General features: G+C 44.4%; 1 protein-coding gene across 1 annotated transcript; it reads right to left on the bottom strand.

Moving 5' to 3' along the window:
* Positions 1 to 13,852: 13,852 nt before the first annotated feature.
* Positions 13,853 to 60,098, bottom strand: LOC143786374 (gamma-crystallin M1-1). Its single transcript, XM_077275713.1, has 3 exons — positions 60,026 to 60,098; positions 59,663 to 59,905; positions 13,853 to 14,249 (listed from the first exon to the last, which is right to left on the bottom strand). Exons 1-3 carry the CDS (start codon positions 60,032 to 60,034, stop codon positions 13,968 to 13,970), a joined length of 534 nt encoding a protein of 177 aa, XP_077131828.1. The 5' UTR covers positions 60,035 to 60,098; the 3' UTR covers positions 13,853 to 13,967.
* Positions 60,099 to 72,089: the final 11,991 nt, after the last annotated feature.

Here is a 72,089-nt window from a genome sequence, read left to right as displayed (position 1 = left end):
TTGTATGTCTTTTGCTAACATGTATTGTTGTTTTCTTCCCAGTCCGGGAGTACTGGATTTAACCGGGGGGGAGTGCAGCACCCCAGAGTCCTGGTCGAGGCCCGGTACCGAGTACCCCTCGGCCCTGAGTCTGGGGGCGCTCCACACAATGTCCTCCCCGAGATAATCCCAATTTTGACCGACTTTTCAAAATTTGGCTGGTCATTGATCACTTCAGCACCATGTTTGCTGAGGTGGACATTCCCCAAAATCACATCTGTGTGGATGGGTCCCTAATGCATTTCAAGGAGAGACTCAAATTCCAGCGATACCTGCCCAGTAAGAGGGCCAAGTATGGAATTAAACTCTAAAAACTGTGTGAGCGTACCTCAGGGTACATTCACACATTTATGGTTTATGAAGCGAAGGAAACCCATATTCAACCCCTTGAATGTCCCCTGTCCTGGGAGTGATTGGGGAAATTGTGAGGGATTTGGCGCACCCACTGCTGGATCAAGGTTATCACCTCTACGTAGATAACTTTTTTACCAGCATCCCAGTCTTCTAGTCTCTCTGTGCCTTGGCTACCACAGCATGCGGTACTGTCTTCAAAAAGAGAGCAGAGCCCAATGTAGACACAACATTCTGGTGGTCAAGCACAGTGACAAAAAGGATGTTCTTTTCTTGACCAACATATGTAGTGATGGCAGCGCCCCCACCTCAGTAAGAGGTACCTCTACACATGTCCACAAACCAAACTGTGTACTGGGGTACAACAAGAACATGTGTGGAGTGGATCTCCCTGATCAAGTCCTCCAGTTGAGGGAGGTCCCAGGTCTAGCATCTACCTGGGAGCCATGTTAGCTAACCTGCCAAAATTTTCAGGGAGTAATGTCATGTTGTGGGGTTGGACGGAGCGCATCCGAGGGATGATGCGGATGCATCCTATGACACCGGCTCTGCAGGCGGAAATAGCTGTGATGGCCCTAGAGGGGGATGCACGGGATTCTGTTATGCTCAGACCCCCCCAGGCGAGAGATACCCTGGACAAAGTATTACGTATACTTGAGGAGACGCATGGGGACCCCACTGACGTAGGGGAGCTGCGCATGCGACTTTTCCGCCGGGTGCAAAGAGAGGGGGAGACCGTGACTCAATATATGAAAGCACTGCAAGAGCTTCATACTGCCATTATACAGAAGGACGGCGTAGGTGTGGGGACAGTTGACGTTGTGCTGCAAGACCAACTGGTGACAGGCTTGCGAGGCGTGGTGATGAAACAGGCCCTGCGAGAGCGCATGCGTGTAAAGCTAGATATGACTTTCTCTGAGGTCGGGAGTGAGGCACGCACGTGCGAGCAAGAGCAAGGGGTGGTAGGGCCAGTGGGAAAGGTATGGAGCAGGGAGGTAACAGCCCCTCAATGGGTAGAAGACTTGAAGAAGGAGGTTAAGCGAGTCCGTGAGGAGGTGGCTGAATATAAGAAGATCCCTGCTGCAGAGTACAGCCCTTCGGTGCGAGAAAGAGAGACCGCCCCCCAAAGTGAGACTAGTGCCGCTCGGCGAAGAAGACTGCCTAGATGCTACAACTGCGGAGCATCCAGTCAGAATGAAGAGGAGGCAATGTGGACCCGAGATTCCCAGCTGAAGATAAGAAGAATCTGGGAGGAGATTGAGAGTCTGGGGAAAGCCCTTACTGCGGTTTTGGGGACCAGCGGCATACCCCCGAGGTAACGTGCGGAAGCCACCAGAAAGAGATATAGGAGAGGTGCGCCGCATAAAGAAGGCTTCTGTGGTGGCTCCAGAGTGTAACTCCGTATCCTGGGGTGAAGAGCAACCGCAGATGAGAGATGTCCCCCGCCGAGGTCGACAATCCGGACTGAAGCGCCCTTCAGACAGACGCAGACGTGAGTGCTGGTCGTGCAGAAAGGTGGGACACATTTCCAGAAATTGCCCTACCCGAGAAGAGCGGTGGCAGAGATCCGCTCACCTCTCTGAAGGGTCCTGCTAACTGGAAGGAACGTCACCCCTGGAGGGAATGGTACGGCAGGAAGAGAAGAGTTCCACCTAAGGCAAGACAGTACCATGATGTCGGACGCCAAGGAGAGGTGGAGAAGGTGTCAAGCATCTCTGGTGAAATGACTGCGCTGTCCCAACGCGTAAAGGCGAGCCTAGTGGATCTACAGCCTGGGTCTAAAGGTTTTATTGGTGAGACTCAGCCCGGAGGAAAGAAAGTGACGTTCGCTCGAGAAGCCCACCGAAGTGCTTTACTACCTTGCCCAGCACGAGTTCCCGAAGAAGGAGAGAAAGTGCCAAGTGTTCCTGCGACACTCGTTTCCAAGGTCCGAGCACAGGGGTTTCCACGTGTCTTCAGGCTGCCTGGACTCCACCTACACCTGTTGCCGTTACCCTGGACTGTGGCCTGCTACCATCAGTAAGCCAGATAAAGACTGCAACCCCGTGTCCTCTGCTTATTTACCGGCAACCCACCATCCTTGCCCACTACACTGGGAGCCCTGGGGACCCCTCTTCACCTGTGGGAAGCATCATCATCATCTATGCTGCAGTAACATCACCCCAGAGGACCCCTTTAAGCAATGTCGGTCTCCTCTGACCGAGAACCACAGGTGGTGTCACAAATATAAACTTTATTACAACTCCCCTTTAAAGACTTTTCCCCTTTACTTTAGTGCCCAGGGCCATGGACCGGGTCGCTGCCACCATGACCACTCCTTTACCTGCGACCGGACCTGGTACCGAGTATCCCCACTGCCCTGGTGAGCGACTCAATGGACATGCACAGTAAGGTGATTTCTGGACTTAGACCCCAGAGCATCCGTTTGCTGATGCCTGTCGCTGGTTACCATAGACTTAGCTGGAGAGCCAGCAGTAACCAAGCGAACAGCATGAACCTGAGCAAGAAGCTGGGACCGACGTCTATGCTCAGCAGCACCCACAGTGTCCGAAGCTGAATGGGAGACCGCAGTGGCAGATGAGACTTGGAATCAGGAATCCAATTTGACTCTACCAGCCTCACAGAAATCGTCTTTTTCTCTGAGGATTTTGTAAATCTCATGGAGTCCCAGAAAGATTTGTACGCTCAGAAATTTTTATCCAAAAATCCCACTTCATCATTTGCCAACTGGACCCCTGTAGATGCCATAGAAATGATGATGCTTTAGGACCTTGTTCTTCACATGGGGATAGCAACAAAATCAGTAATTTGGCAATATTGGTGTGTTGATGTTTTGTATAACACTCCACTATTCCGCATGGCTATGTCCCCTGGACACGCTTTGAGGCCATCCACAAATTTTTGCATAACGGTGATAATGCACATGCAGCGCCCCAGAGTCCTGGTCGTTGCAGTACTGACGCTCCGCCACTAAGGGGAGTGATGGTACGTCTGATGGCACTAAAGGAGTTCACCTGACCAGGTATCACAGTCACACATTACACTTCACACTCTGGCCACCAGGGGGAGCAAAGGGTTCTATGTATTAGGCCACTCCTCACAATCTGGTAAAACTGGGGGTTGGATAGGAAGTTAGACAGAAGCTGACTGGGTTTGATCCAGGCAACATCCTTTGGCAGAGGGTGTTGCGGGGGAAGATTCAGGGGGGTCCCTGTCAGGGGAGGGATCCTGCCAGTGACCTAGCGAAAAGGACAGAACGTTACGGAGCCACGCCTGCACCCGTTGTGGTGGCATCCTAAGAAAGGACACGAAGTGAGGTTTATTGTGGAGAAGTGAGAAACGAGATCACAGCACAAAGGAGAATAGAATCAGGAGGAGTCGTGCCTTAAGATCGTGGCAACATCCTACTGAGGCGCGTAGCCGGTGGCCGGAACGCCGAGGAAGTATTGGGCTCCAAGCATTACTTCAAACAGCGGCAGGACAGTTAATTATAGGTTGGCTGTCTCACCTAAATCACCTAAGAAGACATAGGAGGCAATTGTGGGAGAGGGGCATCTCTAGGGTCCCAGAATAACTCCAGGCCTACCCATCATACAGGTGCGTCCTAGCCATATCATCTGGGGGATGGAGAAGAACATCAGAACAGATACGATAGTTGTGGGAAAGAACATCAGAAACAGACACAACAGTTGTGAGGACTATCCCGTGGTGCTCAGCATGGAGGTACTACAACACACAGGCGCTAGAAAGAAGGCACTGATTTCCACCTGCAAAGGAAACTCTGGATGTGCCTTCGGACCGGCCGGTCTCAGCCAGCCCTGTTAGCAGTGCTCTGGATTGCGGATCCCGAAGCCTTCAGTAAAGAGGTAAAGAGACTGCAACCCTTTGTCCTCGTTATTCATCGCGGCTTGCACAACGCACCTCCATCACACCTTTCATTGGACGCCCCTTAGCAGGGTCACGGACCGGGTCTAGCCACCGTGACAATCCCAGGACTGAGACAGAGAGGCCCGGTACCGAGTACCCCTCGGCCCTGCATCTGGGGGCGCTCCAACTTGGCGTCATGAACAGGATCTACTTAAGCCTGAAGAATCAGGTCATGTGTGCCTTGGAACTGTGTCTGAATTGTGTTTGAACTGTGACTTATTGCAAAGACTGTGCATTGCTGATTCCCGCCAAAACCGCCGCCATTACAGCGCTAAGAGGAGCGTAGGAGAAGAAGAGGGGCGTGGAGTGGGCGTGCGCAAGCTGAAGAGCGCAAAAGATAATGGCCGCCCAGTCTAAGTATTGCTGTATCCTGAGGACGTGTCCGTCAGCGGCTGAGGTCCGCCTGCTCATTCTCTATGGAGGGTGGAGACCATGGAGACGGGGCCGCCCCTGAAAAAGACTGCGGGAAGAAGATCCAGAGGAGGGGACAAAGATGGCGACTTCCAGGACACCGCATGGGGACGTCCCGGCCCAGCGCAGGGCTGCATCACCTGCTGCAGTCCCGGATTCACTGCTGCAGCAGAGATTGCCCATCGCGGAACTGCCTATGGGGAGGCCCAGCAGACAGTCGCCTGATGACTGGGTAGCCGCAGCCGAAGCCCGGCAGCTGGCGCGCTACCGAGAAGCCCACGCTCACGTGAGTTCCCGGTTGGGCCATCCGACGGAGATCCGCCTGTCCCCTGTGTCCCCCACTTTACCCGCTCCGACCGCGGGATACCAACAAACCCCGCCAATGGATCATGAGCCGCAGGAGCCGGACCTGAGGATCCTGCCGGTGACGGAACGCCGACGGCGCCTGATGGCGGCATGGAGGAAACAGCCTCGACCCGTGGCCACGATCGATTTAAAGGGTGATGTGGAGGTCCCACCATCAAAGTGGGGTGTGGTGGTACTCTTTAACTCCAATATGTAGCAAAACCAGGGGCTATAAACCACTCAATTAGAGAAAATGTCATCACGCTGCCCACACTCTGCGTCCACCTTCATTGGCTGAGAAATGGCGCTTTTAGCGTCATTGAAACGCGACTTTGGCGCGAAAGTCGCGTACCGCATGGCAGACCCCACACAGGGATCGGCTCGGTTTCATGAGACGCCGACTTTGCCAAAAGTCGGCGACTTATGAAAATGAACGATCCGTTTCGCTCAACCCTAGCTACCACACGTCTACGTAAATTCCTTGAGTGATGCAGTCTCCAAAATGGGGTCAGTTGTGAGGGGTTTCCACTGCTATATCTTGCAATGCACCTCTTATACCAAATCAATCAAAGTGGCATCTAACAGCCTAACATGTTGGAGTACAATATTTTGCTTGCTAACCTGATAAAAGTCCAACAGGTCACTGCTCTGTGCTAAGTTTTGTGCAGCAAAGATGTTATTACCCACTTTCGGTATAAGGCCTCATTCAGACACCCATAATTTTTCACACAAGTCATCAACCGTTGTTCCTCAACATATTGAGTCTCATCAGTCTTTGCTCAATGTTTCAGTTTTTATCATCATTGTTTCATAAAAGATTTTTTACTAATGAAAAAATATCGTAAACTGCAAAGCTTCTCCATTACAATGTTAATCATGGATGGGTCGCAGATTTATTTAATTTATTTATTTTACTTGTATAGCGCCATTAATTTCCACAGCGCTTTACAGACATCACCACTTTGCCCTTTGGGGCTCACAAGCTACCAGTGCACCTTTTGGAGGTGCCATACATGTGCTGTCCATCATTTTCCTGGATCCAAAAACTTGTTTGGGTAATTTTGATACATGGCTTACATCAAAAGCAGTCCACAATAAAAGAACACGGACATGTGAACATAGGTTACAATGGGAATGTGTTGTAACCATGACCTACACAGAGAGCACACATACATGACTTTCGGGTGTCTGGATAAGGCCTTAGGCTGGCCTCACACTAGCGAGTTTTACGGACGTAAGAGCGCAGAAACTACGTCAGTAAAACTCGCATTACATACGGCACAATTATTCTCAATGGGGCTGCTCCTATCAGCCGTATATTACGGTTCAGTATTATACGGCTTTCTACGGCCGTTCAAAATCGCAGCATGCTGCGTTTGTCAGCGTATTGCGCAAAAAAATCGCCAATGAAAGTCTATGGGGGCGAGAAAAATACGTATTCCACACGGACCAGCAGTGTGACTTGCGAGAAATACGCAGCGGTGTTAGTGAAAAGTCAGGAATTCAATTGCCGGCTTTTCATTTCTCCTGCACAAACCCGACAGGATATGAGACATGGTTTACATACAGTAAACCATCTCATATCCCTTTTTTTTTGCATATTCCACACTACTAATGTTAGTAGTGTGTATGTGCAAAATTTCAGCACTGTAGCTGCTAAAATAAAGGGTTAAATGGCGGAAAAAATTGGCATGGGCTCCCGCACAATTTTCTCCGCCAGAATGGTAAAGCCAGTGACTGAGGGCAGATATTAATAGCCTAGAGAGGGTCCATGGTTATTGGCCCCCCCGTGGCTAAAAACATCTGCCCCCAGCCACCCCAGAAAAGGCACATCTGGAAGATGCGCCTATTCTGGCACTTGGCCACTCTCTTCCCACTCCCTGTAGCGGTGGGATATGGGGTAATAAAGGGTTAATGCCACCTTGCTATTGTAAGGTGACATTAAGCCAGATTAATAATGGAGAGGCGTCAATTATGACACCTATCCATTATTAATCCAATTGTTTGAAAGGGTTAAAAAACACACACACACATGATTTAAAAGTATTTTAATGAAATAAACACAGCGGTTGTTGTAATAATTTATTGTTTTCTCAATCCATTTCCAGGCCCTCGCTTGGCAAAATAATAAACGCACAAGATACATACCTTCTGATGTCCGATCACTTCCCACGATGTAATCCATCTGAAGGGGTTAACTAATATTACAGGCAGGAGCCCTGCTAATGCAGCTGTGTGCTCGTGCTTGTAATTCCCCGGCGAATGAATGAAATGTAGGTCATTGACCTACATTTCCTTCAGTCGCGGTGATGCGCCCCCTGGTGGATGTCCTCATATGACCTGGAGCGTGGGAAAAAGTTCCCAGGCTGCAGTTCATGAGAACATCCAGCAGGGGCGCATCACCGCGACTCAATGTAAGTACAGATCCAGCTTTCCTTTCAGCACCCGGGGATTACAGGCACGAGCGAGTGGTTTATCGCAGCTCGTGCCTGTAATATTAGTTAACCCCTTCAGATGGATTACCTCGTGGGACGTGACGTTTCAGCAGAAGGTATGTATCTTGTGTGTTTATTATTTTGCCAAGCGAGGGCCTGGAAATGGATTGAGAGAACAATAAATTATTAAAACAACCGCTGTGTTTATTTCATTAAAATACTTTTAAATCATGTGTGTGTGTGTTTTTTAACCCTTTCAAACAATTGGATTAATAATGGATAGGTGTCATAATTGACGCCTCTCCATTATTAATCTGGCTTAATGTCACCTTACAATAGCAAGGTGGCATTAACCCTTCATTACCCCATATCCCACCCCTACAGGGAGTGGGAAGAGAGAGGCCAAGTGCCAGAATAGGCGCATCTTCCAGATGTGCCTTTTCTGGGGTGGCTGGGGGCAGATGTTTTTAGCCACGGGGGGGCCAATAACCATGGACCCTCTCTAGGCTATTAATATCTGCCCTCAGTCACTGGCTTTACCACTCTGGCGGAGAAAATTGCGCGGGAGCCCACGCCAATTTTTTCCGCCATTTAACCCTTTATTTCAGCAGCTACAGCGCTGAAATTTTGCACATACACACTACTAACATTAGTAGTGTGGAATATGCAAAAAAAAGGGGATATGAGATGGTTTACTGTATGTAAACCATGTCTCATATCCTGTCGGGTTTGTGCAGGAGAAATGAGAAGCCGGCAATTGAATTACCGACTTTTCACAGATATCGCGCTGAATGAAATCTAAATACAGAATATATATATATGTGTCTCAATGACATATATATATATATATATATATATATACTGTATATATGTTTTCCCGAACATTTGAGCACATAAATCCATTAGATGTCGGTTTTGCAAGCCTGCGAGAAAATATCGCAGTACGGATGCCATACGGATTACATACGGAGGATAATAATAGATTATGGCTGCACACATCTGTGCTAAAATAAGGAAGTTTGAAATATAAGGAATAGGAATAGCATAACGGCTTATGAACTTTATGAACAAACATGTTCAGTCAGTTTACTTATTTTTACTATATACTATTTTCTGACTTGAACGTCCCGCCCTTCACCATACCTGTGATTTTTAATTACATCTTAACACTATTGGTTCTGAGCCTCCCTATATAAGTAGGCTTTACCTTGTTATTAGCCACAAGCATGTGTTCACATTGGGCAGTAGCTCAGAGACCATAGGTAAGTGTTCACACCAGGCAGGCAGTGTAGTTACCCATTCAATCTGAGATTACCTTGTCGTTGGTGAATGGGCTCACAATATTTGGCCAAATCTTGTGCTAAAATCTCATGTTTGTTCATAAAGTTCATAAGCCGTTATGCTATTCCTATTCCTTATATTTCAAACTTCCTTATTTTAGCACAGATGTGTGCAGCCATAATCTATTATTATGTATGTATTTTTTTGGCTATGCACCAGCATTTATAATTATTATATATATTGTTCAGTCAGTTTACTTATTTTTACTACATACGGAGGATGCCATGCGCAAAATACGCTGACACACCCTGACTACGAATCAGTATTTTGGGGACATTTCTCCGTATTAAGGCCGTAGTACGGACGTATAATACGTGGCGTATTGTCTTACGCCAAGTGTGAGGCCGGCCTAAGAGCAGGCACAGAGAGCAGGCTTTTAAGAACATGCCTGCAGTTTCTGGAATTGGTCTTGCTTATCTGTAGCCATAAACAGATGAATCTTGTCAACATGCAGTAGTCAGCAAGTTGAAAGGAAGGTCTGTACCTGGTGGTCATAGTTTTAACCCCTTCACGACATGTGCCGTACTAGTACAGCGCATGTCATGTCTCCACCTTTGATGTGGGCTCCGGCGCTGAGCTCACATCTTTCCTGGCACATTTCAGCTGTTTTGAACAGCTGACATGTGCCCGGAAAAGCCGCAGGTGGAATCGTGATCCACCTGCGGCTATTAATCCGTTAAATTCCGCTGTCAAACTCTGACAGCAGCATTTAACATGCGCTTCCAGCAATTGTGTCGGAAATCCGCCCATTGGTGACCCCCATCATGTGATTGCCATTCACCGATGGGTTGGCATGACAATCAGAGGTCTCCTGTAGACCTCTATAGTTGTCAATGCCAGATTGCTATAAGCGCCGCCCAGTGGTTGGTGATCTTAGCAAGTCCGCAATTCTGCTACATACAGGCGATCTGATCATCGCCTGTATGTAGCAGAGGCGATTGGGTTATGGAAGCTTTTAGTCTCCCATGGAGACAATTGAAGCATCCAAAATAAACCAAAACACAACAAGGATCCCTAAAATGTAACCTTTATTGATTATAAAAGCTAAAATCAGTTTGCTCCAATATAAGTGACAATAATGTTAGAAGAAAAAATTCTAAATATTAAAAACTAACTTACCCTGTCAGGTGTCCTAATTACTGCTCCCTACCTGACAGCGGAGGTTGGCACCCTAAGTTTCTGCAGTAGGCGCCCCCACTCCTCGACGGCTGGCCCTAGTAACCCTACTTACACCCTATATTCCCTAGTAGAGACCTACTCATTCTCAGAAAAAAATGAAATAAATATAAAAAATCAAAAAAATGCACAAATAAACAAGAAAAAAGCAAAAAAATTAAACTCAGCAAAAAAACAAAATTGTTTTTATCATATTAGACAAAAAGGTCCCTAATAGGGCATAGCAAAACACAATTATTGGATAACAATGCCAATATCTTGTTTAGATGAAAAAATATCAGTGTCTCGTTTATCCCACAAATATACAAGCGGGCCACTTCATCTCGCACTGCTCCATATAGTCATGTATATCACGGGTTTCCAAACAAATAACACCCAAGAAGATATGATGTCCTTAATAGGACTACAGCCCACAAAAACAGAAAACATCCCCGCAGGGGACCACCAGAGCAGACTGAGCAGTCAAAAAATAATAATAATCACATTCCACAGTATAATACTGTAGCATATGCTTCTACTCATCTGCATCCCAGAAACATTGTGTGTCCTATAGTCATCCAGCTCCGCTGGTCTCCTGCCGGGATATTCTCCCTAGATTGCCCGACGCGTTTCCCCCCCGTGGAAGTCCTGGGGGTTCATCAGGGGACATGGAACAATGCCACAAAAAAAGGATAGAGATGCAGGAGCGTATTCCATACCGTTGCCGTATTATATACCGGTAAAACTTCCTCCACGTGGGGATAGACCACGCCCTCTCCTCGCGCACCCGGAAGTGTGTAATTGGAACGCACAAGCACCGCCGGGCGCCTGATATGATGTTCCGGGACGCCCTTAATGGATACCTCTGCGCCTGCGTGTAGTCACATACGAAAATGCGTCACTGGAACGCAACTGCGCTCCAGACACTTCACATGACGTGTACCGAGAAAATCACCCTCACTTTATATAACACGCCACGCCTGCGTGTAGCTATAGCGTAGCGGTATACAACGCTGCGAGGCAACGAACTACATAGCCCACTAGAGAATCACGTATGCACACGATCAAACCACCACAGTGAGGGGATCGAATCTTTTGATTTACATTGTGTAAAGTGTGCTCCCCATACCCCGTATCCGGATGTGTGGTGGTCGGGCAATCTAGGGAGAATATCCCGGCAGGAGACCAGCGGAGCTGGATGACTATAGGACACACAATGTTTCTGGGATGCAGATGAGTAGAAGCATATGCTACAGTATTATACTGTGGAATGTGATTATTATTATTTTTTGACTGCTCAGTCTGCTCTGGTGGTCCCCTGCGGGGATGTTTTCTGTTTTTGTGGGCTGTAGTCCTATTAAGGACATCATATCTTCTTGGGTGTTATTTGTTTGGAAACCCGTGATATACATGACTATATGGAGCAGTGCGAGATGAAGTGGCCCGCTTGTATATTTGTGGGATAAACGAGACACTGATATTTTTTCATCTAAACAAGATATTGGCATTGTTATCCAATAATTGTGTTTTGCTATGCCCTATTAGGGACCTTTTTGTCTAATATGATAAAAACAATTTTGTTTTTTTGCTGAGTTTAATTTTTTTGCTTTTTTCTTGTTTATTTGTGCATTTTTTTGATTTTTTATATTTATTTCATTTTTTTCTGAGAATGAGTAGGTCTCTACTAGGGAATATAGGGTGTAAGTAGGGTTACTAGGGCCAGCCGTCGAGGAGTGGGGGCGCCTACTGCAGAAACTTAGGGTGCCAACCTCCGCTGTCAGGTAGGGAGCAGTAATTAGGACACCTGACAGGGTAAGTTAGTTTTTAATATTTAGAATTTTTTCTTCTATCATTATTGTCTCTTATATTGGAGCAAACTGATTTTAGCTTTTATAATCAATAAAGGTTACATTTTAGGGATCCTTGTTGTGTTTTGGTTTATTTTGGTTGTTTCTAGGATTCCACTAATAATTGTTTTGAGTGATTTTTTTGAGACAATTGAAGCATGCCAGAAGTAAATATGTTTTTAAAAATATTTTAAAAATAACAAAAATATAATAGTTAAAATCACCCTCCTTTCACCCCATTCAAAATAAAACAATAAAAAAACTCAAACATACACATATTTGGTATCGCTGCATTCAGAATCACCCAATCTATCGATATAAAAAAATAATTAACCCGATCGCTAAACGGCACAATGAGAAAAACTGCGTTTTTTTAGTTGCCACAACATTGTATTAAAATGCAGGCTATTAAACAGGCTATTAAAAGATGATATCTGCACTAAATTTGTATAGTGAAAAGCGCCAGCTTGGCACGCAAAAAATAAGTCCTCACCCAACTCGAGATCACGCAAAATGGAGACGCTACAGGTCTCGGAAAAATATGCAATTTTTTTTTTTAACAAACTTTTTTTTTTCACCACTTAAATAAAAAGAACCTAGACATTTTTGGTGTCTATGAACTTGTAATGACCTGGAAAATCATATTGGCAGGTCATTTTTAGCATTTGGTGAACATGGTAAAATGAAAACCCAAAAAACTTTGTGGAATGGCACTTTTTTTGCAATTTCACTTCACTTGGAATGTTTTCCCATTTTCGAATACATGATATGGTAAAACCAATGGCGTTGTTCAAACATACAACTTGTCCCACAAAAAACAAGCCCTCACATGGCCATATTGACGGAAAAATATAAAAGTTATGGCTCCGGTAAGGGCTGTCCCACACGTCCAGATAATTCCGGTACCGGAAAAAATCGGTACCGGAGTTATCCGTGTCCGTGTGCCCGTGAGCTCACGTAGGCCATACGTGCGGCACACGTGTGCCGCCCGTGTGGCGAGTGGGTACCACACGGAGCGTGCAGGAGACAGCGCTAAAGTTTAGCGCTGTCCCCTGCATCGTGCTGAAGCTGCGATTCATATCTTCTGTGCAGCAGCGTTTGCTGCATAGAAGATATGAATAATAGTGTTTAAATGAAAGATCTACCTGTCCGCCGCCCTCCCACCCCCTGTGCGCCCCCCCCGCTCTTCAGAAAATACTCACCCGCATCCCTCGTTGGCTGTCGCTCCTTCCTGGTCTGGCCGTGGCTTCCACTGTATGCGGTCACATGGGGCCGCTCATTTACAGTCATGAATAGGCGGCTCCACCTCCCATAGGGGCGGAGCCGACTATTCATGATTGTAAATGAGCGGCCCCACGTGACCGCATACAGTAGAAGCCGCGGCCAGACCAGGAAGCAGCGAAAGCCAACGTGGGAGCGGGTGAGTATTTTCTGAACAGCGGGGGGGGCGCACAGGGGGTGGGGGGGCTGCGGACAGGTAGATCTTTCATTTAAACACTATTATTCATATCTTCTATGCAGCAAACGCTGCTGCACAGAAGATATGAATCGCGGCTTCAGCACCATGTGGGGGGGACAGCGCTTACTGAAGCGCTGTCTCCTGCACGCCACAGGGACCGCACACGGAGAACGTCCATGTGAGGTCCGTGTTTTACACGGACCCATTGACTTTAATGGGTCTGTGTAATACGTGTGCTCCCACGAACACTGACATGTCTCCGTGTTTGGCACACGGAGACACGGACCGCAAAAAAACAATGACATCTGCACAGATGCATTGATTTTAATGGGTCTAAGTATGTCAGTGGATCCGGTACGTGAGGAAACTGTCACCTCACGTACTGGAGACACTGACGTGTGAAACCGGCCTAAGAAGGGGAGCAAAAAAACAGAAACGCAAAAAGGAAAATGGGCTGCGGCGCTAAGAGGTTAAAGCATTTAATTAAAAAATCAACATATTGGGTAAAAAAAATGTAATTAACAAAGTGGATACATTAACAATTTAATGAGCATAAGTGTATTGAAATAACAGTGACGGTTTAATTATGAGTAAAGGATAAATCACTCAAATCGTGTTTGTCATTCCTTTTATTATGAGGCAACATGCGGGTTATCCTCAATATAGTTCCAACACACGTCGGAAAGATCCAACCTTGGCAGTTGAGGAACCCCAGTCAGTGAACCTCTTATAATCGCCAGGTCTCAGCAAATACTGCTTGCCTCTGTAGTTAGGAAGTTCATAGAATATCCAGTGGCCATCTAATACTTTGCAAGAATGGATTTCATGGGAGCAAAAGCGATCATATATATTTGGACAATCTTCCATAAACTCCATCATTTCTCCTTTGCAATCATCTCTTTCATAAACTCTAATTTTATGAACGCTCAATGCCAAATGCTGTGAAGAAAAACAAATTCAATTATTATCAATATTTTTCTAGATCATTACTAAAGTGGTTGTCTACCATTGGGGACTCTTTATAATTAAATGCCAGTGTTTGGTGCCAATACTAGTTTTTGCACTTCAGTTTCAATAAAAATGTCGCCCTGTTTTGCTTTTACAGACTCTTTGTTTCCCTGCACAATTACTTTTCATGTGGTCTGTAGTCCTAAATTAGCTGAGAGGAGCTAAAAAATAGACAAATAAAAGGTTATCTTCTCTCCATTGTACTATCGGAGTGAGTTCAGTGATAGAGCCTCAGTTAACTCATTCTGCAGTCAGCTGCAACATGGAGAATACAGAAAGCGAATGGGGCAAATGTTATTAAAACCCAATTGCAAAAATGATTTTTAATCCAAAATGTATGAATTTAAGTAAAAAGAAAGTGCCCAATGGTGGACAACCCTTTTAACACTGTAGGAAAAATACTCTATAACAATTACATTTGTGGAAAGTTAATAACAAATATTGTTTCATCTTCCAAAGAAGCTATAGGTAAATTTATATCAATAGAGCAAATGCAATTACCATATAGATATACTTGTTAGGGCACAGGCATGCAGCCATTACACATATTAGACTACTAGAGATCAATGATACAATGCCGCTAGAAATCTGTAGGCCGCGATGCAGCTGTGCGTTCTGCTCATTGTGGCATGCTGTATAGCAGGCTTATTTCTCTATAGAAGTTATGCGTATAAGGTGCATTATCTCCACAGCACGGTCTCATTGTAGGCAAACTCCAAGCTTGTTAGGTCAGTGCCGTAGGGGCTCCAGATGCCCCCTCTCCGGTCCCATTTATGTGGCTCTGCAGTGCACTTAACACCTTAGGCTGAATTCACACTTCTTCAGCTTTATGGAGTAGCAGAAGTCCATATTGCTATTCCATACAAAGACGCAGCACGAAGAAAGTATATTGCCTATCAGCCCTTCATTTTCAATTAGCATGCGAGCCTATGGTAATGTTTGTGGCTCTGTGTATTCAGTGGTATGTCTCACAGGCTTACACCAGAGGTGTGCACTATAGATCCCAGGAGGTAGACTTCAGCCTTACATTCAATATGTAACAAAAGTAAAAGATAAAGAGTAACCATGGAAATTATGGAGACCTTGTAATAAATTACTGAAAGCATAAGCCGGTACTGCAAATGGTGCAGAGTATCAGAGTGCACGTTATCAGTGACGGACACAAGACGAGGCAGAATATAACAGTGGTATGATATATGGTAAAGGGAACCTGTCGTTAGATTCATGCTGCCTGAACCACATGCAGCATGATCAGCGCCATTGTGGGCAGGGATATGCTCTTGCTGGGGGCCACATCAGGTTATAACCCCTGCCCAACTTTTCCTTGCAAATCTGCAGCTTTTCGCAGCAAAGTATACCTGACTAAAATCACACAGACAGGCTCTGATTCATGCTGACGATGGTTCAGGAAACATCAGTATAATGGCTGGGTCACTATAATGCATCGTTTAAAGGGACTCTATCAGCAGGTTTTTGCTATATAATCTGAGAGTATTATAACATAGGGCAAGAAGGCCTGATTCCAGAAATGTGTAGCATAGGGCAAGAAGACCTGATTCCAGAAATGTGTAACAAGGAGCAAGAAGGTCTGACTCCAGAAATGTGTAACATAGGGCAAGAAGGCCTGATTCCAGAAATGTGTAACATAGGGCAAGAAGGTCTGATTCCAGAAATGTGTAACATAGGGCAAGAAGGTCTGATTCCAGAAATGTGTAACATGGGGCAAGAAGGCCTGATTCCAGAAATGTGTAACATAGGGCAAGAAGGTCTGATTCCAGAAATGTGTAACATAGGACAAGAAGGTCTGACTCCAGAAATGTGTAACATAGGACAAGAAGGCCTGATTCCAGAAATGTGTAGCATAGGGCAAGAAGACCTGATTCCAGAAATGTGTAACAAGGAGCAAGAAGGTCTGACTCCAGAAATGTGTAACATAGGGCAAGAAGGCCTGATTCCAGAAATGTGTAACATAGGGCAAGAAGGTCTGATTCCAGAAATGTGTAACATAGGGCAAGAAGGTCTGATTCCAGAAATGTGTAACATGGGGCAAGAAGGCCTGATTCCAGAAATGTGTAACATAGGGCAAGGAGGCCTGATTCCAGAAATGTGTAACACAGGGCAAAATGGCCTGATTCCAGAAATGTGTAACATAGGGCAAAATGGTCTGATTCCAGAAATGTGTAACATAGGGCAAGAAGGCCTGATTCCAGAAATGTGTAACATGGGGCAAGAAGGCCTGATGCCAGAAATGTGTAACATAGGACTAGAAGGCCTGATTCCAGAAATGTGTAACATAGGGCAAGAAGGTCTGATTCCAGAAATGTGTAACATAGGGCAAGAAGGCCTAATTCCAGAAATGTGTAACATAGGGCAAGAAGGCCTGATTCCAGAAATGTGTGACATAGGGCAAGAAGGCCTGATTCCAGAAATGTGTAACATAGGGGAAGAAGGCCTGATTCCAGAAATGTGTAACATAGGGGAAGAAGGCCTGATTCCAGAAATGTGTACCATAGGGCAAGAAGGCCTGATTCCAGAAATGTGTACCATAGGGCAAGAAGGCCTGATTCCAGAAATGTGTAACATGGGGCAAGAAGGCCTGATTCCAGAAATGTGTAACAAGGAGCAAGAAGGCCTGATTCCAGAAATGTGTAACATAGGGCAAGAAGGCCTGATTCCAGAAATGTGTAACATGGGGCAAGAAGGCCTGATGCCAGAAATGTGTAACATAGGACTAGAAGGCCTTATTCCAGAAATGTGTAATATAGGGCAAGAAGGTCTGATTCCAGAAATGTGTAACATAGGTCAAGAAGGCCTGATTCCAGAAATGTGTAACATAGGGGAAGAAGTCCTGATTCCAGAAATGTGTAACATAGGGCAAGAAGGCCTGATTCCAGAAATGTGTAATATAGGGCAAGAAGGCCTGATTCCAGAAATGTGTAACATGGGGCAAGAAGGCTTAATTCCAGAAATGTGTAACATGGGGCAAGAAGGCTTAATTCCAGAAATGTGTAACACGGGGCAAGAAGGCCTGATTCCAGAAATGTGTAACATAGGGCAAGAAGGCCTGATTCCAGAAATGTGTAATATAGGGCAAGAAGGCCTGATTCCAGAAATGTGTAACATAGGGCAAGAAGGCCTGATTCCAGAAATGTGTAACATAGGGCAAGAAGGTCTGATTCCAGAAATGTGTAACATAGTTCAAGAAGGCGTAATTCCAGAAATGTGTAACATAGGGCAAGAACGCCTGATTCCAGAAATGTGTAACATGGGGCAAGAAGGTCTGATTCCAGAAATGTGTAACATAGGGCAAGAAGGCCTGATTCCAGAAATGTGTAACATAGGGCAAGAAGGCCTGATTCCAGAAATGTGTAACATAGGGCAAGAAGGCCTGATTCCAGAAATGTGTAACATAGGACAATTAGGCGTAATTCCAGAAATGTGTAACATAGGGCAAGAAGGCCTGATTCCAGAAATGTGTAACATGGGGCAAGAAGGCGTAATTCCAGAAATGTGTAACATAGGGCAAGAACGCCTGATTCCAGAAATGTTTAACATAGGGCAAGAAGGCCTGATTCCAGAAATGTGTAACATAGGGCAAGAAGGCCTGATTCCAGAAATGTGTAACATGGGGCCAGAAGGCCTGATTCCAGAAATGTGTAAGATAGGGCAAGAAGGCCTGATTCCAGAAGTGTGTCACATAGGACAAGAAGGCCTGATTCCAGAAATGTGTAACATAAGGCAAGAAGGTCTGATTCCAGAAATGTGTAACATAGGACAAGAAGGCGTAATTCCAGAAATGTGTAACATAGGGCAAGAAGGCCTGATTCCAGAAATGTGTAACATAGGGCAAGAAGGCCTGATTCCAGAAATGTGTAACATAGGGCAAGAAGGCCTAATTCCAGAAATGTGTCACATAGGGCAAGAAGGCCTGATTCCAGAAATGTGTAACATAAGGCAAGAAGGTCTGATTCCAGAAATGTGTAACATAGGGCAAGAAGGCCTGATTCCAGAAATGTGTAACATAGGGCAAGAAGGCCTGATTCCAGAAATTTGTAACATAGGGCAAAATGGTCTGATTCCAGAAATGTGTAACATGGGGCAAGAAGGCCTGATTCCAGAAATGTGTAGCATGGGGCAAGAAGGCTTAATTCCAGAAATGTGTAACACAGGGCAAGAAGGCCAGATTCCAGAAATGTGTAACATAGGGCAAGAAGGCCTGATTCCAGAAATGTGTAACATGGGGCAAGAAGGCCTGATTCCAGAAATGTGTAACATAGGGCAAGAAGGCCTGATTCCAGAAATGTGTAACATGGGGCAAGAAGGCCTGATTCCAGAAATGTGTCACATAAGGCAAGAAGGTCTGATTCCAGAAATGTGTAACATAGGACAAGAAGGCGTAATTCCAGAAATGTGTAACATAGGGCAAGAAGGCCTGATTCCAGAAATGTGTAACATAGGGCAAGAAGGCCTGATTCCAGAAATGTGTAACATAGGGCAAGAAGGCCTGATTCCAGAAATGTGTAACATAGGGCAAGAAGGCCTGATTCCAGAAATTTGTAAAATGGGGCAAGAAGGCCTGATTCCAGAAATGTGTAACATAGGTCAAGAAGGCTTAATTCCAGAAATGTGTAACATAGGGCAAGAAGGCCTGATTCCAGAAATGTGTAACATAGGGCAAGAAGGCCTGATTCCAGAAATGTGTAACATAGGGCAAGAAGGCCTGATTCCAGAAATGTGTAACATGGGGCAAGAAGGCCTGATTCCAGAAATGTGTAACATAGGGCAAGAAGGCCTGATTCCAGAAATGTGTAACATAGGGCAAGAAGGCCTGATTCCAGAAATGTGTAACATAGGGCAAGAAGGCCTAATTCCAGAAATGTGTAACATAGGGCAAGAAGGTCTGATTCCAGAAATGTGTAACATAGGGCAAGAAGGCCTGATTCCAGAAATGTGTCACATAGGGCAAGAAGGCCTGATTCCAGAAATGTGTAACATAAGGCAAGAAGGTCCGATTCCAGAAATGTGTAACATAGGACAAGAATGCCTGATTCCAGAAATGTGTAACATAGGTCAAGAAGGCTTAATTCCAGAAATGTGTAACATAGGGCAAGAAGGCCTGATTCCAGAAATGTGTAAGATAGGGCAAGAAGGCCTGATTCCAGAAATGTGTAACATAGGGCAAGAAGGCCTGATTCCAGAAATGTGTAACATAGGGCAAGAAGGTCTGATTCCAGAAATGTGTAACATGGGGCAAGAAGGCCTGATTCCAGAAATGTGTAACATGGGGCCAGAAGGCCTGATTCCAGAAATGTGTAAGATAGGGCAAGAAGGCCTGATTCCAGAAATGTGTCACATAGGGCAAGAAGGCCTGATTCCAGAAATGTGTAACATAAGGCAAGAAGGTCTGATTCCAGAAATGTGTAACATAGGACAAGAAGGCGTAATTCCAGAAATGTGTAACATAGGGCAAGAAGGCCTGATTCCAGAAATGTGTACCATAGGGCAAGAAGGTCTGATTCCAGAAATGTGTAACATAGTTCAAGAAGGCGTAATTCCAGAAATGTGTAACATAGGGCAAGAACGCCTGATTCCAGAAATGTGTAACATGGGGCAAGAAGGTCTGATTCCAGAAATGTGTAACATAGGGCAAGAAGGCCTGATTCCAGAAATGTGTAACATAGGGCAAGAAGGCCTGATTCCAGAAATGTGTAACATAGGGCAAGAAGGCCTGATTCCAGAAATGTGTAACATAGGACAAGTAGGCGTAATTCCAGAAATGTGTAACATAGGGCAAGAAGGCCTGATTCCAGAAATGTGTAACATGGGGCAAGAAGGCGTAATTCCAGAAATGTGTAACATAGGGCAAGAACGCCTGATTCCAGAAATGTTTAACATAGGGCAAGAAGGCCTGATTCCAGAAATGTGTAACATAGGGCAAGAAGGCCTGATTCCAGAAATGTGTAACATGGGGCCAGAAGGCCTGATTCCAGAAATGTGTAAGATAGGGCAAGAAGGCCTGATTCCAGAAATGTGTCACATAGGGCAAGAAGGCCTGATTCCAGAAATGTGTAACATAAGGCAAGAAGGTCTGATTCCAGAAATGTGTAACATAGGACAAGAAGGCGTAATTCCAGAAATGTGTAACATAGGGCAAGAAGGCCTGATTCCAGAAATGTGTAACATAGGACAAGAAGGTGTAATTCCAGAAATGTGTAACATAGGGCAAGAAGGCCTGATTCCAGAAATGTGTAACATAGGGCAAGAAGGCCTGATTCCAGAAATGTGTAACATAGGGCAAGAAGGCCTGATTCCAGAAATGTGTAACATAGGGCAAGAAGGCCTGATTCCCGAAATTTGTAAAATGGGGCAAGAAGGCCTGATTCCAGAAATGTGTAACATAGGTCAAGAAGGCTTAATTCCAGAAATGTGTAACATAGGGCAAGAAGGCCTGATTCCAGAAATGTGTAACATAGGGCAAGAAGGCCTGATTCCAGAAATGTGTAACATAGGGCAAGAAGGCCTGATTCCAGAAATGTGTAACATGGGGCAAGAAGGCCTGATTCCAGAAATGTGTAACATAGGGCAAGAAGGCCTGATTCCAGAAATGTGTAACATAGGGCAAGAAGGCCTGATTCCAGAAATGTGTAACATAGGGCAAGAAGGCCTAATTCCAGAAATGTGTAACATAGGGCAAGAAGGTCTGATTCCAGAAATGTGTAACATAGGGCAAGAAGGCCTGATTCCAGAAATGTGTAACATAGGGCAAGAAGGCCTGATTCCAGAAATGTGTAACATGGGGCAAGAAGGCCTGATTCCAGAAATGTGTAACATAAGATAGGACAAAAAGGCCTGATTCCAGAAATGTGTGACATAGGGCAAGAAGGCCTGATTCCAGAAATGTGTAACATAGGGGAAGAAGGCCTGATTCCAGAAATGTGCAACATAGGGGTAGAAGGCCTGATTCCAGAAATGTGTACCATAGTGCAAGAAGGCCTGATTCCAGAAATGTGTACCATAGGGCAAGAAGGCCTGATTCCAGAATTGTGTAACATGGGGCAAGAAGGCCTGATTCCAGAAATGTGTAACAAGGAGCAAGAAGGCCTGATTCCAGAAATGTGTAACATAGGGCAAGAAGGCCTGATTCCAAAAATGTATAACATGGGGCAAGAAGGCCTGATGCCAGAAATGTGTAACATAGGACTAGAAGGCCTTATTCCAGAAATGTGTAATATAGGGCAAGAAGGTCTGATTCCAGAAATGTGTAACATAGGACAAGAAGGCCTGATTCCAGAAATGTGTAACATGGGGCAAGAAGGCGTAATTCCAGAAATGTGTAACATAGGGCAAGAACGCCTGATTCCAGAAATGTTTAACATAGGGCAAGAAGGCCTGATTCCAGAAATGTGTAACATAGGGCAAGAAGGCCTGATTCCAGAAATGTGTAACATGGGGCCAGAAGGCCTGATTCCAGAAATGTGTAAGATAGGGCAAGAAGGCCTGATTCCAGAAATGTGTCACATAGGGCAAGAAGGCCTGATTCCAGAAATGTGTAACATAAGGCAAGAAGGTCTGATTCCAGAAATGTGTAACATAGGACAAGAAGGCGTAATTCCAGAAATGTGTAACATAGGGCAAGAAGGCCTGATTCCAGAAATGTGTAACATAGGACAAGAAGGCGTAATTCCAGAAATGTGTAACATAGGGCAAGAAGGCCTGATTCCAGAAATGTGTAACATAGGGCAAGAAGGCCTGATTCCAGAAATGTGTAACATAGGGCAAGAAGGCCTGATTCCAGAAATGTGTAACATAGGGCAAGAAGGCCTGATTCCAGAAATTTGTAAAATGGGGCAAGAAGGCCTGATTCCAGAAATGTGTAACATAGGTCAAGAAGGCTTAATTCCAGAAATGTGTAACATAGGGCAAGAAGGCCTGATTCCAGAAATGTGTAACATAGGGCAAGAAGGCCTGATTCCAGAAATGTGTAACATAGGGCAAGAAGGCCTGATTCCAGAAATGTGTAACATGGGGCAAGAAGGCCTGATTCCAGAAATGTGTAACATAGGGCAAGAAGGCCTGATTCCAGAAATGTGTAACATAGGGCAAGAAGGCCTGTGTTATGACCCCAATGGCGAGGGTCTCAGAGGTACGTGGAAGTCTGCAGAATACAAAAATCCAGCTCATAGGGCAGTGGTAACTGGGTTGACCATATATCTACTCCTAACGCCAACACTAGAAGTAGCCGGGGATCATTCCTACGTTGATTCTAGATGACACGCTCCAGCCGGAGAATCTAGCTACCCCTAGTAGAGGAAAACAAAAGACCTTTCTTGCCTCCAGAGAAGGGGACCCCAAAGCTGGATAGAAGCCCCCCACAAATAATAACGGTGAGGTAAGAGGAAATGACAAACACAGAAATGAACCAGGTTTAGCACAGAGAGGCCCGCTTACTGATAGCAGAATAAAGAAAGGTAACTTATATGGTCAACAAAAACCCTATCAAAATCCACACTGGAAATTCAAGAACCCCCGAACCGTCTAACGGTCCGGGGGGAGAACACCAGCCCCCTAGAGCTTCCAGCAAAGGTCAGGATATAGATTTGGAACAAGCTGGACAAAAATACAAAACCAAAACAAATAGCAAAAAGCAAAAGGCAAACTTAGCTGATATAACTGGAACCAGGATCAGTAGACAAGAGCACAGCAGACTAGCTCTGATAACTACGTTGCCAGGCATTGAACTGAAGGTCTAGGGAGCTTATATAGCAACACCCCTAACTAACGACCCAGGTGCGGATAAAAGGAATGACAGAAAAACCAGAGTCAAAAAACTAGTAACCACTAGAGGGAGCAAAAAGCAAATTCACAACAGTACCCCCCCCTTAGTGAGGGGTCACCGAACCCTCACCACGACCACCAGGGCGATCAGGATGAGCGGCATGAAAGGCACGAACTAAATCGGCCGCATGAACATCAGAGGCGACCACCCAGGAATTATCCTCCTGACCATAGCCCTTCCACTTGACCAGGTACTGAAGCCTCCGCCTGGAGAGGCGAGAATCCAAGATCTTCTCCACCACGTACTCCAACTCGCCCTCAACCAACACCGGAGCAGGAGGCTCAGCAGAAGGAACTACAGGCACAATGTACCGCCGCAACAAGGACCTATGAAATACATTGTGAATAGCAAACGACACAGGAAGATCCAGACGAAAAGATACAGGATTAAGGATTTCCAATATCTTGTAAGGCCCAATAAAACGAGGTTTAAATTTGGGAGAGGAGACCTTCATAGGAACAAAGCGGGAAGAAAGCCATACCAAATCCCCAACGCGTAGTCGGGGACCCACACCGCGGCGGCGGTTGGCAAAGCGCTGAGCCCTCTCCTGTGACAACTTCAAGTTGTCCACCACATGATTCCAGATCCGCTGCAACCTATCTACCACAGAATCCACCCCAGGACAGTCAGAAGGCTCCACATGACCCGAAGAAAAGCGAGGATGGAAACCAGAGTTGCAGAAAAAAGGCGAAACCAAGGTGGCGGAACTAGCCCGATTATTAAGGGCAAACTCAGCCAACGGCAAGAATGTCACCCAATCGTCCTGATCAGCAGAGACAAAACACCTCAAATAAGCCTCCAAAGTCTGATTGGTTCGCTCCGTCTGTCCATTAGTCTGAGGATGGAAAGCAGACGAAAACGACAAATCAATGCCCATCCTACTACAAAAGGATCGCCAGAACCTGGAAACGAACTGGGATCCTCTGTCTGACACAATATTCTCAGGGATGCCGTGCAAACGAACCACGTTCTGGAAAAACACAGGAACCAGATCGGAAGAGGAAGGCAGCTTAGGCAAAGGAACCAAATGGACCATCTTGGAGAAGCGATCACATATCACCCAGATAACGGACATGCCCTGAGATAGCGGAAGATCAGAAATGAAATCCATGGAGATATGTGTCCAAGGTCTCTTCGGGACAGGCAAGGGCAAGAGCAAACCGCTGGCACGAGAACAGCAAGGCTTAGCTCGAGCACAAGTCCCACAGGACTGCACAAATGACCGCACAGCCCTTGACAAGGAAGGCCACCAAAAGGACCTGGCCACCAGATCTCTGGTGCCAAAAATTCCCGGGTGACCTGCCAACACCGAGGAATGAACCTCGGAAATGACTCTGCTGGTCCATTTATCCGGGACAAACAGTCTGTCAGGTGGACAAGACTCAGGCCTATCAGCCTGAAATCTCTGCAACACACGTCGCAGATCCGGAGAAATAGCTGACAAGATAACTCCATCTTTAAGAATACCAACAGGATCAGCGACTCCAGGAGCATCAGGCACAAAGCTCCTAGAAAGAGCATCGGCCTTCACATTCTTTGAACCTGGTAAATACGAGACAACAAAATCAAAGCGGGAGAAAAACAATGACCAGCGGGCCTGTCTCGGATTAAGGCGTTTAGCAGACTCGAGATACATCAGATTTTTGTGATCAGTCAAGACCACCACACGATGCTTAGCACCCTCGAGCCAATGACGCCACTCCTCAAATGCCCATTTCATGGCCAACAACTCCCGATTGCCCACATCATAATTTCGCTCGGCAGGCGAAAACTTCCTGGAGAAAAAGGCACAAGGTTTCATAACAGAGCAACCAGGGCCTCTCTGCGACAAAACGGCCCCTGCTCCAATCTCTGAAGCATCCACCTCAACCTGAAAGGGAAGTGAGACATCGGGCTGGCACAAAACAGGCGCCGAAGTAAACCGGCGCTTCAACTCCTGGAAAGCCTCCACGGCAGCAGGAGCCCAGTTAGCTACATCGGAGCCCTTCTTGGTCATATCCGTCAACGGTTTCACAATGCTAGAAAAATTAGCGATAAAACGACGGTAGAAGTTAGCGAAACCCAAGAACTTCTGAAGACTCTTAACCGACGAGGGCTGAGTCCAATCAAGAATAGCTCGGACCTTGACTGGGTCCATCTCCACAGCAGAAGGGGAAAAAATGAACCCCAAAAAGGGAACCTTCTGTACACCAAAGAGACACTTTGAGCCCTTGACAAACAAAGAATTTTCACGCAAAATTTTAAAGACCAACCTGACCTGCTCCACATGCGAATCCCAATCATCAGAAAAAACCAAAATATCATCCAGATAAACAATCAAAAATTTATCCAGATATTTCCGGAAAATGTCATGCATAAAGGACTGAAAAACTGAAGGCGCATTGGAGAGCCCAAAAGGCATCACCAAGTACTCAAAATGACCTTCGGGCGTATTGAATGCGGTTTTCCATTCATCACCTTGCTTAATGCGCACAAGGTTGTACGCACCACGAAGGTCTATCTTGGTGAACCACTTGGCACCTTTAATCCGGGCAAACAAGTCAGACAACAGCGGTAAAGGATACTGAAATTTGACAGTGATCTTATTTAAAAGCCGATAATCAATACAAGGTCTCAAAGATCCGTCCTTTTTTGCCACAAAAAAGAATCCCGCACCAAGGGGGGAAGAAGACGGACGAATATGTCCTTTCTCCAGAGACTCCTTGATATATGAACGCATAGCGGTATGTTCAGGTACCGACAGATTAAACAGTCTTCCCTTAGGAAACTTACTGCCTGGGATCAAATCTATAGCACAGTCACAGTCCCTATGAGGAGGCAGTGCACTGGACTCAGACTCACTGAAGACATCCTGATAATCAGACAAATACTCCGGAACTTCCGAAGGCGTAGAAGAAGCAATAGACACAGGCAGGGAATCCCCATGAATACCACGACAGCCCCAACTTGAGACTGACATAGCCTTCCAGTCCAGGACTGGATTATGGGTCTGTAACCATGGCAGCCCTAAAACAACCAAATCATGCATTTTATGTAAAACCAGGAAACGTATCACCTCGCGGTGTTCAGGAGTCATGCACATGGTAACCTGAGTCCAATACTGCGGTTTATTTGCTGCCAATGGTGTAGCATCAATACCCCTAAGAGGAATAGGATTTTCTAATGGTTCAAGAGTAAAACCACAGTGCTTAGCAAATGACAGATCCATAAGACTCAGGGCAGCACCTGAATCTACAAACGCCATGACAGGATAAGACGACAGTGAGCAAATCAAAGTTACAGACAGAATAAATTTAGGTTGCAAATTACCAACGGTGACAGGACTAACAACCTTAGCTATACGTTTAGAGCATGCTGAGATAACATGTGTAGAATCACCACAGTAGTAGCACAAGCCATTCCGGCGTCTATGAATTTTCCGCTCATTTCTAGTCAGGATTCTATCACATTGCATTAAATCAGGTGTCTGTTCAGACAACACCATGAGGGAATTTGCGGTTTTTCTATCACATTGCACCGAATTAGGTGTCTGTTCAGACAACACCATGAGGGAATTTGCGGTTTTGCGCTCCCGCAACCGCCGGTCAATTTGAATAGCCAGTGCCATAGTATCATTGAGACCTGTGGGAATGGGAAAACCCACCATAACATTCTTAATGGCTTCAGATAGGCCATTTCTAAAATTAGCGGCCAGTGCACACTCGTTCCAATGTGTCAGCACGGACCATTTCCGAAATTTTTGGCAATACACTTCAGCCTCGTCCTGCCCCTGAGACATAGCCAGCAAGGCCTTTTCTGCCTGAATCTCAAGATTGGGTTCCTCATAAAGTAAACCGAGCGCCAGAAAAAACGCATCAATATCAGCCAATGCCGGATCTCCTGGCGCCAGCGAAAAAGCCCAATCCTGAGGGTCGCCCCGTAAGAACGAAATAACTATTTTTACTTGCTGAGCAGAGTCTCCAGATGAACAGGGTCTCAGGGACAAAAACAATTTACAATTATTCACAAAATTCCTAAACTTAAACCTGTCTCCGGAAAACAGTTCAGGAATCGGTATTTTAGGTTCTGACCTAGGATTTCTGATAACATAGTCTTGTATGCCCTGCACACGAGTAGCCAGCTGGTCCACACTTGTAATCAAGGTCTGGACATTCATGTCTGCAGCAAGCATAGCCACTCTGAGGTAAAGGGGAAGAAGAAAGAAAAAAAAAAAAAAAACTCAGAATCTTCTTTCTTATAATCCCTCTTCTGCAACGCATTAAACATTTAATACTGGCCTGGCAAACTGTTATGACCCCAATGGCGAGGGTCTCAGAGGTACGTGGAAGTCTGCAGAATACAAAAATCCAGCTCATAGGGCAGTGGTAACTGGGTTGACCATATATCTACTCCTAACGCCAACACTAGAAGTAGCCGGGGATCATTCCTACGTTGATTCTAGATGACACGCTCCAGCCGGAGAATCTAGCTACCCCTAGTAGAGGAAAACAAAAGACCTTTCTTGCCTCCAGAGAAGGGGACCCCAAAGCTGGATAGAAGCCCCCCACAAATAATAACGGTGAGGTAAGAGGAAATGACAAACACAGAAATGAACCAGGTTTAGCACAGAGAGGCCCGCTTACTGATAGCAGAATAAAGAAAGGTAACTTATATGGTCAACAAAAACCCTATCAAAATCCACACTGGAAATTCAAGAACCCCCGAACCGTCTAACGGTCCGGGGGGAGAACACCAGCCCCCTAGAGCTTCCGGCAAAGGTCAGGATATAGATTTGGAACAAGCTGGACAAAAATACAAAACCAAAACAAATAGCAAAAAGCAAAAGGCAAACTTAGCTGATATAACTGGAACCAGGATCAGTAGACAAGAGCACAGCAGACTAGCTCTGATAACTACGTTGCCAGGCATTGAACTGAAGGTCTAGGGAGCTTATATAGCAACACCCCTAACTAACGACCCAGGTGCGGATAAAAGGAATGACAGAAAAACCAGAGTCAAAAAACTAGTAACCACTAGAGGGAGCAAAAAGCAAATTCACAACAGGCCTGATTCCAGAAATGTGTAACATAGGGCAAGAAGGCCTAATTCCAGAAATGTGTAACATAGGGCAAGAAGGTCTGATTCCAGAAATGTGTAACATAGGGCAAGAAGGCCTGATTCCAGAAATGTGTAACATAGGGCAAGAAGGCCTGATTCCAGAAATGTGTAACATGGGGCAAGAAGGCCTGATTCCAGAAATGTGTAACATAAGATAGGACAAAAAGGCCTGATTCCAGAAATGTGTGACATAGGGCAAGAAGGCCTGATTCCAGAAATGTGTAACATAGGGGAAGAAGGCCTGATTCCAGAAATGTGCAACATAGGGGTAGAAGGCCTGATTCCAGAAATGTGTACCATAGTGCAAGAAGGCCTGATTCCAGAAATGTGTACCATAGGGCAAGAAGGCCTGATTCCAGAATTGTGTAACATGGGGCAAGAAGGCCTGATTCCAGAAATGTGTAACAAGGAGCAAGAAGGCCTGATTCCAGAAATGTGTAACATAGGGCAAGAAGGCCTGATTCCAGAAATGTGTAACATGGGGCAAGAAGGCCTGATGCCAGAAATGTGTAACATAGGACTAGAAGGCCTTATTCCAGAAATGTGTAATATAGGGCAAGAAGGTCTGATTCCAGAAATGTGTAACATAGGACAAGAAGGCCTGATTCCAGAAATGTGTAACATAGGACAAGAAGGCCTGATTCCAGAAATGTGTAACATAGGGCAAGAAGGCCTGATTCCAGAAATGTGTAATATAGGGCAAGAAGGCCTGATTCCAGAAATGTGTAACATAGGGCAAGAAGGCCTGATTCCAGAAATGTGTAACATAGGGCAAGAAGGTCTGATTCCAGAAATGTGTAACATAGTTCAAGAAGGCGTAATTCCAGAAATGTGTGACATAGGGCAAGAACGCCTGATTCCAGAAATGTGTAACATGGGGCAAGAAGGTCTGATTCCAGAAATGTCTAACATAGGGCAAGAATGCCTGATTCCAGATATGTGTAACCTAGGGCAAGAAAGCCTGATTCCAGAAATGTGTAACATAGGGCAAGAAGGCCTGATTCCAGAAATGTGTAACATAGGACAAGTAGGCGTAATTCCAGAAATGTGTAACATAGGGCAAGAAGGCCTGATTCCAGAAATGTGTAACATGGGGCAAGAAGGCGTAATTCCAGAAATGTGTAACATAGGGCAAGAACGCCTGATTCCAGAAATGTTTAACATAGGGCAAGAAGGCCTGATTCCAGAAATGTGTAACATAGGGCAAGAAGGCCTGATTCCAGAAATGTGTAACATGGGGCCAGAAGGCCTGATTCCAGAAATGTGTAAGATAGGGCAAGAAGGCCTGATTCCAGAAATGTGTCACATAGGGCAAGAAGGCCTGATTCCAGAAATGTGTAACATAAGGCAAGAAGGTCTGATTCCAGAAATGTGTAACATAGGACAAGAAGGCGTAATTCCAGAAATGTGTAACATAGGGCAAGAAGGCCTGATTCCAGAAATGTGTAGCATAGGGCAAGAAGGCCTGATTCCACAAATGTGTACCATAGGGCAAGAAGGCCTGATTCCAGAAATGTGTAACATGGGGCAAGAAGGCCTGATTCCAGAAATGTGTAACAAGGAGCAAGAAGGCCTGATTCCAGAAATGTTTAACATAGGACTAGAAGGCCTGATTCCAGAAATGTGTAACATAGGGCAAGAAGGCCTGATTCCAGAAATGTGTAACATAGGACAAGAAGGCGTAATTCCAGAAATGTGTAACATAGGGCAAGAAGGCCTGATTCCAGAAATGTGTAGCATGGGGCAAGAAGGCCTGATTCCAGAAATGTGTAACATAGGACAAGAAGGCGTAATTCCAGAAATGTGCAACATAGGGCAAGAAGGCCTGATTCCAGAAATGTGTAACATAGGGCAAGAAGGCCTGATTCCAGAAATGTGTAGCATGGGGCAAGAAGGCCTGATTCCAGAAATGTGTAACATGGGGCATGAAGGCTTAACCCCTTAAGCCCCGAGGGTGGTTTGCACGTTAATGACCGGGCCAATTTTTACAATTCTGACCACTGTCCCTTTATGAGGTTATAACTCTGGATCGCTTCAACGGATCTTGGCGATTCTGACACTATTTTCTCGTGACATATTGTACTTCATGTCAGTGGTAAAATTTCTTCGATATAACTTGCGTTTATTTGTGAAAAAAACGAATATTTGGCGAAAATTTTGAAAATTTTGCAATTTTCCAACTTTGAATTTTTATGCCCTTAAATCACAGACATATGTCACACAAAATACTTAATAAATAACATTTCCCACATGTCTACTTTACATCAGCACAATTTTGGAACCAAAATTTTTTTTTGTGACGGAGTTATAAGGGTTAAAAGTTGACCAGCAATTTCTCATTTTTACAACACCATTTTTTTTTAGGGACCACATCTCATTTGAAGTCATTTTGACGGGTCTATATGATAGAAAATACCCAAGTGTGACACCATTCTAAAAACTGCACCCCTCAAGGTACTCAAAACCACTTTCAAGAAGTTTATTAACCCTTCAGGTGTTTCACAGGAATTTTTGGAATGTTTAAATAAAAATGAACATTTAACTTTTTTTCACACAAAATTTATTTCAGCTCCAATTTGTTTTATTTTACCAAGGGTAACAGGAGAAAATAGACCCCAGAAGTTGTTGTACAATTTGTCCTGAGTACGCTGATGCCCCATATGTGGGGGTAAACCACAGTTTGGGCGCATGGCAGAGCTTGGAAGCAAAGGAGCGCCATTTGACTTTTCAATGCAAAATTGACTGGAATTGAGATGGGACGCCATGTTGCATTTCGAGAGCCCCTGATGTGCCTAAACATTGAAACCCCCCACAAGTGACACCATTTTGGAAAGTAGACCCCCTAAGGAACTTATCTAGATGTGTGGTGAGCACTTTGACCCAACAAGTGCTTTACAGAAGTTTATAATGCAGAGCCGTAAAAATAAAAAATCATATTTTTTCACAAAAATTATCTTTTCACCCCCAATTTTTTATTTTCCCAAGGGTGAGAGAAGAAATTGGACCCCAAAAATTGTTGTGCAATTTGTCCTGAGTACGCTGATACCCCATATGTGGGTGTAAACCATTGTTTGGGCGCAGGGCAGAGCTCGGAAGGGAAGGAGCGCCATTTGACTTTTCAATGCAAAATTGACTGGAATTGAGATGGGACGCCATGTTGCATTTAGAGAGCCCTTGATGTGCCTAAACATTGAAACCCCTAACAAGTGACACCATTTTGGAAAGTAGACCCCCTAAGGAACTTATCTAGATGTGTGGTGAGCACTTTGACCCAACAAGTGCTTTACAGAAGTTTATAATGCAGAGCCGTAAAAATAAAAAATCATATTTTTTCACAAAAATGATCTTTTCACCCCCAATTTTTTATTTTCCCAAGGGTAAGAGAAGAAATTGGACCCCAAAAATTGTTGTGCAATTTGTCCTGAGTACACTGATACCCCATATGTGGGTGTAAACCATTGTTTGGGCGCAGGGCAGAGCTCAGAAGGGAAGGAGCGCCATTTGACTTTTCAATGCAAAATTGACTGGAATTGAGATGGGACGCCATGTTGCGTTTGGAGAGCCCCTAATGTGCCTAAACATTGAAACCCCCCACGAGTGACACCATTTTGGAAAGTAGACCTCTTAAGGAACTTATCTAGATGTGTGTTGAGCACTTTGACCCAACAAGTGCTTCACAGAAGTTTATAATGCAGAGCCGTAAAAATAAAAAATCATATTTTTTCACAAAAATGATCTTTTCACCCCCATTTTTTTATTTCCCCAAGGGTAAGAGAAGAAATTAGACCACAAAAGTTGTTGTGCAATTTGTCCTGAGTACGACGATACCCCATATGTGGGTGTAAACCATTGTTTGGGCGCATAGCAGAGCTCAGAAGGGAAGAAGCGCTATTTTACTTTTCAATGCAAAATTGACTGGAATTAAGATGGGATGCCATGTTGCGTTTGGAGAGCCCCTGATGTGCCTAAACATTAAACCCCCCCACAAGTGACACCATTTTGGAAAGTAGACCCCCTAAGGAACTTATCTTGATGTGTTTTGAGAGCTTTGAACCCCCAAGTGTTTCACTACAGTTTATAACGCAGAGCCGTGAAAATAAAAATTATTTTTTTTTTTCACAAAAATGATTTTTTAGCCCCCAGTTTTGTATTTTCACAAGGGTATCAGGATAAATTGGACCCCAAAAGTTGTTGTCCAATTTGTCTGGAGTACGCTGATACCCCATTTGTGGGGAGGGACCACTGTTTGGGCGCATGACAGAGCTCGGAAGGGAAGGAGCGCCATTTGGAATGCAGACTTAAATGGATTGGTCTGCAGGCGTCACGTTGCATTTGCAGAGCCCCTGATGTACCCAAACAGTACAAACCCCCCACAAGTGACCCCATATTGGAAACTAGACCCCCCAAGGAACTTATCTAGATGTGTTGTGAGAACTTTGAACCCCAAGTGTTTCACTACAGTTTATAACGCAGAGCCGTGAAAATAATTTTTTTTTTTTTTTCACAAAAATGAAATTTAGCCCCCAGTTTTGTATTTTCACAAGGGTATCAGGATAAATTGGACCCTAAAAGTTGTTGTCCAATTTGTCCTGAGTACGCTGATACCCCCTATGTGGGGGGGAACCACTGTTTGGGCGCATGACAGAGCTCGGAAGGGAAGGAGCGCCATTTGGAATTCAGACTTAAATGGATTGGTCTGCAGGCGTTACGTTGCATTTGCAGAGCCCCTGATGTACCCAAACAGTACAAACCCCCCACAAGTGACCCCATATTGGAAACTAGACCCCCCAAGGAACTTATCTAGATGTGTTGTGAGAACTTTGAACCCCCAAGTGTTTCACTACAGTTTATAACGCAGAACCGTGAAAATAAAAATTATTTTTCTTTTTCACAAAAATGATTTTTTAGCCCCCAGTTTTGTATTTTCACAAGGGTATCAGGATAAATTGGACCCTAAAAGTTGTTGTCCAATTTGTCCTGAGTACGCTGATACCCCCTATGTGGGGGGGAACCACTGTTTGGGCGCATGACAGAGCTCGGAAGGGAAGGAGCGCCATTTGGAATGCAGACTTAAATGGATTGGTCTGCAGGCGTCACGTTGCATTTGCAGAGCCCCTGATGTACCCAAATAGTACAAACCCCCCACAAGTGACCCCATATTGGAAACTAGACCTCCCAAGGAACTTATCTAGATGTGTTGTGAGAACTTTGAACCCCCAAGTGTTTCACTACAGTTTACAACGCAGAGCCGTGAAAATAAAACATATTTTTTTTCCCACAAAAATGATTTTTAGCCCCCCAAATTTTTATTTTCCCAAGGATAACAAGAGAACTTGGACCCCAGAAGTTGTTGTTCAATTTGTCCCTAGTACGCTGATACCCCATATGTTGGGGTAAACCCCTTTTTGGACGCACGGGAGAGCTCGGAAGGGAAGGAGCACTGTTTTACTTTTTCAACGCAGAATTGGCTGGAATTGAGATTGGACGCCATGTCGCGTTTGGAGAGCCCCTGATGTGCCTGAACAGTGGAAACTCCCCAATTCTACCGGAAACCCTACCCCTAACCGTTTACTGAACATTTTCTGACAGTCATAAGTGCCACGTATATAAGTGCCACGTATATAAGTGCCACGTATATAAGTGCCACGTATATAAGTGCAACGTATATAAGTGCCACGTATTTAAGTGCCACGTATTTAAGTGCCACGATATTTCAGTGCCACAATATTTCAGTGCCACGTATTTCAGTGCCACGTATTTCAGTGCCACGTATTTCAGGCACTGAAAAATACGTGGCACGTAAATACTTCAGTGCCACGATATTTCAGTGCCACGATATTTCAGTGCCACGATATTTCAGTGCCACGTATTTCAGTGCCACGTATTTCAGGCACTGAAAAATACGTGGCACGTAAATACGTGGCACGTAAATACGTGGCACGTAAATACGTGGCACTTAAATACGTGGCACTTAAATACGTGGCACTTAAATACGTGGCCACTTAAATACGTGGCCACTTATATACGTGGCACTTATATACGTATATACGTATATAAACGTATATTTCAGTGCCACGTATTTCAGTGCCACGTATTTCAGGTTAGGGGTAGGGTTAGGGGTAGGGTTAGGGTTTTTTGTTTTTTTCTTGTTTTCTTGTGTTTTTCTATAAAAACGCATGCGTTTTACCGCGTTTACATGCATTTTTTCACACATGCGGTTTTTTTAAAAAACGCATGCAGATAAAAACGCAAGTGTGAAACCAGACTAAAAGACGCTTTTTATAGCAAAAAAGTTTTTGCGTCTCCACATTTTGAGACCTATAATTTTTCCACATTTTGGTCCACAGAGTCATGTGAGGTCTTGTTTTTTGCGGGACGAGTTGACGTTTTTATTGGTAACATTTTCGGACACGTGACCATTTTTTATCACTTTTTATTCCGATTTTTGTGAGGCAGAATAACCAAAAACCAGCTATTCATGAATTTCTTTTTGGAGAGGCGTTTATACCGTTCTGCGCTTGGTAAAATTGATAAAGCAGTTTTATTCGTCGGGTCAGTACGATTACAGCGATACCTCATTTATATCATTTTTTTATGTTTTGACGCTTTTATACGATAAAAACTATTTTATAGAAAAAATAATTATTTTGGCATCGCTTTATTCTGAGGACTATAACTTTTTTATTTTTTTGCTGATGATGCTGTATGGCGGCTCGTTTTTTGCGGGACAAGATGACGTTTTCAGCGGTAACATGGTTATTTATATCCGTCTTTTTGATCGCGTGTTATTCCACTTTTTGTTCGGCGGTATGGTAATAAAGCGTTGTTTTTTGCCTCGTTTTTTTTTTTTTTTCTTACGGTGTTTACTGAAGGGGTTAACCAGTGGGCCAGTTTTATAGGTTGGGTCGTTACGGACGCGGCGATACTAAATATGTGTACTTTTATTGTTTTTGTTTGTTTTTTTTAGATAAAGAAATGTATTTATGGGAATAATATTTTTTTTTTTATTATTATTTATTTAGGAATTATTATTTTTTTTTTTTACACATGTGGAAATTTTTTTTTTTACTTTTTTACTTTGTCCCGGGGGGGACATCACAGATCGCAGATCTGATAGTGTGCACAGACCCGGAAGTGCTCCCTGCAGGACCCGGATACAGCCCCTCGGCCATTTTGGATCCGGGGCCTGCAGGGAGAAGACGTTCGGTACGAGGTGAGTACATCACCTTGTACCGATCGTCTCAGGGAAGCCCGCAGGGAGCCCCCTCCCTGCGCGATGCTTCCCTGTACCGCCGGTACACCGCGATCATGTTTGATCGCGGTGTGCCGGGGGTTAATGTGCCGGGGGCGGTCCGTGACCGCTCCTGGCACATAGTGCCGGATGTCAGCTGCGATATGCAGCCGAAACCCGGCCGCGATCGGCCGCGCTCCCCCCGTGAGCGCGGCCGATCGCGTATGACGTACTATACCGTCACCGGGAATTAAGGCCCACCCCACCTCGACGGTATAGTACGTCATATGGGATTAAGGGGTTAATTCCAGAAATGTGTAACACAGGGCAAGAAGGCCTGATTCCAGAAATGTGTAACATAGGGCAAGAAGGCCTGATTCCAGAAATGTGTAATATAGGGCAAGAAGGCCTGATTCCAGAAATGTGTAACATAGGGCAAGAAGGCCTGATTCCAGAAATGTGTAACATAGGGCAAGAAGGTCTGATTCCAGAAATGTGTAACATAGTTCAAGAAGGCGTAATTCCAGAAATATGTAACATAGGGCAAGAACGCCTGATTCCAGAAATGTGTAACATGGGGCAAGAAGGTCTGATTCCAGAAATGTGTAACATAGGGCAAGAAGGCCTGATTCCAGAAATGTGTAACATAGGGCAAGAAGGCCTGATTCCAGAAATGTGTAACATAGGGCAAGAAGGCCTGATTCCAGAAATGTGTAACATAGGACAAGTAGGCGTAATTCCAGAAATGTGTAACATAGGGCAAGAAGGCCTGATTCCAGAAATGTGTAACATGGGGCAAGAAGGCGTAATTCCAGAAATGTGTAACATAGGGCAAGAACGCCTGATTCCAGAAATGTTTAACATAGGGCAAGAAGGCCTGATTCCAGAAATGTGTAACATGGGGCCAGAAGGCCTGATTCCAGAAATGTGTAAGATAGGGCAAGAAGGCCTGATTCCAGAAATGTGTCACATAGGGCAAGAAGGCCTGATTCCAGAAATGTGTAACATAAGGCAAGAAGGTCTGATTCCAGAAATGTGTAACATAGGACAAGAAGGCGTAATTCCAGAAATGTGTAACATAGGGCAAGAAGGCCTGATTCCAGAAATGTGTAGCATAGGGCAAGAAGGCCTGATTCCACAAATGTGTACCATAGGGCAAGAAGGCCTGATTCCAGAAATGTGTAACATGGGGCAAGAAGGCCTGATTCCAGAAATGTGTAACAAGGAGCAAGAAGGCCTGATTCCAGAAATGTGTAACATAGGGCAAGAAGGCCTGATTCCAGAAATGTGTAACATGGGGCAAGAAGGCCTGATTCCAGAAATGTGTAACATAGGACTAGAAGGCCTGATGCCAGAAATGTGTAACATAGGGCAAGAAGACCTGATTCCAGAAATGTGTAACATAGGACAAGAAGGCGTAATTCCAGAAATGTGTAACATAGGGCAAGAACGCCTGATTCCAGAAATGTTTAACATAGGGCAAGAAGGCCTGATTCCAGAAATGTGTAACATAGGGCAAGAAGGCCTGATTCCAGAAATGTGTAACATGGGGCCAGAAGGCCTGATTCCAAAAATGTGTAAGATAGGGCAAGAAGGCCTGATTCCAGAAATGTGTCACATAGGGCAAGAAGGCCTGATTCCAGAAATGTGTAACATAAGGCAAGAAGGTCTGATTCCAGAAATGTGTAACATAGGACAAGAAGGCGTAATTCCAGAAATGTGTAACATAGGGCAAGAAGGCCTGATTCCAGAAATGTGTAACATAGGGCAAGAAGGCCTGATTCCAGAAATGTGTAACATAGGGCAAGAAGGCCTAATTCCAGAAATGTGTAACATGGGGCAAGAAGGCCTGATTCCAGAAATGTGTAAAATGGGGCAAGAAGGCCTGATTCCAGAAATGTGTAACATAGGTCAAGAAGGCTTAATTCCAGAAATGTGGAACATAGGGCAAGAAGGCCTGATTCCAGAAATGTGTAACATAGGGCAAGAAGGCCTGATTCCAGAAATGTGTAACATAGGGCAAGAAGGCCTGATTCCAGAAATGTGTAACATAGGGCAAGAAGGCCTGATTCCAGAAATTTGTAACATAGGGCAAAATGGTCTGATTCCAGAAATGTGTAACATGGGGCAAGAAGGCCTGATTCCAGAAATGTGTAGCATGGGGCAAGAAGGCCTGATGCCAGAAATGTGTAATATAGGACTAGAAGGCCTGATTCCAGAAATGTGTAATATAGGGCAAGAAGGTCGGATTCCAGAAATGTGTAACATAGGTCAAGAAGGCCTGATTCCAGAAATGTGTAACATAGGGCAAGAAGGCCTGATTCCAGAAATGTGTAACATAGGGCAAGAAGGCCTGATTCCAAAAATGTGTAATATAGGGCAAGAAGGTCTGATTCCAGAAATGTGTAACATGGGGCAAGAAGGCTTGATTCCAGAAATGTGTAACATAGGGCAAGACGGCCTGATTCCAGAAATGTGTAACATGGGGCAAGAAGGCCTGATTCCAGAAATGTGTAACATGGGGCAAGAAGGCCTGATTCCAGAAATGTGTAACATAGGGCAAGAAGGCCTGATTCCAGAAATGTGTAACATAGGGCAAGAAGGCCTGATTCCAGAAATGTGTAACATAGGGCAAGAACGCCTGATTCCAGAAATGTGTAACATGGGGCAAGAAGGTCTGATTCCAAAAATGTCTAACATAGGGCAAGAATGCCTGATTCCAGATATGTGTAACCTAGGGCAAGAAAGCCTGATTCCAGAAATGTGTAACATAGGGCAAGAAGGTCTGATTCCAGATATGTGTAACATAGGGCAAGAAGGCCTGATTCCAGAAATGTGTAACATAGGGCAAGAAGGCCTGATTCCAGAAATGTGTAACATAGGGCAAGAAGGCCTGATTCCAGAAATGTGTAACATAGGGCAAGAAGGCGTAATTCCAGAAATGTGTAACATGGGGCAAGAAGGCGTAATTCCAGAAATGTGTAACATAGGGCAAGAAGGCCTGATTCCAGAAATGTGTAACATAGGGCAAGAAGGCCTGATTCCAGAAATGTGTAACATAGGGCAAGAAGGCCTGATTCCAGAAATGTGTAACATGGGGCAAGAAGGCGTAATTCCAGAAATGTGTAACATAGGGCAAGAACGCCTGATTCCAGAAATGTTTAACATAGGGCAAGAAGGCCTGATTCCAGAAATGTGTAACATGGGGCAAGAAGGCCTGATTCCAGAAATGTGTAACATGGGGCCAGAAGGCCTGATTCCAGAAATGTGTAAGATAGGGCAAGAAGGCCTGATTCCAGAAATGTGTCACATAGGGCAAGAAGCCCTGATTCCAGAAATGTGTAACATAAGGCAAGAAGGTCTGATTCCAGAAATGTGTAACATAGGACAAGAAGGCGTAATTCCAGAAATGTGTAACATAGGGCAAGAAGGCCTGATTCCAGAAATGTGTAGCATAGGGCAAGAAGGCCTGATTCCACAAATGTGTACCATAGGGCAAGAAGGCCTGATTCCAGAAATGTGTAACATGGGGCAAGAAGGCCTGATTCCAGAAATGTGTAACAAGGAGCAAGAAGGCCTGATTCCAGAAATGTGTAACATAGGGCAAGAAGGCCTGATTCCAGAAATGTGTAACATGGGGCAAGAAGGCCTGATGCCAGAAATGTGTAACATAGGACTAGAAGGCCTGATTCCAGAAATGTGTAACATAGGGCTAGAAGGCCTGATTCCAGAAATGTGTAACATAGGACAAGAAGGCGTAATTCCAGAAATGTGTAACATAGGGCAAGAAGGCCTGATTCCAGAAATGTGTAACATGGGGCAAGAAGGCGTAATTCCAGAAATGTGTAACATAGGGCAAGAACGCCTGATTCCAGAAATGTTTAACATAGGGCAAGAAGGCCTGATTCCAGAAATGTGTAACATAGGGCAAGAAGGCCTGATTCCAGAAATGTGTAACATGGGGCCAGAAGGCCTGATTCCAGAAATGTGTAAGATAGGGCAAGAAGGCCTGATTCCAGAAATGTGTCACATAGGGCAAGAAGGCCTGATTCCAGAAATGTGTAACATAAGGCAAGAATGTCTGATTCCAGAAATGTGTAACATAGGACAAGAAGGCGTAATTCCAGAAATGTGTAACATAGGGGCAAGAAGGCCTGATTCCAGAAATGTGCAACATAGGGCAAGAAGGCCTGATTCCAGAAATGTGTAACATAGGGCAAGAAGGCCTAATTCCAGAAATGTGTAACATAGGGCAAGAAGGCCTGATTCCAGAAATGTGTCACATAGGGCAAGAAGGCCTGATTCCAGAAATGTGTAACATAAGGCAAGAAGGTCTGATTCCAGAAATGTGTAACATAGGACAAGAAGGCGTAATTCCAGAAATGTGTAACATAGGGCAAGAAGGCCTGATTCCAGAAATGTGTAACATGGGGCAAGAAGGCCTGATTCCAGAAATGTGTAACATGGGGCAAGAAGGCCTGATTCCAGAAATGTCTAACATAGGGCAAGAAGGCCTGATTCCAGAAATGTGTAACATAGGGCAAGAAGGCCTGATTTCAGAAATGTGTAACATAGGGCAAGAAGGCCTGATTCCAGAAACGTGTAACATAGTTCAAGAAGGTGTAATTCCAGAAATGTGTAACATAGGGCAAGAACGCCTGATTCCAGAAATGTGTAACATAGGGCAAGAAGGCCTGATTTCAGAAATGTGTAACATAGGGCAAGAAGGCCTGATTCCAGAAATGTGTAACATAGGGCAAGAAGGCCTGATTCCAGAAATGTGTAATATAGGGCAAGAAGGCCTGATTCCAGAAATGTGTAACATAGGGCAAGAAGGCCTGATTCCAGAAAAGTGTAACATAGGGCAAGAAGGCCTGATTCCAGAAATGTGTAACATAGGGCAAGAAGGTCTGATTCCAGAAATGTGTAACATAGGACAAGGAGGCCTGATTCCAGAAATGTGTAACATGGGGCAAGAAGGCCTGATTCCAGAAATGTGTAACAAGGAGCAAGAAGGCCTGATTCCATAAATGTGTAACATAGGGGAAGAAGTCCTGATTCCAGAATTGTGTAACATAGGGCAAGAAGGCCTGATTCCAGAAATGTGTAACATAGGGCAAGAAGGCCTGATTCCAGAAATGTGTAACATAAGGCAAGAAGGTCTGATTCCAGAAATGTGTAACATAGGGGAAGAAGTCCTGATTCCAGAATTGTGTAACATAGGGCAAGAAGGTCTGATTCCAGAAATGTGTAACATGGGGCAAGAAGGCCTGATTCCAGAAATGTGTAACAAGGAGCAAGAAGGCCTGATTCCAGAAATGTGTAACATAGGGCAAGAAGGCCTGATTCCAGAAATGTGTAACATGGGGCAAGAAGGCCTGGTGCCAGAAATGTGTAACATAGGACTAGAAGGCCTGATTCCAGAAATGTGTAATATAGGGCAAGAAGGTCTGATTCCAGAAATGTGTAACATAGGGCAAGAAGGCCTGATTCCAGAAATGTGTAACATAGGGCAAGAAGGCCTGATTCCAGAAATGTGTAACATAGGGCAAGAAGGCCTGATTCCATAAATGTGTAATATAGGGCAAGAAGGTCTGATTCCAGAAATGTGTAACATGGGGCAAGAAGGCCTGATTCCAGAAATGTGTCACATAGGGCAAGAAGGCATGATTCCAGAAATGTGTAACATAGGGCAAGAACGCCTGATTCCAGAAATGTGTAACATGGGGCAAGAAGGAATGATTCCAGAAATGTGTAACATAGGTCAAGAAGGCCTGATTCCAGAAATGTGTAACATAGGGCAAGAAGACCTGATTCCAGAAATGTGTAACATAGGACAAGAAGGCGTAATTCCAGAAATGTGTAACATAGGGCAAGAACGCCTGATTCCAGAAATGTTTAACATAGGGCAAGAAGGCCTGATTCCAGAAATGTGTAACATAGGGCAAGAAGGCCTGATTCCAGAAATGTGTAACATGGGGCCAGAAGGCCTGATTCCAAAAATGTGTAAGATAGGGCAAGAAGGCCTGATTCCAGAAATGTGTCACATAGGGCAAGAAGGCCTGATTCCAGAAATGTGTAACATAAGGCAAGAAGGTCTGATTCCAGAAATGTGTAACATAGGACAAGAAGGCGTAATTCCAGAAATGTGTAACATAGGGCAAGAAGGCCTGATTCCAGAAATGTGTAACATAGGGCAAGAAGGCCTGATTCCAGAAATGTGTAACATAGGGCAAGAAGGCCTAATTCCAGAAATGTGTAACATGGGGCAAGAAGGCCTGATTCCAGAAATGTGTAAAATGGGGCAAGAAGGCCTGATTCCAGAAATGTGTAACATAGGTCAAGAAGGCTTAATTCCAGAAATGTGGAACATAGGGCAAGAAGGCCTGATTCCAGAAATGTGTAACATAGGGCAAGAAGGCCTGATTCCAGAAATGTGTAACATAGGGCAAGAAGGCCTGATTCCAGAAATGTGTAACATAGGGCAAGAAGGCCTGATTCCAGAAATTTGTAACATAGGGCAAAATGGTCTGATTCCAGAAATGTGTAACATGGGGCAAGAAGGCCTGATTCCAGAAATGTGTAGCATGGGGCAAGAAGGCCTGATGCCAGAAATGTGTAATATAGGACTAGAAGGCCTGATTCCAGAAATGTGTAATATAGGGCAAGAAGGTCGGATTCCAGAAATGTGTAACATAGGTCAAGAAGGCCTGATTCCAGAAATGTGTAACATAGGGCAAGAAGGCCTGATTCCAGAAATGTGTAACATAGGGCAAGAAGGCCTGATTCCAAAAATGTGTAATATAGGGCAAGAAGGTCTGATTCCAGAAATGTGTAACATGGGGCAAGAAGGCTTGATTCCAGAAATGTGTAACATAGGGCAAGACGGCCTGATTCCAGAAATGTGTAACATGGGGCAAGAAGGCCTGATTCCAGAAATGTGTAACATGGGGCAAGAAGGCCTGATTCCAGAAATGTGTAACATAGGGCAAGAAGGCCTGATTCCAGAAATGTGTAACATAGGGCAAGAAGGCCTGATTCCAGAAATGTGTAACATAGGGCAAGAACGCCTGATTCCAGAAATGTGTAACATGGGGCAAGAAGGTCTGATTCCAAAAATGTCTAACATAGGGCAAGAATGCCTGATTCCAGATATGTGTAACCTAGGGCAAGAAAGCCTGATTCCAGAAATGTGTAACATAGGGCAAGAAGGTCTGATTCCAGATATGTGTAACATAGGGCAAGAAGGCCTGATTCCAGAAATGTGTAACATAGGGCAAGAAGGCCTGATTCCAGAAATGTGTAACATAGGGCAAGAAGGCCTGATTCCAGAAATGTGTAACATAGGGCAAGAAGGCGTAATTCCAGAAATGTGTAACATGGGGCAAGAAGGCGTAATTCCAGAAATGTGTAACATAGGGCAAGAAGGCCTGATTCCAGAAATGTGTAACATAGGGCAAGAAGGCCTGATTCCAGAAATGTGTAACATAGGGCAAGAAGGCCTGATTCCAGAAATGTGTAACATGGGGCAAGAAGGCGTAATTCCAGAAATGTGTAACATAGGGCAAGAACGCCTGATTCCAGAAATGTTTAACATAGGGCAAGAAGGCCTGATTCCAGAAATGTGTAACATGGGGCAAGAAGGCCTGATTCCAGAAATGTGTAACATGGGGCCAGAAGGCCTGATTCCAGAAATGTGTAAGATAGGGCAAGAAGGCCTGATTCCAGAAATGTGTCACATAGGGCAAGAAGCCCTGATTCCAGAAATGTGTAACATAAGGCAAGAAGGTCTGATTCCAGAAATGTGTAACATAGGACAAGAAGGCGTAATTCCAGAAATGTGTAACATAGGGCAAGAAGGCCTGATTCCAGAAATGTGTAGCATAGGGCAAGAAGGCCTGATTCCACAAATGTGTACCATAGGGCAAGAAGGCCTGATTCCAGAAATGTGTAACATGGGGCAAGAAGGCCTGATTCCAGAAATGTGTAACAAGGAGCAAGAAGGCCTGATTCCAGAAATGTGTAACATAGGGCAAGAAGGCCTGATTCCAGAAATGTGTAACATGGGGCAAGAAGGCCTGATGCCAGAAATGTGTAACATAGGACTAGAAGGCCTGATTCCAGAAATGTGTAACATAGGGCTAGAAGGCCTGATTCCAGAAATGTGTAACATAGGACAAGAAGGCGTAATTCCAGAAATGTGTAACATAGGGCAAGAAGGCCTGATTCCAGAAATGTGTAACATGGGGCAAGAAGGCGTAATTCCAGAAATGTGTAACATAGGGCAAGAACGCCTGATTCCAGAAATGTTTAACATAGGGCAAGAAGGCCTGATTCCAGAAATGTGTAACATAGGGCAAGAAGGCCTGATTCCAGAAATGTGTAACATGGGGCCAGAAGGCCTGATTCCAGAAATGTGTAAGATAGGGCAAGAAGGCCTGATTCCAGAAATGTGTCACATAGGGCAAGAAGGCCTGATTCCAGAAATGTGTAACATAAGGCAAGAATGTCTGATTCCAGAAATGTGTAACATAGGACAAGAAGGCGTAATTCCAGAAATGTGTAACATAGGGGCAAGAAGGCCTGATTCCAGAAATGTGCAACATAGGGCAAGAAGGCCTGATTCCAGAAATGTGTAACATAGGGCAAGAAGGCCTAATTCCAGAAATGTGTAACATAGGGCAAGAAGGCCTGATTCCAGAAATGTGTCACATAGGGCAAGAAGGCCTGATTCCAGAAATGTGTAACATAAGGCAAGAAGGTCTGATTCCAGAAATGTGTAACATAGGACAAGAAGGCGTAATTCCAGAAATGTGTAACATAGGGCAAGAAGGCCTGATTCCAGAAATGTGTAACATGGGGCAAGAAGGCCTGATTCCAGAAATGTGTAACATGGGGCAAGAAGGCCTGATTCCAGAAATGTCTAACATAGGGCAAGAAGGCCTGATTCCAGAAATGTGTAACATAGGGCAAGAAGGCCTGATTTCAGAAATGTGTAACATAGGGCAAGAAGGCCTGATTCCAGAAACGTGTAACATAGTTCAAGAAGGTGTAATTCCAGAAATGTGTAACATAGGGCAAGAACGCCTGATTCCAGAAATGTGTAACATAGGGCAAGAAGGCCTGATTTCAGAAATGTGTAACATAGGGCAAGAAGGCCTGATTCCAGAAATGTGTAACATAGGGCAAGAAGGCCTGATTCCAGAAATGTGTAATATAGGGCAAGAAGGCCTGATTCCAGAAATGTGTAACATAGGGCAAGAAGGCCTGATTCCAGAAAAGTGTAACATAGGGCAAGAAGGCCTGATTCCAGAAATGTGTAACATAGGGCAAGAAGGTCTGATTCCAGAAATGTGTAACATAGGACAAGGAGGCCTGATTCCAGAAATGTGTAACATGGGGCAAGAAGGCCTGATTCCAGAAATGTGTAACAAGGAGCAAGAAGGCCTGATTCCATAAATGTGTAACATAGGGGAAGAAGTCCTGATTCCAGAATTGTGTAACATAGGGCAAGAAGGCCTGATTCCAGAAATGTGTAACATAGGGCAAGAAGGCCTGATTCCAGAAATGTGTAACATAAGGCAAGAAGGTCTGATTCCAGAAATGTGTAACATAGGGGAAGAAGTCCTGATTCCAGAATTGTGTAACATAGGGCAAGAAGGTCTGATTCCAGAAATGTGTAACATGGGGCAAGAAGGCCTGATTCCAGAAATGTGTAACAAGGAGCAAGAAGGCCTGATTCCAGAAATGTGTAACATAGGGCAAGAAGGCCTGATTCCAGAAATGTGTAACATGGGGCAAGAAGGCCTGGTGCCAGAAATGTGTAACATAGGACTAGAAGGCCTGATTCCAGAAATGTGTAATATAGGGCAAGAAGGTCTGATTCCAGAAATGTGTAACATAGGGCAAGAAGGCCTGATTCCAGAAATGTGTAACATAGGGCAAGAAGGCCTGATTCCAGAAATGTGTAACATAGGGCAAGAAGGCCTGATTCCATAAATGTGTAATATAGGGCAAGAAGGTCTGATTCCAGAAATGTGTAACATGGGGCAAGAAGGCCTGATTCCAGAAATGTGTCACATAGGGCAAGAAGGCATGATTCCAGAAATGTGTAACATAGGGCAAGAACGCCTGATTCCAGAAATGTGTAACATGGGGCAAGAAGGAATGATTCCAGAAATGTGTAACATAGGTCAAGAAGGCCTGATTCCAGAAATGTGTAACATAGGGCAAGAACGCCTGATTCCAGAAATGTGTAACATAGGGCAAGAAGGCCTGATTCCAGAAATGTGTAACATAGGGCAAGAAGGCCTGATTCCAGAAATGTGTAACATAGGGCAAGAAGGCCTGATTCCAGAAATGTGTAACATAGGGCAAGAAGGCCTGATTCCAGAAATGTGTAACATGGGGCAAGAAGGCCTGATTCCAGAAATGTGTAACATAGGGCAAGAAGGCCTGATTCCAGAAATGTGTAACATAGGGCAAGAAGGCCTGATTCCAGAAATTTGTAACATAGGGCAAAATGGTCTGATTCCAGAAATGTGTAACATGGGGCAAGAAGGCCTGATTCCAGAAATGTGTAGCATGGGGCAAGAAGGCCTGATGCCAGAAATGTGTAACATAGGGCAAGAAGGTCTGATTCCAGAAATGTGTAACATAGTTCAAGAAGGCGTAATTCCAGAAATGTGTAACATAGGGCAAGAACGCCTGATTCCAGAAATGTGTAACATGGGGCAAGAAGGTCTGATTCCAGAAATGTCTAACATAGGGCAAGAATGGCTGATTCCAGATATGTGTAACATAGGGCAAGAAAGCCTGATTCCAGAAATGTGTAACATAGGGCAAGAAGGTCTGATTCCAGAAATGTGTAACATAGGGCAAGAAGGCCTGATTCCAGAAATGTGTAACATAGGGCAAGAAGGCCTGATTCCAGAAATGTGTAACATAGGGCAAGAAGGCCTGATTCCAGAAATGTGTAACATAGGGCAAGAACGCCTGATTCCAGAAATGTGTAACATAGGACAAGAAGGCGTAATTCCAGAAATGTGTACCATAGGGCAAGAACGCCTGATTCCAGAAATGTGTAACATAGGGCAAGAAGGCCTGATTCCAGAAATGTGTAACATAGGGCAAGAAGGCCTGATTCCAGAAATGTGTAACATAGGGCAAGAAGGCCTGATTCCAGAAATGTGTAAAATGGGGCAAGAAGGCCTGATTCCAGAAATGTGTAACATACACTATGTTCCAAATTATTATGCAAATTACATTTTTCTCAGATTTTCCTAAAAGGTCGGGGCAAATGACAGTCAGTCTAATAAAAGTCATCACCCGTTAGATTATACATTGAATTTTATTGAGAAACCTCCCAATGATAACAGTATAATCTCCAAAATGAATAAAAACTCAAAATGCACTGTTCCAAATTATTAGGCAGAGTAGAATTTCTAAACATTTGATATGTTTTAAAGAACTGAAAATGCTCATTTGTGGAATTTGCGGCATTAGGAGGTCACATTCACTGAACAAAAAAGCTATTTAACTCCAAAACATCCTAACAGGCCAAGTTACATGTTAACATAGGAGCCCTTCTTTGATGTCACCTTCACAATTCTTGCATCCATTGAACTTGTGAGTTTTTGGAGAGTTTCTGCTTGTATTTCTTTGCGTGAAGTCAGAATTGCCTCCCAGAGCTGCTGTTTTGGTGTGAACTGCCTCCCACCCTCAGAGATCTTTTGCTTGATGATACTCCAAAGGTTCTCTATAGGGTTGAGGTCAGGGGAAGATGGTGGCCACACCATGAGTTTATCTCCTTTTATTCCCATAGCAGCCAATGACTCAGAGGTATTCTTTACAGCATCAGATGGTGCGTTGTCATGCATGAAGAAGATTTTGCTCCTGAAGGCACGTTTCTCCTTTTTATACCATGGAAGAAAGTTGTCAGTCAGAAACCTTATGTACTTTGCAGAGGTTATTTTCACACCTTTAGGAACCTTAAAGGGCCCTACCAGCTGTTTCCCCATGATTCCGGCCCAAAACATGACTCCTCCATTCCTTGCTGACGTCGCAGCCTTGTTGGGACATGGTGGCCATCCACTACTCCATCCATCTGGACCATCCACAGTTGCTCGACACTCATCAGTAAACAAGACTGTTGGAAAATTAGTCTTCATGTATGTCTGGGCCCACTGCAACCGTTTCTGCTTGTGAACACTGTTAAGGGGTGGCCGAATAGTAGGTCTATGCACCACAGCAAGCCTTTGAAGGATCCTACACCTTGAAGTTCGAGGGACTACAGAGGCACCAGCAGCTTCAAATACCTGTTTGCTGGTTTGTAATGGCTTTTTAACAGCTGCTCTGTTAATCCGATTAACTTGACTGGCAAAAACCTTCCTCATTTTACCTTTATCAGCACAAACTCGTCTGTGCACAGATTCAGCCACAAATCTCTTCACAGTATGATGATCACGCTTAAGTTTTCGGGAAATATCTATTGTTTTCATCCCTTGACCAAGGCATTGCACTATTTGATGCTTTTCAGCAAGAGAGAGATCCTTTTTATTTCCCATATTGCTTGAAACCTGTGACCTGCTTAATAATGTGGAAAATCTTTTTTAAGTAGATTTCCTTTAATTAGAATCACCTGGAAAACTAATTATCACATGTGTTTCAGATTGATTTCAGTGATCCATTGAGCCCTGAGACACAATGCCATCCATGAGTTTATTTGAAAAACAAAACAATTAAATCTTTACGACACTGAAATCCAATTTGCATAATAATTTGGAACACAGTGTAGGTCAAGAAGGCTTAATTCCAGAAATGTGTAACATAGGGTAAGAAGGTCTGATTCCAGAAATGTGTAATATAGGGCAAGAAGGTCTGATTCCAGAAATGTGTAACATAGGTCAAGAAGGCCTGATTCCAGAAATGTGTACCATAGGGCAAGAAGGCCTGATTCCAGAAATGTGTAACATAGGGCAAGAAGGCCTGATTCCATAAATGTGTAATATAGGGCAAGAAGGTCTGATTCCAGAAATGTGTAACATGGGGCAAGAAGGCCTGATTCCAGAAATGTGTAACATAGGGCAAGACGGCCTGATTCCAGAAATGTGTAACATAGGGCAAGAACGCCTGATTCCAGAAATGTGTAACATGGGGCAAGAAGGCCTGATTCCAGAAATGCGTAACATAGGGCAAGAAGGCCTGATTCCAGAAATGTGTAACATGGGGCAAGAAGGTCTGATTCCAGAAATGTGTAACATAGTTCAAGAAGGTGTAATTCCAGAAATGTGTAAAATAGGGCAAGAATGCCTGATTCCAGAATTGTGTAACATAGGGCAAGAAGGCCTGATTCCAGAAATGTGTAACATAGGGCAAGAAGGCCTGATTCCAGAAATGTGTAACATAGGGCAAGAAGGCCTGATTCCAGAAATGTGTAATATAGGGCAAGAAGGCGTGATTCCAGAAATGTGTAACATAGGGCAAGAAGGCCTGATTCCAGAAATGTGTAACATAGGGCAAGAAGGTCTGATTCCAGAAAAGTGTAACATAGTTCAAGAAGGCGTAATTCCAGAAATGTGTAACATAGGGCAAGAACGCCTGATTCCAGAAATGTGTAACATGGGGCAAGAAGGTCTGATTCCAGAAATGTCTAACATAGGGCAAGAATGCCTGATTCCAGATATGTGTAACATAGGGCAAGAAAGCCTGATTCCAGAAATGTGTAACATAGGGCAAGAAGGTCTGATTCCTGAAATGTGTAACATAGGGCAAGAAGGCCTGATTCCAGAAATGTGTAACATAGGGCAAGAAGGCCTGATTCCAGAAATGTGTAACATAGGGCAAGAAGGCCTGATTCCAGAAATGTGTAACATAGGGCAAGAAGGTCTGATTCCAGAAATGTGTAACATAGGGCAAGAAGGCCTGATTCCAGAAATGTGTAACATGGGGCAAGAAGGACTGATTCCAGAAATGTGTAACATAGGGCAAGAACGCCTGATTCCAGAAATGTGTAACATAGGGCAAGAAGGCCTGATTCCAGAAATGTGTAATATAGGGCAAGAAGGCCTGATTCCAGAAATGTGTAACATGGGGCAAGAAGGCCTGATTCCAGAAATGTTTAACATAGGGCAAGAAGGTCTGATTCCAGAAATGTGTAATATAGGGCAAGAAGGCCTGATTCCAGAAATGTGTAACATAGGGCAAGAATGCCTGATTCCAGAAATGTGTAACATAGGGCAAGAAGGCCTGATTCCAGAAATGTGTAACATAGGACAAGAAGGCCTGATTCCAGAAATGTGTAACATGGGGCAAGAAGACATTATTCCAGAAATGTGTAACATAGGACAAGAAGGCCTGATTCCAGAAATGTGTAACATAGGGCAAGAAGGCCTGATTCCAGAAATGTGTAACATAGGGCAAGAATGCCTGATTCCAGAAATGTGTAACATAGGGCAAGAAGGCCTGATTCCAGAAATGTGTCACATAGGGCAAGAAGGCCTGATTCCAGAAATGTGTAACATGGGGCAAGAAGACATTATTCCAGAAATGTGTAACATAGGACAAGAAGGCCTGATTCCAGAAATGTGTAACATAGGGCAAGAAGGCCTGAATCCAGAAATGTGTAACATAGGGCAAGAAGGCCTGATTCCATAAATGTGTAATATAGGGCAAGAAGGTCTGATTCCAGAAATGTGTAACATGGGGCAAGAAGGCCTGATTCCAGAAATGTGTAACATAGGGCAAGACGGCCTGATTCCAGAAATGTGTAACATAGGGCAAGAACGCCTGATTCCAGAAATGTGTAACATGGGGCAAGAAGGCCTGATTCCAGAAATGTGTAACATAGGGCAAGAAGGCCTGATTCCAGAAATGCGTAACATAGGGCAAGAAGGCCTGATTCCAGAAATGTGTAACATGGGGCAAGAAGGTCTGATTCCAGAAATGTGTAACATAGTTCAAGAAGGTGTAATTCCAGAAATGTGTAACATAGGGTAAGAAGGTCTGATTCCAGAAATGTGTAATATAGGGCAAGAAGGTCTGATTCCAGAAATGTGTAACATAGGTCAAGAAGGCCTGATTCCAGAAATGTGTACCATAGGGCAAGAAGGCCTGATTCCAGAAATGTGTAACATAGGGCAAGAAGGCCTGATTCCATAAATGTGTAATATAGGGCAAGAAGGTCTGATTCCAGAAATGTGTAACATGGGGCAAGAAGGCCTGATTCCAGAAATGTGTAACATAGGGCAAGACGGCCTGATTCCAGAAATGTGTAACATAGGGCAAGAACGCCTGATTCCAGAAATGTGTAACATGGGGCAAGAAGGCCTGATTCCAGAAATGTGTAACATAGGGCAAGAAGGCCTGATTCCAGAAATGCGTAACATAGGGCAAGAAGGCCTGATTCCAGAAATGTGTAACATGGGGCAAGAAGGTCTGATTCCAGAAATGTGTAACATAGTTCAAGAAGGTGTAATTCCAGAAATGTGTAAAATAGGGCAAGAATGCCTGATTCCAGAATTGTGTAACATAGGGCAAGAAGGCCTGATTCCAGAAATGTGTAACATAGGGCAAGAAGGCCTGATTCCAGAAATGTGTAACATAGGGCAAGAAGGCCTGATTCCAGAAATGTGTAATATAGGGCAAGAAGGCGTGATTCCAGAAATGTGTAACATAGGGCAAGAAGGCCTGATTCCAGAAATGTGTAACATAGGGCAAGACGGCCTGATTCCAGAAATGTGTAACATAGGGCAAGAACGCCTGATTCCAGAAATGTGTAACATGGGGCAAGAAGGCCTGATTCCAGAAATGCGTAACATAGGGCAAGAAGGCCTGATTCCAGAAATGTGTAACATGGGGCAAGAAGGTCTGATTCCAGAAATGTGTAACATAGTTCAAGAAGGTGTAATTCCAGAAATGTGTAAAATAGGGCAAGAATGCCTGATTCCAGAATTGTGTAACATAGGGCAAGAAGGCCTGATTCCAGAAATGTGTAACATAGGGCAAGAAGGCCTGATTCCAGAAATGTGTAACATAGGGCAAGAAGGCCTGATTCCAGAAATGTGTAATATAGGGCAAGAAGGCGTGATTCCAGAAATGTGTAACATAGGGCAAGAAGGCCTGATTCCAGAAATGTGTAACATAGGGCAAGAAGGTCTGATTCCAGAAAAGTGTAACATAGTTCAAGAAGGCGTAATTCCAGAAATGTGTAACATAGGGCAAGAACGCCTGATTCCAGAAATGTGTAACATGGGGCAAGAAGGTCTGATTCCAGAAATGTCTAACATAGGGCAAGAATGCCTGATTCCAGATATGTGTAACATAGGGCAAGAAAGCCTGATTCCAGAAATGTGTAACATAGGGCAAGAAGGTCTGATTCCTGAAATGTGTAACATAGGGCAAGAAGGCCTGATTCCAGAAATGTGTAACATAGGGCAAGAAGGCCTGATTCCAGAAATGTGTAACATAGGGCAAGAAGGCCTGATTCCAGAAATGTGTAACATAGGGCAAGAAGGTCTGATTCCAGAAATGTGTAACATAGGGCAAGAAGGCCTGATTCCAGAAATGTGTAACATGGGGCAAGAAGGACTGATTCCAGAAATGTGTAACATAGGGCAAGAACGCCTGATTCCAGAAATGTGTAACATAGGGCAAGAAGGCCTGATTCCAGAAATGTGTAATATAGGGCAAGAAGGCCTGATTCCAGAAATGTGTAACATGGGGCAAGAAGGCCTGATTCCAGAAATGTTTAACATAGGGCAAGAAGGTCTGATTCCAGAAATGTGTAATATAGGGCAAGAAGGCCTGATTCCAGAAATGTGTAACATAGGGCAAGAATGCCTGATTCCAGAAATGTGTAACATAGGGCAAGAAGGCCTGATTCCAGAAATGTGTAACATAGGACAAGAAGGCCTGATTCCAGAAATGTGTAACATGGGGCAAGAAGACATTATTCCAGAAATGTGTAACATAGGACAAGAAGGCCTGATTCCAGAAATGTGTAACATAGGGCAAGAAGGCCTGATTCCAGAAATGTGTAACATAGGGCAAGAATGCCTGATTCCAGAAATGTGTAACATAGGGCAAGAAGGCCTGATTCCAGAAATGTGTCACATAGGGCAAGAAGGCCTGATTCCAGAAATGTGTAACATGGGGCAAGAAGACATTATTCCAGAAATGTGTAACATAGGACAAGAAGGCCTGATTCCAGAAATGTGTAACATAGGGCAAGAAGGCCTGAATCCAGAAATGTGTAACATAGGGCAAGAAGGCCTGATTCCATAAATGTGTAATATAGGGCAAGAAGGTCTGATTCCAGAAATGTGTAACATGGGGCAAGAAGGCCTGATTCCAGAAATGTGTAACATAGGGCAAGACGGCCTGATTCCAGAAATGTGTAACATAGGGCAAGAACGCCTGATTCCAGAAATGTGTAACATGGGGCAAGAAGGCCTGATTCCAGAAATGTGTAACATAGGGCAAGAAGGCCTGATTCCAGAAATGCGTAACATAGGGCAAGAAGGCCTGATTCCAGAAATGTGTAACATGGGGCAAGAAGGTCTGATTCCAGAAATGTGTAACATAGTTCAAGAAGGTGTAATTCCAGAAATGTGTAACATAGGGTAAGAAGGTCTGATTCCAGAAATGTGTAATATAGGGCAAGAAGGTCTGATTCCAGAAATGTGTAACATAGGTCAAGAAGGCCTGATTCCAGAAATGTGTACCATAGGGCAAGAAGGCCTGATTCCAGAAATGTGTAACATAGGGCAAGAAGGCCTGATTCCATAAATGTGTAATATAGGGCAAGAAGGTCTGATTCCAGAAATGTGTAACATGGGGCAAGAAGGCCTGATTCCAGAAATGTGTAACATAGGGCAAGACGGCCTGATTCCAGAAATGTGTAACATAGGGCAAGAACGCCTGATTCCAGAAATGTGTAACATGGGGCAAGAAGGCCTGATTCCAGAAATGTGTAACATAGGGCAAGAAGGCCTGATTCCAGAAATGCGTAACATAGGGCAAGAAGGCCTGATTCCAGAAATGTGTAACATGGGGCAAGAAGGTCTGATTCCAGAAATGTGTAACATAGTTCAAGAAGGTGTAATTCCAGAAATGTGTAAAATAGGGCAAGAATGCCTGATTCCAGAATTGTGTAACATAGGGCAAGAAGGCCTGATTCCAGAAATGTGTAACATAGGGCAAGAAGGCCTGATTCCAGAAATGTGTAACATAGGGCAAGAAGGCCTGATTCCAGAAATGTGTAATATAGGGCAAGAAGGCGTGATTCCAGAAATGTGTAACATAGGGCAAGAAGGCCTGATTCCAGAAATGTGTAACATAGGGCAAGAAGGTCTGATTCCAGAAAAGTGTAACATAGTTCAAGAAGGCGTAATTCCAGAAATGTGTAACATAGGGCAAGAACGCCTGATTCCAGAAATGTGTAACATGGGGCAAGAAGGTCTGATTCCAGAAATGTCTAACATAGGGCAAGAATGCCTGATTCCAGATATGTGTAACATAGGGCAAGAAAGCCTTATTCCAGAAATGTGTAACATAGGGCAAGAAGGTCTGATTCCTGAAATGTGTAACATAGGGCAAGAAGGCCTGATTCCAGAAATGTGTAACATAGGGCAAGAAGGCCTGATTCCAGAAATGTGTAACATAGGGCAAGAAGGCCTGATTCCAGAAATGTGTAACATAGGGCAAGAAGGTCTGATTCCAGAAATGTGTAACATAGGGCAAGAAGGCCTGATTCCAGAAATGTGTAACATGGGGCAAGAAGGACTGATTCCAGAAATGTGTAACATAGGGCAAGAACGCCTGATTCCAGAAATGTGTAACATAGGGCAAGAAGGCCTGATTCCAGAAATGTGTAATATAGGGCAAGAAGGCCTGATTCCAGAAATGTGTAACATGGGGCAAGAAGGCCTGATTCCAGAAATGTTTAACATAGGGCAAGAAGGTCTGATTCCAGAAATGTGTAATATAGGGCAAGAAGGCCTGATTCCAGAAATGTGTAACATAGGGCAAGAATGCCTGATTCCAGAAATGTGTAACATAGGGCAAGAAGGCCTGATTCCAGAAATGTGTAACATAGGACAAGAAGGCCTGATTCCAGAAATGTGTAACATGGGGCAAGAAGACATTATTCCAGAAATGTGTAACATAGGACAAGAAGGCCTGATTCCAGAAATGTGTAACATAGGGCAAGAAGGCCTGATTCCAGAAATGTGTAACATAGGGCAAGAATGCCTGATTCCAGAAATGTGTAACATAGGGCAAGAAGGCCTGATTCCAGAAATGTGTCACATAGGGCAAGAAGGCCTGATTCCAGAAATGTGTAACATGGGGCAAGAAGGCCTGATTCCAGAAATGTGTAATATAGGGCAAGAAGGCCTGATTCCAGAAATGTGTAACATAGGGCAAGAAGGCCTGATTCCAGAAATGTGTAATATAGGGCAAGAAGGCGTGATTCCAGAAATGTGTAACATAGGGCAAGAAGGTCTGATTCCAGAAAAGTGTAACATAGTTCAAGAAGGCGTAATTCCAGAAATGTGTAACATAGGGCAAGAACGCCTGATTCCAGAAATGTGTAACATGGGGCAAGAAGGTCTGATTCCAGAAATGTCTAACATAGGGCAAGAATGCCTGATTCCAGATATGTGTAACATAGGGCAAGAAAGCCTGATTCCAGAAATGTGTAACATAGGGCAAGAAGGTCTGATTCCTGAAATGTGTAACATAGGGCAAGAAGGCCTGATTCCAGAAATGTGTAACATAGGGCAAGAAGGCCTGATTCCAGAAATGTGTAACATAGGGCAAGAAGGCCTGATTCCAGAAATGTGTAACATAGGGCAAGAAGATCTGATTCCAGAAATGTGTAACATAGGGCAAGAAGGCCTGATTCCAGAAATGTGTAACATGGGGCAAGAAGGACTGATTCCAGAAATGTGTAACATAGGGCAAGAACGCCTGATTCCAGAAATGTGTAACATAGGGCAAGAAGGCCTGATTCCAGAAATGTGTAATATAGGGCAAGAAGGCCTGATTCCAGAAATGTTTAACATAGGGCAAGAAGGTCTGATTCCAGAAATGTGTAATATAGGGCAAGAAGGCCTGATTCCAGAAATGTGTAACATAGGGCAAGAATGCCTGATTCCAGAAATGTGTAACATAGGGCAAGAACGCCTGATTCCAGAAATGTGTAACATAGGGCAAGAAGGCCTGATTCCAGAAATGTGTAATATAGGGCAAGAAGGCCTGATTCCAGAAATGTTTAACATAGGGCAAGAAGGTCTGATTCCAGAAATGTGTAATATAGGGCAAGAAGGCCTGATTCCAGAAATGTGTAACATAGGGCAAGAATGCCTGATTCCAGAAATGTGTAACATAGGGCAAGAAGGCCTGATTCCAGAAATGTGTAACATAGGACAAGAAGGCGCAATTCCAGAAATGTGTAACATAGGGCAAGAAGGCCTGATTCCAGAAATGTGTCACATAGGGCAAGAAGGCCTGATTCCAGAAATGTGTAACATGGGGCAAGAAGACATTATTCCAGAAATGTGTAACATAGGACAAGAAGGCCTGATTCCAGAAATGTGTAACATAGGGCAAGAAGGTCTGATTCCAGAAATGTGTAACCTAGTTCAAGAAGGCGTAATTCCAGAAATGTGTAACATAGGGCAAGAACGCCTAATTCCAGAAATGTGTAACATAGGGCAAGAAGGCCTGATTCCAGAAATATGTAACATAGGGCAAGATGGCCTGATTCCAGAAATGTGTAATATAGGGCAATAAGGCCTGATTCCAGAAATGTGTAACATAGGGCAAGAAGGCCTGATTCCAGAAATGTGTAACATAGGGCAAGAAGGCCTGATTCCAGAAATGTGTAACATAGGACAAGAAGGCGTAATTCCAGAAATGTGTAACATAGGGCAAGAAGGCCTGATTCCAGAAATGTGTAACATGGGGCAAGAAGGCCTGATTCCAGAAATGTGTAACATGGGCAAGAAGGCCCGATTCCAGAAATGTGTAACATGGGGCAAGAAGGCCTGATTCCAGAAATGTGTAACATGGGGCAAGAAGGCCTGATTCCAGAAATGTGTCACATAGGGCAAGAATGCCTGATTCCAGAAATGTGTAACATAGGGCAAGAAGGCCTGATTCCAGAAATGTGTAATATAGGGCAAGAAGGTCTGATTCCAGAAATGTGTAATATAGGGCAAGAAGGCCTGATTCCAGAAATGTGTAACATGGGGCAAGAAGGCCTGATTCCAGAAATGTGTAACATAGGGCAAGAAGGCCTGATTCCAGAAATGTGTAACATAGGGCAAGAAGGCCTGATTCCAGAAATGTGTAACATAGGACAAGAAGGCGTAATTCCAGAAATGTGTAACATAGGGCAAGAAGGCCTGATTCCAGAAATGTGTAACATGGGGCAAGAAGGCCTGATTCCAGAAATGTGTAACATGGGGCAAGAAGGCCTGATTCCAGAAATGTGTAACATGGGGCAAGAAGGCCTGATTCCAGAAATGTGTAACATGGGGCAAGAAGGCCTGATTCCAGAAATGTGTCACATAGGGCAAGAAGGCCTGATTCCAGAAATGTGTAGCATGGGGCAAGAAGACCTGATTCCAGAAATGTGTAACATAGGGCAAGAAGGCCTGATTTCAGAAATGTGTAACATAGGGCAAGAAGGCCTGATTCCAGAAATGTGTAACATAGGGCAAGTAGGTCTGATTCCAGAAATGTGTAACATGGGGCAAGAAGGCCTGATTCCAGAAATGTGTAACATGGGGCAAGAAGGCCTGATTCCAGAAATGTGTAACATGGGGCAAGAACGCCTGATTCCAGAAATGTGTAATGTAGCGCCCCCACTGCCGCAGGGCCGAGGGGTACCCGGTACCGGGCCTCTGAGTCTCTGCTCTGGGGTTGTCACGGTGGCTAAGCCCGGTCCGTGACCCTGCCGAGGGGCGCACAGTGAATGATGTGACGGATGTAGATGGTGATGCTGTAGTAGTGTGGTGCAGTAAATAACGAGGACACCAGGTTGCAGTCTCTTTACCTCTTTACTGAAGATCTCTGGGTCCTCAGTCCTGAACACGGTTCACCAGGCGGCGCAAGTCCGGCCGGTCCGATGGCACCTCCAGAGTTCTCTTCACAGGTGGAAATCTGTGCCTTCCTTCTAGCGCTAGGTGTTGTGGTCCTTCCCTGCTGTGCTTACAGAAAGTCCCCACAACTGTTGTGTCTGTTTCTTAAGTTCCCTCACAACTCGATTAGATGATGTTCTGCTAATCCTCCGTCCCTCCCTGATGTTACGGTTAGGACGGCACCCGTTTGACGGGTAGGCTCGGAGCTCTTCCGGGACCCTAGAGTCGCCCCTCTCCACAAGTTGCCCCCCAAGACTGCATAGGTGATTAAAGTTAGACAGCCTGCCTTAGACTGACTGTCCTGCCGCTGTTTGGAGTATTGCTTGAAGCTGAATGTTATGATACTCCCTCGGCGTTCCGGCCACCGGTAGTGCGCCTCAGTTGGATGTTGCTTCGGTCTTACAGCACGACTCCTACTGGTATTTCTCCTTTTGCGTGATCTCGTTTCTCACTCAGCACAATCTATCTCGCTTCTAATCCTTCCTTGGGCACCGCCGCTACCCGGAGCAGGCACGGTCCCGTTACGTTCGCTCAAGTTGCCAAGCCTCCGTCAGGATCCCACCCCTGACAGAGACCCTACTGTATCTTCCCCTCAACACCCTCTGCCACAAGGTGTTGCCTGGTTCCAACCCAGTCAGCTTTCTGATCTAACTTCCTGCCTGACCCCCAGTTTACCCACTATGGTGGGGAGTGGCCTAGTGAATAGAACCCTTAGCTCCCCCCGGAGGCCCGACTGTGAAATGTATTGGTGTCTGTGATACCTGATCAGATGAACTCCTTCAGTGCCATCAGACGCACCATAGCTCCCCATAGTGGCGGAGCTACAGTACTGCAACGACCAGGACTCTGGGGCGCTGCATGTAACATAGGGCAAGAAGGCCTGATTCCAGAAATGTGTAACATAGGGCAAGAAAGCCTGATTCCAGAAATGTGTAACATAGGGCAAGAAGGCCTGATTCCAGAAATATGTAACATAGGGCAAGATGGCCTGATTCCAGAAATGTGTAATATAGGGCAATAAGGCCTGATTCCAGAAATGTGTAACATAGGGCAAGAAGGCCTGATTCCAGAAATGTGTAACATAGGACAAGAAGGCGTAATTCCAGAAATATGTAACATAGGGCAAGAAGGCCTGATTCCAGAAATGTGTAACATGGGGCAAGAAGGCCTGATTCCAGAAATGTGTTACCTATTTGTCTGCTTGGTGTAGTTTTGATACAATCCCTTTTTTGATGTAGATGTGGCAGAGCTAAGGCCTCTTTCACACTTCTGTCTTTTTCCTCCCGTCGAAATCCGTCGATTTTTTTAAAAAACAGGATCCTGCTAATTTTCTGTTTTTTCCCATAGACTTGTATTAGCGACGGATTGTGACGGATGGCCATCCGTTTCATCCGTCTTGCACTGGATCCGTCGGAAAGTAGCGGTCCGTCGTGCTGAGAGAACGTACGGAGGAATTTTTTTTGCACGTTGGAAAATCGCTCAGCGACGGGTCCTGCGCTCTCCGTCATGGGTCTCTCTCTCTCTCGAATTTTATGCATGAAAATTCAGGTACTACCAAATTCAACGGATTCGTCAGGTCACTGGATGTGTTACATCCGTTTGCCAATCATTTTAAAACATCCGTCATAAGACGGAAGTGGGAAAGAGGCCGTAGTCTTATACACCTAGCCCACACCCCTGATTGGCAGCTTCCTGTGTACACTGTGCATTGTCAAGAAGCTGTTCATCAGTGGTGGGGGCGGGGTTACACAGATTAGCTGGACTGTTGGTTATGTGAGCTTTAGTCCTGTAGTGATAATCTCCTGCTGATAAAACGCTGCATTGAAACTACAACGCTCAGCCTAATAATTGATACATCTCTTGAGTCGGGGTCTTGTGCCCTACATCATTCTATTCCCCGATTTACATAGCAAAAACCTTCTGAAATTATCTCTTTAATCCTGCTTGTGAACATGTTGTCAAGACAAGTACAGTATATTGGTAGTATTATTTTAAACTATGAAAAAGCAAAATTTTTTTTTAGGTAACTTACTTCTGAAATTAATCGGCATGATCTGATGGAATCATTGACTCCTTGCCACTGCTGATAATCCGGATACTCCCCACTTTTCAGAAAATATTGATGCCCCATGTAATTGGGTCGCTCATACAGCATCCAGCAGCCATTCTCCACTCGGACAGAATTACAAGCATTGAAGTGAGGCTGTAGGTCAGGATTGTCACTGCTGCACTCATAGGAGCGGCCCTGGAAGTTCCTGTCCTCATAAAATGTGATCTAATATTGAATGGATAGATAATTAATCAGGCAATATTACAGAGACTCCTATGTAACCTAATGGTACACACAGAAGCCATATTGCTATATTTCTATCTCAGTATTGTGCTTACTGCTTACCTTTCCCATTGTGCAGCTGTTGCTTGGTTTAACTCCTCAGATATCTGGATAGAAAGGAAGCCCTTATATTCATCAGCTCCTGTGCTGTATCTGCAGAAAAAGGGAACAAAAGGCAGTTTGTTTCTGTTTAGTAACATGATTTATTTCTTTTTTTTGTCTTTGTCTCTAATTCCGCTTTCAATGGGCTGTCAGTTTCACTTAATGTTTAGTCAACTTGATATTACTGTACATCTGGCATTGTGCTATCAGAAACGCTGGCAGCGGCTGTATTGGAAGTGTGACAGGGATTCTTTCCTGGACTGCAGTCTGCACTAAAGCCAACATACATTCAAATACAAGCTGTGTTTACCATGTACCCAAAAAACAACAACTGGTGGCTCCAGTTTGTAGTGGATGTGTATTTTCCTATGAGGCCATATGACTCCCGTTACTAAGGTCGTGGCTTAAAGTTTTAAGACTGACACAAATTTGGGGTTTTATAGTTTGCTGCTTAGTGTTTTCAGATATTTAGTCACGTTTCTATGATTACTGAAAAACAATTATCATAATTTTGGACGTTTTTAAACATCTATTGACAATAGACTGACTATGCTTATCAAGTTCATACAAAAATCTTTAAAAAAATATACTACATCATGTAGTTCCAAATGGGGGAGTGAAACAGTGCCTTGCGTATTGTGCATTTTACTGTACTTGCTAATAAATAAGAAAAATTATGTGGGGTCCCTCCTATCTTTGTATCCAGCCAAGGCAAAGCAGACAGCAGAGGGCTGGCATTAATACGGTAGGCAGGGCCATGGATATTGCCCTCATTACTCCAGAAATCTCACATCTATTAGATGCGCCAATTCTGGTGCTTAGCCTCAGCTTTTCCTGATTGCTTTGGTGTGATGTCAGCAGTGTAATGCCTGCTGACATTAATCCCAGGGGTTAGTAATGGAAAGGCATCTGTCAAACACCCCCATTACTAATCTCATAGTCAAAAGAAACACACACAGAAAAATCCTTTATTTGTAAAAATCTAAATCCACAGTGGTCCCCCGCAATCCAAATTGAGGTCCCATGATGACCCCAATCTTCTTCATCCAGTCTATGGAGCCTCATTCAGAGAACACAGCTCCATAGACTGGTGCAGCAGCCACTGCCAGGTCTGAAGCTGTACTCCATGAGACCTGGCTGCAGTAAACTGTGGTGACACCAGTAAAGTTAACTCAGCTGACAGAAGCTGGTTCTCATGATATCAGCACGAGTGCCAGACTGATGAGCAGTGGCATCATCACCCATCATCAGTTTGACACTCACGCTGCCCTCGTGAGAATTGGCCACTCAAAACTGAGGTAATCTTACTAACATTATCTCATGTTCACATTTTTATCTACCTGAGTTCACAACCCCTGGGTCTCCCGGCAGCTGTGAGGCCCAGAAACCTTAAGGGCGCTGTGGAGACATAGCATTGTATCTTAATTAACCAGATGTCTATTTTTAGCAAGCCAGGAAGAATAGACTGTTATTCATATATTGACTTTTGAATTTGTGTTTCTTTCTGGTTGGTTAAAAAACAAACTTTTGCTTGTGTAAGCCTATAATATTAACTTGTAAGTTGACATTTGATATAACATATTTTGCTCTTATAATTGATGACTAATGAAGTTTACTGATATGAATACATTACATTACAATACATACATTGCCCATACCAGCCAGTTTGTTGGCCTTCAAAGCAGAGGAGGAAAATCTACGCAAATAGATTACATAATCAAACAATGCAAATTGGTCTTATCAGCATTACCTGTAAATACTGAATGAAAGACACTTGTTAAATATAAAAAGAGGTGACATACCTCTGTAAGAGTCAGAGAGATTTAGCCAAGGCATCCAAACATTCAATGGACCAAAGACAGGACAGCAGCCAAGGCATCATGGCTCCATCACGAGGGACACGGGTCTATCATTTTACAGGATGCCAGCTTTGTGAACCATGGGCCCAGCTGGAAGAATACATATCTGCTTCATTGACCAATGCTGAACTATGGATACGTTTGTGAAAACCAGGAATGAGAACCGTCAATCGCCTGGCTCCATGGAGATGTTTGGAAAAGCCAGGTTGTGACCCTCCAGTCAAATGGCCTTATACCTGAATGGACTGTCATCTTTCTGACCTTGTTGTTACCTTCTCTCTGTGTGTGCCACAGGTGGGGTATTTGGCCCTTGTACCTAAATGGAATGTCATCTTCCTACACTTGTCATTACCTCCTCTCTGTTCAGGTGCCATAAGTGGGGTAGTCGGCCCTGGAAGATCTCAAGTAACAACTGCTATTATTCCGGCGAGTCAGCGGAAGGGTGAGACTCTGTAATGTGCACATCTTGGGGTACTGTGCTGGAACTGTTCTATGTGTAATCTGCCTGTTTTATGGTTCAATAAAGCATTTCCACACTGTGTTACCCTCACCCTGTGTTGTCTGAGTAGCGTTATGCCCATGTTAAAATTAGAACTGGTGAGCGGTGAGACGACCCATGGTGCATGCGGTTTCGGCTAGCGGACCGGGTTGCCCGCAACCCCCCATGTCTCCACAAGAGCCTTTAAGGGAGACTTTATGGTTACTGGAGTTCCCAGCTCCTGGGACACCTGGAGGCTGTGAACTAAGGTTACCAGAGTTCACAGTGCCCAGGTGTTCCAGCAGCTTGGAACCCAAATAACTTTAAAGTCTCCCTTAAAGGTTCTGGGCTTCACTCTTGCTGGGAGACACAATGGATGTAAACTCTGGTAACCTAAAGGCCCTCAGTTCACCTCAGTTCACTATGGCCATTTCTTTCAAGGGAAGCGAAAGTGCTAGACTGATGAGGGATGATGTCACTGCTCATCCGTCCAGCACTCACACTGCCCTCATGAGAACCAGCCGCTGTAAACTGAGGTAACCTTACTGACATCACCTCAGTTCACAGTTGCTGGGTTTTGGAGAGTGCAGCATTAGACCCTTCAGTGGCTGCTGCACCAGCCTGTGGAGCGGTATTCTCTGAAGATGGGGATTATCTTGGGACCTCCAATTGGATTTCAGCAGACCCCTGTGGATATTTTTTTGGTAATAAATGGGTAAAAGAAGGTAACTGTCAGGGAATGATTTATACAAATAAAGGACTTTTCTGTGTGTGTTCATTACTTTTGACTATGGGGTTAGTAATGGGGGTGTGTGACAGACACCTCTCCATTACTAACCCTTGGGCTTGATGTCAGCCGACATTACACAGCTGACATCAACCCCAAAACAATTACCCTGATTGCCATAGCACCAGAGCAATACTGAGAGCTGAGGCTGAGCCCCAGAATTGGCACATCTAATGGATGAGCCTTTTCTAGGGCGGATGAGGGATAGTCTTGTTAGACTGGGAAGGAGACAATATCCATGTCCCTTCTCACCCTATTATTATAAACCCATAGCTCGACCCTCGCCTACTGTATTCTCACCCATCCCTTGTAGATTGTGAGCCCTCGCGGGCAGGGTCCTCTCTCCTCATGTACCAGTCGGTGACTTGTATTGATTAAGATTATTCTATTTGTTTTTTATTATGTATACCCCTTCCCACATGTAAAACGCTATGGAATAAATGGCGCTATAATAATAAATAATAATAATAGCTGCCTGCCTAGCTTTTGCTGGTAATTAAAAAAAGGGGGGACCCCACATCATTTTTTGGGGGGTTTCCTTATTTGCAATAACCAGCAAAGACAAAGCAGACATTGCTGACATTAAAACGCTGTTAATGTGCTGGGGTATTGGCCCCTTGCAGCATAAAAAGACCAGCTCACATCTGTCTGCTTTCTCTGGTTATAAAAATAGGGGAGAATCCACAGTTTTTTTCTCAATATTTATTTATTTCACAACGTCAGGCCAGGTCACATGCTGCGCCAGCCAATCACAGCCATGTCAGTACTTGGCATGGCTGTGATGGAGCTGTAAGTGCGAAAGCCCTAAAGCTTGTTGATTGGCTGTGCTGCAGCCTTTCAACAAGCTTAGTTAGTCTGCCGAATCTGAACAGTAATACGGACACACAGTAAGAAAAATAATTAAACAACAATTTTCGCCATTTTAATTTTTAAAGGTGCTTCAAAAGTCATTGGAACAAATTTTTAACCCCTGTTATAAGGGAACAAACCAAAAAGAGATCCTTTCCAATAAAATGTTACATTTTATTTCAATCACAAATACAAGAGATAAAGAAGTCTGTAAGAAGTCTATGTTCAGGATTCAGTATCGGACGCTATGTGTCCGGTACAAACCTTGAGCTTTACAGTTTGGGTTCACTCATCCCTAGTAATAATGTTACTATTAAATACTACCACAGTGTGGAATGATTACTTTTTCAGCAGCAGTGATGTTAACAAGAAACATCCATCTCTTTTTACTCACCAAAAAGCAACAAAGAGGTACTGACATTCTGCAGGAAGTACAGGAATTACATTACAAAATAATGGTATAAATAAAGGTATTTTCTTTGAGGAATCCCCCTTGTAACAGGGATACTTGGAAGAATAACCCAGGTTATGAAGTTATTATTATTGAAATACTCCAGTATATGATATTTTCGAAAATGTTCAAAAGTTTTGCCCACAGTAGAGGTTAAACTTATATGCCCAGATTCATCAAAATTGGTGTTGTACATGCCAATCTTGATAAGGGGCGTGGTGAAGTTGTATGCTTCTTAATGAATCAAGCATATCCTATAAGTGGCATTCCCCCATAATAATTGCTTCTTGATTTTACATACAGACCAACCTCTCCCCCTCACTTATTTGTACGGTCACTTCTGAACAGATTATAGCTCTGTAAATTAACCACCCAGTCATAGTTCTTGTCCAACCATGTCTTCATTATTCTAACTTTCTTCCAACATTAGTAATTCTATTTCCACCATCTTGTTGGTGAGGTTTCTGGTATAAGTGAACAGGCACTAAAGTACTTTTTTAGTATCTCTATTCATTCTCTCTGTATTAACCTTTCTAACCCCTCCCCCTATGTCACCCTTACTACACTATCTTCCCCTTCTGTACAATAATTTCCATCCCCCAATTCCTTTTTTAAACACTCCTCCAACCTTCTAACCATTTTTTTACCCAGCGCAACTGCACCCTTCCCATTGAAGTGCCGCCAATTCCAAGCATCTAGCCTGTAATCAACAGAAAAGAAGTCTCAATTCTCAAAGAACCTGAAACCCTCCTGTCATGATCCAGGTTTTGAGTCCTGTCTTCCCTTTTCCTGGGCTGATCATGTCAGGGGTTAACTTTTCTCAGCCTCAGTCTGGTCTCAGGTTTGCTATTTAGCCCCGCTGTGTCCTGCAGATCATGTCAGTTATAGTTTCTGCCTAGTGCTGCTGTAGCTGACTCTGATTACTCCAATTTGTCCTGCTGTGTTTCTTGTCTGAACCCATGTCTCTGTTTTCCTCTATTCCCGTCTTGACTCAGTGTTTCCCTTTAGTGTGCTGACTCCCTGGTTTGACTTGGCATGTTGTTGTGAACTCTATTTTTAGGCTCCCTCTAATGGTCACAAGCGGTACTGTGTAGTGTTGTCTTCTGCAGGTTGGCTGCATCAGCTGGTTCGTTATCCTTGGTTCGTTTCCTATTTAACTCACCTGGATACTCAGTTCCTTGCCTGCTATCAATGTATTCAGTGCTCTTCAGATTCCTTGTGATTACCTTGCTCCCAGCCTCTCCAAGACAAGCTAAGTTTTTGTCTGTTCATTTTTTGATTATCAGCATTCATCATGTTTCTTGTCCAGCTTGCTAAGATGTGATTTCCTCGCTTGCTGGTTGCTCTAGGGGACTGAGTTTCTCCCCCCACACCGTTAGTTGGTGTGGGGGTTCTTGAACTCTCAGTGTGGATATTTTGTTAGGGTTTTTTACTGACCGCACAGACCCCTTACTATTTTCTGCTATCTAGTATTAGTGGGCCTCATTTGCTGAATCTGTTTTCACCCCTGTGTATGTGCCTTCCTCTTACCTCACCGTTATTATTTGTTGGGGGCTTCTATATCTTTGGGGATTATTTCTCTGGAGGCAAGAGAGGTCTTTCTTTCTCTCTAGGGGTAGTTAGTTCCTCAGGCTGGCTCGTGACGTCTAGGATTTTTTAGGCACGTTCACCGGCTACTTCTAGTGTGTTTGGATAGGTTCAGATTTGCGGTCAGTCTAGTTTGCCACCTCCCTAGAGCTTGTCCTATGTTTGTTACTTAGCTGGAGTAATTCGTGATCCTCAACCACTAAGGATCATAACAGTATAGCAGGCCAAAAAAGTGTTTAATGCATCGCAGAAGTGGGATAAAAAGAAGACCTGAGTACATTTTTTTTTCCCTCCCGCTTTTCCTGTGCTGCAGTCTGTTTGGTTTCTTTCATCCCCTTGAACTCTGGGTGGTTTTGAGCTCAGCTGCAGACATGAATATTCAGACTCTGACTTCTAGTGTGGATCATCTTACTGCACGGGTGCAAAGTATTCAGGATTTTGTTATTCATAGCCCTATGTCAGAACCAAAGATACCCATTCCTGAGTTGTTTTCTGGAGATAGATCTAGGTTTCAGAATTTTAAGAATAATTGTAAGTTATTTCTGTCTCTGAGACCTCGTTCCTCTGGTGATTCCGCTCAGCAAGTTAAAATTGTTATCTCCTTGTTGCGCGGCGACCCTCAAGATTGGGCCTTCTCTCTGGCGCCAGGAGATCCTGCATTGCTTAATGTAGATGCATTTTTTCTGGCTCTTGGACTGCTTTATGAGGAGCCTAATCTTGAGAATCAGGCAGAAAAACCGTTGCTGGCTATCTCTCAAGGTCTGGATGAAGCAGAGGTGTATTGTCAAAAATTTCGGAAATGGTCGGTGCTTACTCAATGGAATGAGTGTGCCCTGGCTGCAAATTTCAGAGAAGGTCTTTCTGAGGCCGTTAAGAATGTTATGGTGGGGTTTCCCACCCCTACAAGTCTGAGTGATTCTATGGCTTTAGCCATTCAAGTTGATCGGCGTTTGCGGGAGCGCAAATCTGTTCATCCTTTGGCGGTATTTTCTGAACAGAGACCTGAGTCTATGCAGTGTGACCGAACTCTGACCAGAATTGAGCGACAAAGTCATAGACGTCAAAATGGGTTGTGCTTTTACTGTGGTGATTCTACTCATGTTATCTCAGCATGCTCTAAACATTTAAAAAAAATCGCTAAACCTGTCACCATTGGTACGATACAGCCTAAATTTATTTTGTCTGTTACTTTGATTTGTTCTTTGTCGTCCTACCCGGTTATGGCTTTTGTGGATTCGGGTGCTGCCCTTAATCTGATGGATTTGTCGTTTGCCAGGCGCTGTGGTTTTGTCCTGGAGCCTTTGGAATTTCCTATTCCTCTGAGGGGAATTGATGCTACGCCATTGGCTGAGAATAAGCCTCAGTATTGGACGCAAATGACCATGTGCATGACTCCCGTACATCAGGAGGTGATTCGCTTTCTCGTTCTGCATAATTTGCATGATGTTGTCGTTTTGGGTCTGCCATGGCTGCAGGCTCATAATCCAGTTTTAGATTGGAAAGCTATGTCTGTGTCAAGTTGGGGTTGTCAGGGAATTCATGGCGATACTCCGTTGGTGTCTATTGCTTCTTCCACTCCTTCTGAGGTCCCTGAGTTTTTGTCTGACTAACAGGATGTATTTAATGAGCCCAGGTCCAGTGCCCTGCCCCCTCATAGGGATTGTGACTGTGCTATAAATTTAATTCCTGGTAGTAAATTCCCTAAGGGATGACTTTTTAATTTGTCTATACCAGAGCATGCCGCGATGCGGAGTTATATAAAGGAGTCTTTGGAGAAGGGACATATTCGCCCATCCTCTTCCCCTCTTGGTGCAGGATTTTTTTTGTGGCCAAGAAGGACGGTTCTTTGAGACCTTGTATAGATTATCGTCTTCTGAATAAAATCACAGTCAAATTTCAGTATCCTTTGCCACTATTGTCTGATTTGTTTGCTCGGATTAAGGGGGCCAGTTGGTTCACTAAGATAGATCTCCGTGGTGCGTATAACCTTGTGCGCATTAAGCAGGGAGATGAATGGAAAACAGCATTTAATACGCCCGAAGGCCATTTTGAGTACTTAGTGATGCCTTTTGGACTCTCTAATGCTCCTTCTGTGTTTCAGTCCTTCATGCATGACATCTTCCGAGAATATCTGGATAAATTTATGATTGTTTATCTGGATGACATTTTGGTCTTTTCTGATGATTGGGAGTCCCATGTGAAGCAGGTCAGGATGGTGTTTCAGGTCCTGCGTGCTAATGCTTTATTTGTGAAGGGCTCAAAATGCCTCTTCGGAGTACAGAAGGTCTCCTTTTTGGGTTTTATTTTTTCTCCTTCTACTGTGGAGATGGACCCAGTCAAGGTCCAGGCTATTCATGACTGGACTCAGCCTACGTCTGTTAAGAGTCTTCAGAAGTTCTTGGGTTTTGCTAATTTTTACCGTCGTTTCATCGCTAATTTTTCTAGCGTGGTTAAACCTTTGACGGATTTGACCAAGAAGGGTTCTGATGTGACTAATTGGTCTCCTGCGGCCGTGGAGGCCTTTCGGGAACTGAAGCACCAGTTTTCTTCAGCTCCAGTCTTATGTCAACCAGATGTCTCTCTCCCCTTCCAGGTCGAGGTTGATGCTTCTGAGATTGGAGCAGGGGCTGTTTTGTCGCAGAGAAGCTCTGATGGCTCTGTGATGAAGCCATGTGCTTTCATTTCAAGAAAGTTTTCGCCTGCCGAGCGGAATTATGATGTTGGTAATCGGGAGTTGTTGGCTATGAAGTGGGCATTTGAGAAGTGGCGACATTGGCTCGAAGGAGCTAAACATCGTGTGGTGGTCTTGACTGATCACAAAAACCTGATTTACCTCGAATCTGCCAAGCGCCTGAATCCTAGACAGGCTCGTTGGTCGCTGTTTTTCTCCCGCTTCAACTTTGTGGTCTCATACCTGCCTGGTTCGAAGAACGTGAAGGCTGATGCACTTTCTAGGAGTTTTGTGCCTGACTCTCCGGGAGTTTCTGAGCCAGCTGGTATTCTCAGAGAGGGAATGATTTTGTCTGCCATTTCCCCAGATTTGCGACGAGTGCTGCAGAAATTTCAGGCGGATAGACCTGACCGTTGTCCACCAGAGAGACTGTTTGTCCCGGATAGATGGACCAGCAGAGTTATTTCCGAGGTTCATTCTTCGGTGTTGGCGGGTCATCCTGGGATTTTTGGTACCAGAGATTTGGTGGCTAGGTCCTTCTGGTGGCCTTCCTTGACGCGGGATGTGCGTTCCTTTGTGCAGTCTTGTGGGATTTATGCTCGGGCTAAGCCTTGCTGTTCTCGTGCCAGCGGTTTACTTTTGCCTTTGCCTGTCCCGAAAAGGCCTTGGACGCACATTTCCATGGATTTTATTTCGGATCTTCCAGTATCTCAGAAAATGTCTGTCATCTGGGTGGTGTGTGATCGTTTTTCCAAGATGGTCCATTTGGTGCCCTTGCCTAAGTTGCCTTCCTCCTCCGATTTGGTTCCTCTAATTTTTCAGAATGTGGTTCGCTTGCACGGCATTCCTGAAAATATTGTGTCTGATAGAGGATCCCAGTTTGTGTCCAGGTTTTGGCGGACTTTTTGTGCTAGGATGGGCATTGATTTATCTTTTTCGTCGGCCTTCCATCCTCAGACTAATGGCCAAATCGAGCGAACTAATCAGACGTTGGAAACTTATTTGAGATGTTTTGTTTCTGCTGATCAGGATGATTGGGTGACTTTTTTGCCATTGGCCGAGTTTGCCCTTAATAATCGGGCTAGTTCTGCTACTTTGGTTTCGCCTTTTTTCTGCAATTCTGGTTTCCATCCTCGTTTTTCCTCGGGTCAGGTTGAGTCTTCTGACTGTCCTGGGGAGGATTCTGTGGTGGATAGGTTGCAGCAGATTTGGAACCATGTGGTGGACAATTTGAGGTTGTCACAGGAGAAGGCTCAGCGCTTTGCCAACCGCCGCCGCGGTGTGGGTCCCCGACTTCGTGTTGGGGATTTGGTGTGGCTGTCTTCTCGGTATGTTCCTATGAAGGTCTCCTCTCCTAAATTCAAGCCTCGCTTCATCGGTCCTTATAAGATCTTGGAAATCCTTAACCCGGTGTCTTTTCGTTTGGATCTCCCAGCATCGTTTGCCATTCATAATGTGTTCCATAGGTCTTTGTTGTGGAGGTATGTGGTACCTGTGGTTCCTTCTGTTGAGCCTCCTGCTCCGGTGCTGGTCGAGGGTGAATTGGAGTACGTGGTGGAGAAGATTTTGGATTCTCGTATCTCTAGACGGAGGCTTCAGTATTTGGTGAAGTGGAAGGGCTATGGTCAGGAGGATAATTCCTGGGTTGTCGCTTCTGATGTTCATGCGGCCGATTTGGTTCGTGCCTTCCACGCGGCTCATCCTGATCACCCTGGGGGTCTTGATGAGGGTTCGGTGACCCCTCCTCAAGGGGGGGTACTGTTGTGAACTCTATTTTTAGGCTCCCTCTAATGGTCACAAGCGGTACTGTGTAGTGTTGTCTTCTGCAGGTTGGCTGCATCAGCTGGTTCGTTATCCTTGGTTCGTTTCCTATTTAACTCACCTGGATACTCAGTTCCTTGCCTGCTATCAATGTTTTCAGTGCTCTTCAGATTCCTTGTGATTACCTTGCTCCCAGCCTCTCCAAGACAAGCTAAGTTTTTGTCTGTTCATTTTTTGATTATCAGCATTCATCATGTTTCTTGTCCAGCTTGCTAAGATGTGATCTCCTCGCTTGCTGGTTGCTCTAGGGGACTGAGTTTCTCCCCCCACACCGTTAATTGGTGCGGGGGTTCTTGAACTCTCAGTGTGGATATTTTGTTTTTTACTGACCGCACAGACCCCTTACTATTTTCTGCTATCTAGTATTAGTGGGCCTCATTTGCTGAATCTGTTTTCACCCCTGTGTATGTGCCTTCCTCTTACCTCACCGTTATTATTTGTTGGGGGCTTCTATATCTTTGGGGATTATTTCTCTGGAGGCAAGAGAGGTCTTTCTTTCTCTCTAGGGGTAGTTAGTTCCTCAGGCTGGCTCGTGACGTCTAGGATTTTTTAGGCACGTTCACCGGCTACTTCTAGTGTGTTTGGATAGGTTCAGATTTGCGGTCAGTCCAGTTTGCCACCTCCCTAGAGCTTGTCCTATGTTTGTTACTTAGCTGGAGTAATTTGTGATCCTCAACCACTAAGGATCATAACAGCATGTGTCATGATTCTCAATGGCGAGAGAACATAGCCCAGCATATATGAGAACTAGCTCTTGGAAGATGGAAACTATACTGACCATGAACTAAACCTGCCGCACAACTAGAAGTAGCCGGGTAGCATGCCTACGTTTTTTAACCCTAGATGCCCAGCGCCAGCCGGAGAACTACCTAATCCTAGCAGAGGAAAAGACAGTCCTGGCTCACCTCTAGAGAAATTTTCCCAAAAGGCAGACAGAGGCCCCTGTCATGATCTCCATGGCCAGAGAACTAGCATAAGCCTCTATAGGAACAAGCTCTTGGAAGATGTAACTATACTGACCATGAACTAAACCTACCGCATCATCTAGAAGTAGCCAGGTAGCATGTCCTACTTTTTATCCCTATATGCCCAGCGCCGGCCGGAGAACTAAATAATGCTAGCAGAGGGAAATATAAGACCTGACTCACCTCTAGAGAAATGCCCAAAAAAAAGGAGACAGAGGCCCCCCACATATATTGGCGGTGATTTTAGAAGAAATAACAAACGCAGCAGGAAAATAGTTTTAGCAAATTTGAGGTCCGCTTTCTAGATAGCAGAAGACAGAAAGCATACTTTCATGGTCAGTAGAAAACCCTAACAAAACACATCCAGAAATTACTTTAGGACTCTGGCATTAACTCATAATACCAGAGTGGCAATTCCTGATCAACAAGAGCTTTCCAGACACAGTAACGAAACTGCAGCTGTGAACTGGAACCAAAATACAAAAACAAAACATGGACGAATGTCCAACTTATCTAGTAGATGTCTGGGAGCAGGAACAAGCACAGAGAGGCTTCTG

This window comes from Ranitomeya variabilis, chromosome 7 (genome assembly GCF_051348905.1).
Source record: "Ranitomeya variabilis isolate aRanVar5 chromosome 7, aRanVar5.hap1, whole genome shotgun sequence".
In the NCBI taxonomy this organism is placed as follows: domain Eukaryota; kingdom Metazoa; phylum Chordata; class Amphibia; order Anura; family Dendrobatidae; genus Ranitomeya; species Ranitomeya variabilis.
This window is presented reverse-complemented; position numbering and strand designations above follow the sequence as displayed.

Bases quoted from the DNA above. Each gene is read 5' to 3' on its own strand.
- LOC143786374 (XM_077275713.1), bottom strand. The intron at 14,250-59,662 runs GTAAGTTACCTA...TTTTCTTCACAG, and splicing joins CATGCCGATTAATTTCAGAA to CATTTGGCATTGAGCGTTCA.